Below are 72,089 nucleotides of genomic sequence, written 5' to 3' on the forward strand. Positions count from 1 at the left end.
TTATTTCTCCTGCCACTGAACTTTACTATTTCCCGTTATCTATAACCTTCCCATTATATCTAACCCTTTTTAAATTTTCTAATCTATCTGCCCGATTAAGGCATCTGACATTCCACGCTGCGATGTGTAGAACGCCAATTTTCTTTCTACTGATAACGACGACCTCCTGAGCAGTCCCCGCCCGAAGATCCTAATGGGGGACTATTTTACCTTCGGATTATTGTACCCAAGAGGTCGCTGTCATGCAGTACAGCTGCATAGCCTCGGAAAAACTTGCGGCTGTATTTTCCCCTTGCTTTCAGCCGTTAGCAGGCCGTTTTGCTTAATCTTACAAGTCAATCATCCAGACTGTTGCTCCTGCATCTTCTGAAAAGGCTGCTGCCACTCTTCAGGACCCACACGTTCGTCTCGCCTCTCTACAGATACCCCTCAGTTGTGGTTGTACTTACGGTATGGCTATCTGTATCGCTGAGGCACGCAAGCCTCCCCACCAACGGCAAGGTCCATGGTTCATGGGTGGAAGCATTAGGGTTTCAAAATTGTGTTTCTTCCAGATTACGTTCTCATCAATAGGGACACTAATGAACTGTGACGGTTGCTCCTAATTTATCATAATTTCCTCACCATGTGTTATATTTATCATAGGTGTAGTACCACTGGATGTTGTGTCTTTTTAAAATAGAGGATGGGACCATTTGCAGAAAACCACTCAATAATAGTTTTAAGAAAATTGTTTCTGCTTTTTATGTTTGCATGCCTTGATAACAATACTTGTGTCATCTGCAAAAAGAACTAATGCTCCATATTGTATATTAGACAGAAGATCGTTTACATATATAATAAACCATAGGGGACCTAAGATTGAGACTTGGGGAACCACTTACGTTTTTTCTCCCCAGTGAAACAGTAGACCCTACTATGTTGTTTGAATTACTAAGTACAACTTTCTGCATTCTTTTGCTTTGATGGAAACATTACCGACTGGTTGACTGTACCATCAATCCCAAAAAAGTTCTATTTATCTAGGATAATATTGTGATTAACACAGTCAAATGCCTTAGATAGTTCGCAGAAAATGCCAACTGGCGCTATTTTATTATTTAACGCTTGTAAAATTTGGTGAGTGAACCTGTAAACGACGTTGTCAGTAGAACAGCTCTACTGATATGCAAACTGTGATTTGCTGAGGACATTATTGATGCTAAAGTGAGATACTACTCTAGAATACATCACCTCCTCAAAAATTTTGAAACAGATCGGTTGTTAGTGACATATCTCCTACTAACCTTTCTTAGGGAAGGGTTTGATGATGGCATAATTTGGTTGTGTCTGGGAAAAACGCCTTGCGTTAGTGATGCATTACGTTGTTCAGATAAGACGGTGCTTATTTTGTGGGAAAAAATCTCTAGTACAGCAGCAAAACCAGTGACATATCTCCTACTAACCTTTCTTAGGGAAGGGTTTGATGATGGCATAATTTGGTTGTGTCTGGGGAAAACGCCTTGCGTTAGTGATGCATTACGTTGTTCAGATAAGACGGTGCTTATTTTGTGGGAAAAAATCTCTAGTACAGCAGCAAAACCAGATGAGCTTTTCTTAATTTCGGGGGGAGTTCGGTGATACACTAATGTGAATTCTGCGAGAATTGCTTTTCCAATATACTGTCCTGGTTTCTCTCTTCAACTGCCTGTCTCTACAATTTCTACCATAACGTTTAACTGAGCAAAATATTTTTTTCTTCTGCCTATGGACGACAGCAGACGATTTCTGAAAAGAGAAAAGGGGAGAAAAGGGGCCAACACGACATTCGCTCCCTGAAAGCTACTCCTTAGCGTACAGGTGGATCATTGCCTCCAATGCTAGTTGCGTTGTAAACAGATAGTCCGTATATGACCTTGTTTACTGTTGTGTTGGCAGAAGAGCCAACACCGTGATGCTAGTGGAGGCCGAAATGCACGCGTTGTAGCCCACGCAGGCTGGGGCGAGGAGGGAAGGTCTATACTGACGTGAGGTCTGGGACATGACAAGGAATTAGAATTCAGAAAGCGGACGTAATTAGTTTGATACTTAACTTTAATCCATTGATGATGAACGTCGCTCTTGACGGTACATGATTCACAATATTATCTGTTCAGAATATATTCATAGTAACTGAATATGGCGCCTTGCTAGGTCGTAGCAAATAACGTAGCTGAAGGCTATGCTAAACTGTCATCTCTGCAAATGAGAGCGTATGTAGACAGTGAACCATCGCTAACAAAGTCGGCTGTACAACTGGGGCGAGTGCTAGGGAGTCTCTCTAGACTAGACCTGCCGTGTGGCGGCGCTCGGTCTGCAATCACTGATAGTGGCGACACGCGGGTCCGACGTATACTAACGGACCGCGGCCGATTTAAAGGCTACCACCTAGCAAGTGCGGTGTCTGGCTGTGACACCACATTTACCACCCCGAAAAGACTTTGCATCATGACAAGGACAATCTTATCCATCATGATTTGAAAAACACTGAGGACAAGACTTTCGCACCTTATTCTAAAGTACACCACCTGTACCACATGACTGAAAATTTTTACTTCATTTTTACTGTTAATCTGAGCCCTACTTCTGTTCACTCTAACATTAACATGAACCGAAGCCTGAGCGCCTCATGCACTATGAGCAAGTGAAACACACGTAGCCCCAAAAACAACTTCAGGTATGTCCACAATACGATTGGCAAAATTGTTTTCAGATCCAGACCTGGCAATTTTAGGACATCAGAGTGGATGCATGCATAACACACGTGAAATGTGTGCTAATTGGGTTCTCCGACGCCTAACAGAAGACCATAAAGAGCAATAAAAGATCATGTGTACAGACTTACTTGCACGTTACGAGGCTGGTCGTGATAATTTTCATCGAACAGCGTCACTTCGAACCGGAAACAAAACGGCTTTCCATGGAGTGGTGCCTGACCATTTTTTTTTTTATTTTTTTTTGCCGAACGTCGTCACAGGGGATGGAATAAGGGTTCAACGTCATGCTGCATCAATAACCTCCCCATCATCCATGTACTGCTTCCCGTTGAGTGCATCCTTCATTGGGCCAAACAGATGGAAGTCGGTAGGTACGAGATCCCAGCTGTGTAGGGTGGTTAAGGAAGAACAGTCCACTGAAGACTTGTGAGATATTCTTTGGTAGATTATTCAGCATTTGTTTGCTTTGTGCATCAATCTTTTTTTATACTTGCGAACTGTTATTTATTTCCTTTGCTAATCTTTTGTAGTGGTTTATCAGCCTTTTTATCTCACTCTTCAGTATTTCTGTTTCATTCATCGATGTATTTGTCCATACCTACTAAAAATGCTTACACGTCAGACCAGTCAGATGCAAGAGGTGCAGGTGAGGTCGACCCATGACCCACGTTGCTGAGTGCCATTTCCTCGTGTACGATGGCGGAAGTTTCTGACACTGTCGGGGAGTCCTTGCTACGGACCCCATTAACTGCCGAACCGGGTCCTAAACAGTCCTCACTGTTTTGCATTCCTCGTAGACTGGCCTCCATACTGCCTTCCTGTAACTAGATAAAACTACCCGGCTGATCAACTTCCTGTTGACTCTCCGTGTTAACTCCTCTGTACATCGTGTCGCAAGACCAATATTCAGGAATATGATAGGAACGATCATTTGAAGCAAAAAACTTAATTTGCACCTATTCTCTATTCCGAATAGTTTCCGAGGCAGAACCCATTTAATGTACATTATTATTTGATTTCTCTATTATTAATTACATTTTCAGGTTTAGTGACCATTACAATGTACGATTTGCAAATTATCAGTTGACAAATGTGTATTTTTGACACATTCACGTCTAAAAATTATCATAAGGCTCACATTGCAGCTGTTGTACAGTGGATAATAAATTTTAGAATATACCTCAGTCAACTTTAATGAATTTGTGCGCTAGTGGAAGAACACGTTGTGTTCTTTGTATGAGTGCCTTTGCAGTTTCTCTAATGATGGGAAAAAATGCGACAAATTAGTTCATCACGCGTAATCACATTCTTTCTGTACATCTCAGATTCACGCAAAGCCATAAACAAAAATATAATGACGTAAGGTCTGGCGATCTTGGTGGCCAGTTAACTGTACTACCACGGCCAACCCAAGAATTAGGGTAAATGCGGTTGAGATATTCCTTCACATGTCTGGTAAAATGTGGAGGGTCTCCGTCACGCTGGAATTACATTACAGTCTACGTGATCAAAGGAACGTTCTCTACGTATTCAAGAAACGCATTTCACAAAAAAATTGCAAGTAATTCTGTCCCGTCATTCGTTCTTGTAAAGTGACTGGACCTATCAAAACCTTCCGATCACTACGCACGTAACATTATTCGAAAACAAAACTTGAAAAATGGTTTCCACTGTAGCGCATGCATTTTCCTGAGATCATCAATTGTTGTTGATACCATCCCGGATCCTGCGTAACGTGGCTTCATAAGTGAACAGTAATAAAGGAATCAAATGACGATTGTCTTTTAACCAGTGACAAAATTGAAGTCACATGGCGCTGTCGTCACTTGGACACAATGTATGTGAAATGCGTACAAGCCTTTCGCACGTAATTTTTCCCATACACGTGTCTGGGGGACCTCGATACGTGCAGAAAGTCACAGTTTGCCGGTACCACAACCACCCACCTCTGCTCAGCGCTTCTGACGGCCATGCAGCAGTTCCGGGTGCGATTCTTGGCGGGGTCGGAAATTCTCTCCGCTCGGGGACTTGTTGTGTTGTCCTCAACATCATTTCTTCGTTATCATCGACACGCAAGTCGCCCATGTGGCATACGCGGCGATCAAGACCATACGATCATTCCATTTCAGTAAGACCACGCTGCACCATTTCAACGTGTTGTTGCTGCTGCACAGGTTTTTGAATAGTTTTTGAACAACGCGTTCAGAAGGAAACTGAGACCTTGGAAGAATATCTGCTTCATGCAATGTGGTGAAAAGTCTGGCGAACACTGTACGATCAGGAATTCGACGTGATCTGACGAAGACTGCGACACATCATCTCTGTGTTGGATCTCCATACGAAATCTCTAAACCAGGTATTCTCTTCACGGTCTCCCAACGAATTTTCCTCCACTCCGTCTCAGCAAACACATTTAAACATTTACCAATGCACTCGTTTGGTAAACAGTTCTGAACTACTCTTCCACTGCTCAGCTAAGTTTACTACTTCAGCCAATACGATATCTCTATGTCCGCATTTCTCGGAAACTGGCTTCCAGACTTATCCTACCCTTCGATTTTTTTCAGATTAATCAATGAGGAGCCCTCTTGTAACTTTCTAGATCAGAGGTTATTCATTTTAAGAAAAATGGTGGAAGCGCGTTACAATGGAATGAGACTCCCTACCCACAACGCAGGTCTGTCGCTTCTCATGGAACGCCAACACCTTTTTCTGTAACTCACTTCCCCCACCCAACATTCTCGGAAGGTGAGTCGCCGGAGTAAAAGAAATTTGTGATGTGTATTTTGGCCGGTTGCCACTGCTTGCAGAAACGGAAACTCTCTGCATGCGCAGCTCTTCGTCTCACCTCCTGGCAGTTTCCACTAAAGGACGGGTCGCAACACCTAGAGGTGTCTGTCTAAATGACAAGTCAATGACCTGGGACACTGCGCCCATCATGTCCCATCACAAACCCAAGTAAACAACGGAGAAAATTGCTCGCAAAATCTCCACTAGGAAAGAGAATGTTTAAAAATATTCGAATGAGTCTGAATTTCTAAGGGACCAAACTGCTGAGGTCATCGTACCCTAGAATTACCCAGCGCGTCGAAAGAGAATGACTTAGTATATAAAAGTAGACGGCTTACTCGTGGCAATGACTGACGTTATTAATTGCATGCATTACCTCTTTTATTAATTGACAAGTGTCAGACAGTAACGATTTTGAATCATTTGTAAGTAACACATGAGATAAGCCAATCTGGAAGTGGACTGATATGTAGTAGAAATTTATGGCGATAAAATGTTAGCCAAGGCATTATGAAGACAACGCGCAACCAGTAGTATGGATAAAATACAATAATTATTTGAGAAGGATTTTAGGAGTATTGATGGAAGAAGAGTAATGAGAGTCCAATAATTTTGCTTATAACTGCAAGAAAAGTCTTTTTATCTAGTAACTGTTGTCATCGAATCATTATGCCACATCTACGGCGGATCCACCTCAAAGTAAGACTGTGCCGTTTCAGTTGTTCAAAAACGTAAAAGATTATCCAGCGTAGTGGAATCATTTACCGAGCATTACAGTTATTGGCAACTTCAATTCTTACACACTGTTAATAATTTTGCCAACGTCATTATTGCTAATAGTGGGATACTGTTCCTGTCATTATAATACCCGAGTGTCAACGTTATTAAAACAAAATCTAATATGAAAAACTTCATTATACCAAAAGTAAACCTTAAAACGTGATAGTTCCGTGAAAAGAGAAACACGTGTATAACAGATGCCTTATATTGTAGTTTTAAACAACTTTTGCAACAAAGTTTCCGTGAAGTTGAATTGTCACTTGGCGTTCCATACGATATCTAACGTTATTAATCCGTGTGTGTCGTCCTGGACATGTATCTGCACACTTCACATGGCTTATTTGCAGCGTTTTTTCCTACCACATTTATTTCAGTACTTCACTTCCGCTTTTCACTGTGTATTGAAAGTGTGTGTTTACATGGTGCAGCGTTGGCAACTGTCGTTGTGTGTTCATCCTTCATATTTTGTTTGTTTTCCGATATCCATGTATATTTTGTTAACTGTTCATTTGTTATGTGTGTATGTGTGTGTGGGTATGTGTCTGTCTGCTGTTGTGTGTGTCAGTGTGTTTTTCTCTGTGTGAGTGGACTACAATATGAATGTGTATATGTGTTTTTGTGTATGCAGGGGAGAGACGGAGAGAGGGAGAGAGGGAGAGAGAGAGGGAGAGAGAGAGAGAGAGGGAGAGAGAGAGAGAGGGAGAGAGAGACAGGGAGAGAGATTAACATAATATTTATTCCAGTTATCTTATACAAATCTGTTTGTTATCGCTTTACATTTGTGTCTGCTATTGTTTTGTGGTTAGCGTGATCATTGAGTTATATCTAATATTGACTTCGTCAGTAATTACTTTTCTGTTCCTTGCTAGGACTTTTTCATGTGTAAGTCTCCTGTATCATCAGGAGCTTTTTGTTGTAATTGTTCATTTTTCATGTCTTATTTCCCATTAGATGGTCCATGTCCATGTTTTATCAGGTTTAATGGCCATATTCATAATTCCAGCTTCATGAACGTTGTTTATACCTATATTAGACACAGTCATTTGCAATCTTGACATTCTAACTGGTATATACCTGTCCATTGATATTTGTCAGGTTTGTCTGTTGCTGTTGGTAAATGTGACTTCAGTGTGTTTCTTGTTCTGTAACCGATATGTAATCTATGTTTCTTAGTTACTTGCTAATCTGTGTATTGATTGTTTTTGTGTGTTAAAGTGTACCATTTCTTTCTGGTAGTCATGTTATGAGTGTTGCTATTTTTGTGTTCTCTGCATATTGTAATGACAGATATTTGGAGTACACAGACCGACCATGTGATTTTGATTCAACTGACGGTTTTCAGAGTGCCGCAGTGCAGGCTACATACATTTCTGGATGCTGAAACTCAAGCGTGTTCATCAACTGGTGCACATGTGGTGTACACTGAAAAAATAAATTATAGTTCCACTTTCTACCACAAAGTGAAAATACGTGGCTCTAGGCACTCAGAATGTGAAACGTTTCCTGTTCGACGTCACTATCCAGTTTGTTGGTTGATGACACATGTTGATTTCTTTCGAGAAGTGACGGTTAGTGTAAAGGGTTAACGAAGCTGAAGTTTGAGAAGAGAAACTATTAAGAAGGAAGGCAGTGCACCACTGGTAAAGTTGTTTTAACAGAATGGCTACAGTTTTCAGCGCTACATTAGGGGAATATCGCCGACAGAAAGAGCTGTGAAAAGATCCCTTGCCACTAAGTAGTGCATAGGATGTGATCAGGAAACAAGTGAATCAGGAAGTTCAGTAGGGGGAGAGGGAGGTGCCCGGTTCCAGTGGCAGTTGCGGATGAAGTTCCTATGGCTATAGCCGACCATGGAGCACATGCCTCGAGTTCTGCAGTCAGTGTTCGAGTTGTATCATGTGAAGTGTCTCTCCCCTGGTCAACAGTTCAAAAGATTTTTTTGGCGCATTTTACACTGGTGTCCATACAAGGTTCAGAATGTACATCAAATGAAGCTGCCAGAGAGGCTATAACGCCGTGACCTAGCCCTTCGTATTTTGGCACACGTAGATATCGATGAATATTCTTTTGACAGATGAGGGACGTTCCACTCTGCACGGTGCTATGAATGCACGAAGTGCAGCAACATCCAATGTGCTCAGCGTTTGTGGCTGTGCGTTGTGGTTTCACATGATCCTCAATTCTCGGTTCGTTTTCCTTCGAGGAGATGACACTCGCAGTCCTGTTAGGTGTTACAACTTCTGAAAGTTACAAGAACCTCTTTGTGCAACATGTCACCCCAGCTTTGCAAGAATGCAACTGTGACCACACATTATTTTCATGCAAGATGGAGCGACACCAAGCTTCGCTTGCCAGATGAATGATTTGCTTCGAGAAACGTTCGGTAACGACCGTATCCTATCAAGGTAATTTCACGATGTGTGGCCATCCAGCTACACGGACCTAGGTCCATGTGAATTCTGATTGTCGGAATATCTGAAAGATTCTATCTAACAGGGATGTATCCAGTCTTCCTGATCCGAAGGATAGCACACAAAGCCATATGGCTCTTGTAAAATACACTACTGGCCATTAAAATTGCTACACCACAAGATGACATGCTACAGACACGAGCCGGCCGAAGTGGCCGTGCGGTTAAAGGCGCTGCAGTCTGGAACCGCAAGACCGCTACGGTCGCAGGTTCGAATCCTGCCTCGGGCATGGATGTTTGTGATGTCCTTAGGTTAGTTAGGTTTAACTAGTTCTAAGTTCTAGGGGACTAATGACCTCAGCAGTTGAGTCCCATAGTGCTCAGAGCCATTTTTTACAGACACGAAATTTAAACGACAGGAAGAAGATACTGTGATATGCAAATGATTAGCTTTTCAGAGCATTCACACAAGTTTGGCGCCGGTGGTGACACCGACAACGTGCTGACACGAGGAAAGTTTCCATCCGATTTCTCATACAGAAACAGCAGTTGACCGGCGTTGACTGGTGAAACGTTGTTGTGATCCCTCGTGAAAGGAGGAGAAATGCGTACCATCACGTTTCCAACTTTGATAAAGGTCTGATTGTAGCCTATCGTGATTGCGGTTTATCATATCGCGACATGGTTGTTAGCGTTGGTCGAGATCCAATGACTGTTAGCAGAATATGGAATCGGTGGGTTCAGGAGGGTACTACGGAACGCCGTGCTGGATCCCAACGGCCTCGTATCACTAGCAGTCGAGATGACAGGCATCGTATCCGCATGGCTGTAACGGATCGTGCAGCCACGTCTCGATCCCTCAGTCAACACATGGGGACGTTTGCAAGACAACGACCATCTACACGAACAGTTCGACGACGTTTGCAGCAGCATGGACTATCAGCTCGGAGACCATGGCTGAGGTTACCCTTGACGCTGCATGACAGACAGGAGCGCCTGCGATGGTGTACTCAACGAAGAACCTGGGTGCACGAATTGCAAAACGTCATTTTTTCGCATGAATCCAAGTTCTGTTTACAGAATCATGATGGTCGCATCCGTGTTTGGTGACATCACGGTGCACGCACATTGGAAGCGTGTATTCGTCATCGCCATACTGGTGGATCACCCGGCGTGATGGTATGGGGTGCCATTGGTTACACGTCTCGGTCACCTCTTGTTCGCACTGACGGCACTTTGAACAGTGGACGTTACATTTCAGATGTGTTACGACCCGTGGCTCTACCCTTCATTCGATCCCTGCGAAACCCTACCTTTCAACAGGATAATGCACGACCGTATTTTGCAGGTCCTGTACGGGCCTTTCTGGATACAGAAAATGTTCGACTGCTGCCCTGGCCAGCACCTTCTCCAGATCTCTCACAAACTGAAAACGTCTGGTCAGTGGTGGCCGAGCAACTGGCTCGTCACAATACGCCAGTCACTACTCTTGATGAACTGTGGTATCGTGTTGAAGCTCGATGGGCAGCTGTACCTGTACACGCCATGCAAGCTCTGTTTAACTCAATGCCCAGGCGTATGAAGGCCGTTATTACGGCCAGAGGTGGTTGTTCTGGATACTAATTTCTCAGGATCTGTGCACCCAAATTGCGTGAAAGTGTAATCACATGTCAGTTCTAGTATAATATACACTCCTGGAAATGGAAAAAAGAACACATTGACACCGGTGTGTCAGACCCACCATACTTGCTCCGGACACTGCGAGAGGGCTGTACAAGCAATTATCACACGCACGGCACAGCGGACACACCAGGAACCGCGGTGTTGGCCGTCGAATGGCGCTAGCTGCGCAGCATTTGTGCACCGCCGCCGTCAGTGTCAGCCAGTTTGCCGTGGCATACGGAGCTCCATCGCAGTCTTTAACACTGGTAGCATGCCGCGACAGCGTGGACGTGAACCGTATGTGCAGTTGACGGACTTTGAGCGAGGGCGTATAGTGGGCATGCGGGAGGCCGGGTGGACGTACCGCCGAATTGCTCAACACGTGGGGCGTGAGGTCTCCACAGTACATCGATGTTGTCGCCAGTGGTCGGCGGAAGGTGCACGTGCCCGTCGACCTGGGACCGGACGGCAGCGACGCACGGATGCACGCCAAGACCGTAGGATCCTACGCAGTGCCGTAGGAGACCGCATCGCCACTTCCCAGCAAATTAGGGACACTGTTGCTCCTGGGGTATCGGCGAGGACCATTCGCAACCGTCTCCATGAAGCTGGGCTACGGTCCCGCACACCGTTAGGCCGTCTTCCGTTCACGCCCCAACATCGTGCAGCCCGCCTCAAGTGGTGTCGCGACAGGCGTGAATGGAGGGACCAATGGAGACGTGTCGTCTTCAGCGATGAGAGTCGCTTCTGCCTTGGTGCCAGTGATGGTCGTATGCGTGTTTGGCGCCGTGCAGGTGAGCGCCACAATCAGGACTGCATACGACCGAGGCACACAGGGCCAACACCCGGCATCATGGTGTGGGGAGCGATCTCCTACACTGGCCGTACACCACTGGTGATCGTCGAGGGGACACTGAATAGTGCACGGTACATCCAAACCGTCATCGAACCCATCGTTCTACCATTCCTAGACCGGCAAGGGAACTTGCTGTTCCAACAGGACAATGCACGTCCGCATGTATCCCGTGCCACCCAACGTGCTCTAGAAGGTGTAAGTCAACTACCCTGGCCAGCAAGATCTCCGGATCTGTCCCCCATTGAGCATGTTTGGGACTGGATGAAGCGTCGTCTCACGCGGTCTGCACGTCCAGCACGAACGCTGCTCCAACTGAGGCGCCAGGTGGAAATGGCATGGCAAGCCGTTCCACAGGACTACATCCAGCATCTCTACGATCGTCTCCATGGGAGAATAGCAGCCTGCATTGCTGCGAAAGGTGGATATACACTGTACTAGTGCCGACATTGTGCATGCTCTGTTGCCTGTGTCTATGTGCCTGTGGTTCTGTCAGTGTGATCATGTGATGTATCTGACCCCAGGAATGTGTCAATAAAGTTTCCCCTTCCTGGGACAATGAATTCACGGTGTTCTTATTTCAATTTCCAGGAAGGTATTTGTCCAATGAATACCCGTTTATCATCTGCATTTGTTCTTGGTGTAGCAATTTTAATGGCGAGTAGTGTATGTATGCGGAGAGCATTTGTCCTGTCGACAGTTAAAGATGGCACATTTTTCTGAGTGAGGAGATCGTACTGAACACACGTTATAACTCGTGACCAGATCCTAATAATCGTCGCATAATCACCATTACTATGTGTTTGATCGTTCCTCACCTTTTTCTGCGCCCACAGCATATTCTATTTGCAGTGTTATATTGTCACCTGGTGACAGAAAAAGGAACTACTACTTTTTTTCAGCATACTCCATGAGAGCAGCAGTTGATGAACATACCTTCTATTTTTCAGCATCCTATGATGTATGCAGCGCTCGGAACACAGTCAGTGTAATCATAACCACCAAGTACACCTGCAGGACGACACACATAGATAGGCAACATCAAAAATCGTAAGTAACGCAAAATGATAATTTATCTCACGAAACGTATGCTGTAAAAATTGCTTCTAACCTGGAAACCACGAAAATAACCAGGGAAAACGTATTATAGTTATTTACAATTACTGTATAACACATAAACAACTTCCATAGAACAAATCTATTATACAGACTAATGTAGATGCGTCACACATCTAGATGCGAAACGTATATGGCAGAAAACAAACTGCCATTCATTTAGGCAAAGACGGAATATACCTCAATAACTTGTAAAGCAGTCAAGGAACGACAGAAAGTGGATAAATGACAATATTATTAATATATTGCAAATGCAACTACATTCACTATCTTCTCTAGAAGAACATTTATTAAGCGTCAAATATAATTTGTTTAGCAAAGCAAATGTGCATTATTTATTTCAACAGTATTATATAATTTTATGTATTTATGTGCTGTGTAATCTTGTCTTTCGTACTTTCAGCGTTGCCTGTTCCGAAATGTGATATATCTAATATTTCTTCTTCTTTAAGTGCCTATCAGGTTCGAATATTGGAGATCATGATGGCTATTCTTCCCCTGTTGGTAGCAACACGAAATAGTTCTGTTGAAGACATATTGAACCAGTACCTAATGTTTTCAAACCAAGACATTCGTCTTCTTCCAGAGCCTCTTTTGCTGTTGATTTCCATCGAGGTATTTGTTTTTAGCAAATAATATCTGTTTATATTCCACATGATACAGCATCCACGCCCCTATTTTATAGTCGATAAAAACACTTTTTATTATTTTTTTGAATATGTGATATCGTGAGAGACAAGTGTGTTATCAGAGAAACAGTTTGGTTTTGCTAGTGCAGAGACGGTGTAATAGTATCTTCACAAGCGACAGAAAACAGACTCAAAATAATGATATCCTTTAATTATAAGAGCAATTTTGAAAAATATGTAAAAATCTGCCAACTGGTTGCATAGATTTTCTATATACCTTGACCACGTTTCGTCACCTCTAAGGGTGACTTCATCAGAAGGTAAGGTAATTAACTAAAATGAATATGTCAGATTAAATATCTTATCTAATAAAAGTTTACATTAATGTAAACGGTGTAAAACAAATAGTACTTACATGAAGAACATACCTGCAGACTCGAGACACCCTCAATCTCATAAGAAAGCTTTCGTTCATTCAGCAATTCACCGTGTCGTGGTTACTCCCTTATCACCAGAAAAACTGCAGAAAGAAGTTGATGTAATTAAGACAATAGCATTTAATAACGGCTATGAACCCTCACTAGTGGTAAACATCCTTAAAGAAAACTAAAAAACGTCACCACTTTAGGTACCGGTAAAACTAATAATAACGATAAAAAGTACATCTCAATACTCTTTTTAGGTAACATATCGTATAGGATTCAGCGTCTGTTAACTAAAAAATACGACTGCAAGGTTGCTTTCTCCACACATAGTAATTTACAAAAAAATTTAATTCCTAATCTAAAAGCTTCAAACGCACCTTTATGTGGCGCAAGGGTATATAAAACTTCCTGTAATTCATGTCCAGTATTTTATATTGGACAGACAGGCAGAGCTTTCAACGTAAGATATAAAGAACATCTTTTAGGCAAAAAAGACGCTAACGCACACAATTCAACATTTGCAGAACATCTTTTCATAACAGGGCATAACCCCAAAGAGTTAAACGAAATGACAATTCTGCATAGAGAAAAGAAGGGAGAAAACTTGATGTCTCGGAAGAACTTGAGGTTTTCAGGCACACACCAAATAAAGATGACATGTTGAATGAACAAGTACAGTTGAAAAATAGAAATTTCTTTAATGCTTTTAAAGCAGTGCTCTCTGAGCTCTCAGATTAATGATACTTATAATCCAGGTTCTCTCCTCCTTTTGAGAAACATTATTTTACCTCTGGTAAGTTACGCTCATTACTGACACACGAGATGGCCTCTGTGCCCTAGTTATGCTAGCTTTCTTTTTAAATCTTGTGTCATTAATGAACTGATGTTCTTGATTACGTACGTAATTCCAGTCGTATTTAACTCTGGTTCTACTTGTGCTACTTAAAACGCGGCGAACTTTGTACTATTTTATCCCGTTTGAAGCTCATTTATAAATGTTACTCAATAATTTGTAAAATTAATTTTTGTTAAAAGCTGTATTGGCTATACGTGTGATTTACTTCAGAAAATGTGTAATATACAAAATTGTTTTGCTCACTTTACTAGTGGCCCGCTTCTGGCGCGCCCTACATTACGTTTACTTGGTAGTGTGACTAGTTGCCACACAGTCAGTCTCCTCACACCACACCGATGTTACTTATGCTTTAATGTTTGACTTTTTGAAGACATTATGGCTTATATTCTAATTTATGACTTGAGCAACTCAGCTCTTAAATCACTGTACATCTTTGACGATATGTTCTTCATGTAAGTACTATTTGTTTTACACTCGTTTACATTAATGTAAACTTTTATTAGATAAGATATTTAATATGACATACTCATTTTAGGTAATTACCTTATCTTCTGATGAAGTCACCCGTAGAGGTGACAAAACCTGGTCAAGGTACATATAAAATCTATGCAACCGTTTGGCATATTTTTACATATTTTTCAAATTTGTGTATACAGTTGCTGCAAACGTCAGCCATGTTCAAAGTTATAAGAACAATTATTATTTCACTGATTTTTCTTTCTACTTGTTCGAGTAGCCATGATGCTAGAAAGACACACTTTTATCTGCTGTCTATGATAATGTCTGGTATTATTACTATTATGTAAACTACCTATTGTAAATTTTTGGGAAAATGGAGAATAATGTTATTGAAGTTTATCTCATGTTTTCTGTTACAATATTAGCAGTCTTGATCCTCTGCATTCCATCTTTGCTTCGCTGTGGACGAGCTGCAACGCCGTCATTAGGGCGGTAAAATAATTACCTCATTTTATTGGTAAGAGTTATAGTTTTATTTCAGATTGAAACTGCTCAGAACAATTATTTAATGGTGATTAATGTTCTCTTTCAAATTGAATTCAGTCAGTTATTTTCATGTAATCGGAACAGATCGATTCTGTAATACACCGTTGTTCATTTATCAGCAGCCATTTCATGTTAGTTTTACGTGGCAACTTTAACGTGCTGAATAATTCAGACATATATTTGCGATTGTAAAAAGAACCCACGTAAAGATAACTTGATTGTATATCAAAATCTATGCTATGAGAAACTATTTTAACTTCTACCATTCTGCCCCCTGCGGGTTCAGGGCTAAGAATAGGCCCATGGTATTCCTGCCTGTCGTAAGAGGAGACTAAAAGGAGTCTCAAACGTTTCGGCCTTTACGTGATGGTCCTCTGTCGGGTTTGACCTCCATATCTCAAAATTTTTCCGAAGAGCGAACCGATTTGGGAAGGGTGCCTTACTTGGTGCATTGTGTCCATCGTGCATTGAGACCTTTCACCAGCTTATTCGTCATTGCATTGCAGTCCTGCATTGGATACGTTCCTGCGTGCATTTTCCGCGATGCAATGTGCAGTGCCACTTTCTGCACCGACGACGAACATGGACTACTTGTCACCTAATATCCAGCACAGCAGCCAGTCTGTTGTGGTGGGGCCACCATGTACCCTGTTGGTTGTAGCCACCTGACAACACAGGGATCGCTCTGCTGATGCCTACGCCGTTAACTCACCACGTATGCCAACGAGTAGATGTCCATCTCCCTGGGGCATCGGGACTCCCGGCAATGGCCATTCTGCCAGGTGGCCCTTGCTGTGGCTGGGTGGCGCCCATGAGGAAGGTCTTTGGTCGGAGTGGGTGGCATCAGGGTGGATGACCCGCAATGAAGTGTGGTACATCATCTCTCGCTGGTGGTCAGCAGCCACCAGTCTCGAAGCGTTCTCGGGCTCAATTTAATGCTCAGAAATACGATCCCAAATCGTTCCCCTTACTGGCCACACCATGGGAGGAGCATAAGTCTCAGGATGGCAGTGACAGTTATTCGTCCCGGTTCCTAGTTTGTACGAGATCTGATGGGGAGTCTTTCATGCCTACAAAGCCTCAGTTCTTTGTAAAGCATTTAGAGGACAAGTTTGAGGAGGTGGAGGGCTTGTCCAAAATGCTCTCTGGGCCAGTTTTGATAAAAACGGCATCCTCTGCCCAGTCACGGAGGTTACTTGCTTGTGACAAGTTGGGGGATGTTAACGTTAGCATCACACAACATAAGAGTTTAAATATGGTCCTGGGTATTATTTTCCATAGGGACCTACTTTTGCAGTCTGACGACGAGCTGCGCGCCAAGTTAGAGCGTCGAGATGTTCACTTCGTCCAGCACGTTCATCGGGGTCCGAGGGATAATCAGGTTGCTACTGGTGCCTTCATCTTGGCCTTCGAGGGTGATACATTACCGGAGAGTGTCAAGGTGATAGTCTACCGGTGTGATGTCAAGCCCTATGTCCCTCCCCCGATGTGGTGCTTTAAGTGCTGGAAGTTTGGCCATATGTCTTCCTGCTGTACTTCCAGCCTCACATGTCGAGATTGTGGACGCCCATCACATCCCAATACTCCATGTGCCCCGCCTTCCATTTGTGTCAACTGTGGAGAGCATCATTCACCTTGCTCGCCAGACTGCAGGATCTTACAAAAAAAGCGCAAAATCACGGAATATAAGACCCTGGACTGACTGACTATACTGAGGCTAAGAAGAAATATGAATGACTGCATCCTGTGCAAATGACTTCTTCATATGCTGCTGCAACAACAACTGCATTAGCCCCATTGTTCGGCGAATTCCAGTCAGATCGCCAAACCATACAGCACATGCCCCCTTGCCCATAGGGGGCACTATCCCCCCTGTTGCTCCTGTGCCACCTACCTCAGGAGCAAGACCACCCTCCCCACCCATCGGGGACTTCCGTCCCCGCTTCTAAGCTGGAGGATCGACTTCTCTCGCTCGCAAGGGGTCCCTTGGGTCCCTCCCATCCCAGGTTTCCACAGGCGGGAAGGCTGATGCACGACAGTGGCACAATTGCCCACAACCAGCTTATCGTAGGGCTTCACGATCCTCCCCCATCCCGGATACTGAATCGGTGAATCCCTCCCAGCCACTGAAACCCAAGGAGTAGCTTGAGAAATCCAAGAAGAAGATCTCTAAGACTCGCAATGACACCCACACCACCGCAGCCTTCAAGCTCTGCATCTGAGGATGAGGTGGAGATTCTGGCGTCCGCTGAGGACCTTGATCTCGCCGGTCACTCTGATGCAATGGGTAGCAGTTGCACAGGTACTCAATCGGTGGCAGCAGGTGACCAGGAGGCGTAATCTGCCTCGCCAGTCCCTTCACGCCTTTCTCGGCCATGGATAATGTCATCCTCCAGTGGAACTGCAACGGTTTCTTCCACCATCTTGCTGAGCTCAGACAACTTCTCAGCCTTCACCCTTTCTTCTGCATTGGTCTTCAAGAACCTTGGTTTCCAATTATGCGAAGCATTCCCCTCTGTGGCTATCGGGTTATTATAAGGACCGGGCAGCTTACTAAAGGGTCTCTGGTGGCGTCTGCATCTATGTCCTTCACTCCCTTCACAGCGAGTCTGTCCCTCTACAAACAACCTTAGAGGCTGTCGCTGTTCGGGTGTGGACGCCTCAAGCTGTTACTGTCTGCAGTCTGTATCTTCCACCGGATGGTGATGTCCCACAGCATTTGCCGCCACCTTAAACGCCCATAAACCTCTGTGGGGTGGATCAGTGGCAACGGGCAGTGGCAGCACCATTGAGCATGTATTGGCACAGCTCGACCCTGCCTTCACGCATTTCAGTGTGGCCCATGGCATGTACTCAGCCGTCGACCTTTCGATCTGTAGCCCTGGCCTCTTACCATCTGTCCAATGGAGTGTGCATGACGACCTGTGTGGTAGTGACCACTTTCCGACCTTTCAGTCACTGCCACAGCATCACTCCCTTGTGCGTCCTTGCAGATGGACTATGAATAAGGCTGACTGGGACTTGTTCTCCTTCATTGTCACTATTGAGCCTCTTTCCAATGAAGACATTGATGCAGTGGTTCACTCGGTTACCACCGGCATCGCTATTGCCGCAGAATCTGCCGTTCCCCGTTCTTCTCTGTCCCCTCGGTGGAGGACTGTGCCTTGATGGTCGCCTGAGATCGCTGAGGCGATTAAAGATCGCTGGCGGGCGCTCCGGGGTCACAAGTGACATCCCTGATTAGAACACCTCATCGCCCTTAAATGGCTCCAAGCAAGGGATTGCCGCATCATTAGCCAACACAAGCAGGTATGCAGGGAAAGGTATGTCTCCACCAATTGGCCTCCATATCTCTCCATCACAGGTTTGGGCCAAGATTAGGCGTCTCTATAGCTATTGGACCCCAGTCAATGTCCCTGCACTGTCACTGAATGGTGCAGTTTGTACTGACTCCGACATAATTGCAAAACCGCTTGGCAGACCATTTTGCTCTGAGCTCCTGCAAATTACTCACTGGCCTTCTGCTCCCTGAAAGAGCGCTTGGAACCTTGGAGCCTTTCATTTCACATGCGCCACCCTGAATCCTACAATGTTCCATTCAGTAAGTAGGAACTCCAAAGTGCCCTAGCTGCTTGCCCTGATACGGCTCCCGGGCCAGATCGCATCCACTGTCAGATGCTTAAACATCGCTCGGCGGACTGACAGCGACGCCTCCTAGACCTTTACAACTGTATTTGGGTCGAGGGTGAGTGCCCGTCGCAATGGCGGTAAAGCATCGTCATCTCCGTTCTAAAACCTGGCAAGAACCCACTGGAGGTGGACAGCTACCGCCCCATTAGCCTCACCAACGTTCGTTGCAAGTTGCTCAAACGCATGGTGAGCCGGCGGCTAAGTTGGGTACTCGAGTTTCGGGGCCATTTGGCTCAGTCGGTTCCGTAAGGGCCGCTCTGCTGCCAATAATCTGGTGAGCCTGTAGTCTGCCATCCTTACGGCCTTTGTCCGCCATCAGCACCTTGTCACTATCTTTTTTGACATGCGGAAGGCATACGATACGACATGGCGCCATCACATCCTCTCTACACTTCATGGTTGGGGTCTTTGGGGTCCGCTGCCGATTTTCATACGAAATTTTCTGTCGCATCATATCTTCCGCGTGCAAGTTGCGGCCTCCCATAGTTCCCCCCGAGTTCAGGAGAACAGGGTACCACAGGGATCTGTCTTAAGTGTCTGCCTGTTTTTAATTGCAATTAATGGGCTCGATGCTGCCGTGGGAACGTCTGTCTCAGCTTCCTTGTATGCTGACGACTTCTGCCTCTACTATAGCTCCATTGGAATTGCAGCTGCTGACCGTCAGCTGCAGGGCGCTATCCGCAAGGCACAGTCTTGGGCTGTAGCGCATGGCTTCCAGTTTTCGGCTGCCAAGAACTGCGTTATGCATTTATGCCGGCGACGCCCTGTTCAACCTGAGCCACAGCTTTCTTTTGATGGCGAACCTCTTGCTGTGGTGAAGACCCATCGATTTTTGGGCGTGGTTTTGGATGCCCAGTTCACTTGGCTCCCTCACATTAGGCAGCTTAAACAGGTGTGTTGGTGGCAATGCTTTGCGGTGCTTGAGCCACACCAGCTGGGGAGCCGACTGGTCTACCCTCTTATGCCTCTACCAGGCATTAATTCAGTCCAGTCTGGATTATGGGAGCCTGCCTTATGGTTCAGCATCTCCTTCTGCGTTGCGGGTGCTGGACCCCATTCTTCACAGTGGGATCTGACTTACCACTGGAGCTTTCCAGACCAGCCCTGTGAATAGCATACTTGTGGAGGCAGGTGTCCCTCCATTGCGGTTACGGCGCTAACGTTTACTGGCCTCTTATGCTACACACATTTGTAGCTTGCCTGGGAATCCCAACTATCATCTCCTGTTCCCTCAGCCTGTTGTCCATCTCCCAGAACGTCGGCCCCGGTCGGATTGTACGATTGCAGTCAGAGAACTTCTCTCCGGGCTTGGGGTTTTCCCTCTTCGACCTCTTTTAAGGGCCCCTCTGCATACACCCCCGTGGTGTGTGCCCTGCCAATGCCTTCGGCTCGACTCGGTCCCTCCTGAGGCCTTCCGCCGCCGCTTTCTTTCTATCCTTGCCACGTATCAGGGCTCTGGCGTTGTCTACACTGACGGTTCGATGGCTGCTGGTCGTGTCGGTTATGCTCTCACTCTTGGGGACCATTACAAACAACACTCATTGTTGGCTGTCTGCAGCGTTTTCGCTGCTGAGCTGGTCGCCATCTCTCCTGCCCTAGAGTATATCCGCTCCTGCTCCGGTGATTCCTTCACTATAGCAACTCCCTGAGCGGTTTACGAGCTATCGACCAGTGTTTCCCTCGCTCTTGTCTGGTGATGGCTGTCCAGGAGTCCCTCCACAGTCTTGCCCGTTTCGGCTGCTCTGTGGTCTCTGTTTGGACCCCTGGTCATGTCGGTATTCTGGGCAATGAACGTGTTGACATGCTGTCCAAACAGGCTGTTGGTGCACCAGCCTTATCGATTGGGCTTTCGGAGAGTGATCGCAGGGCAGTTTTGTGGCAGAATGTACTTCGCACCTCGGGTGAAGAATGGCACGCCCTGCCTTCACCAAACAAACTTCGGGCCATCAAGGAGGCTACCAGTGCGTGGCGCTTCTCCTTGCGGGGCTCTCGCAAGGATTATATGGTCCACTGTCGGCTGCGGATTGGGCACACCCGGATGACGCATGGCCACTTATTGCGCAGTGAGGACCCACCTCTATGTCGCTGCGGATCCGTTTTGACATTGGTCCACATTTTGTTGGAGTGTCCCCTGTTAGCTGTGCTCAGGCAGACGTTTGCGCTGCCTGACACGCTCCCTGCCTTTTTAACAGATCACACTGCCATGGCAGGCTTAGTTTTGCGTTTTATTCGGGCAGGGGATTTTTATCACTTAATGTGGTGTCATCGCCAGACACCGCACTTGCTAGGTGGTAGCCTTTAAATCGGCCGCGGTCCGTTAGTATACGTCGGACCCGCGTGTCGCCACTATCAGTGATTGCAGACCGAGCGCCGCCACACGGCAGGTCTAGTCTAGAGAGACTCACTAGCACTCGCCCCAGTTGTACAGCCGACTTTGCTAGCGGTGGTTCACTGACTACATACGCTCTCATTTGCAGAGACGACAGTTTAGCATAGCCTTTACCTACGTCATTTGCAAGGCGCCATATTCAGTTACTATGTCTTCTGAACAGATAATACTGTGGCTCATGTACCGTCAAGAGCGACGTTCATGATTAATGGATTAAAGTTAAGTATCAAACTAATTACGTCCGCTTTCTGAATTCTAATTCCTTGTCATGTTCCAGACCTGACGTCAGTGTAATGCTTCCCACCTCATGCCAGCCTGCGTGAGCTAAAACGCGTGCATGTCGGCCTCCACTAGTAACACGGTGTTGGCTCTTCTGCCAACACAACAATCTGAGTGTTTGTCATTTTTTTGATATGAGTCTGGCACTTGGCCTACGATTTTAGACTGTTTTTTTTTTGAGTGTGTTTGTAGGTGGTTGGCTTTTCCTTTTTTGTCTGTATGGTCGGCCAACCAATGTCACACTCTGTGTGATTTTAATTCCTTTTGACTGTTCTCCGTCTACATCTTTCTTGTCCTGTGTTGTCATATCCATTGTTCGTTTTTATTCTGTGTGGGTGTTTGAAGTTTTGGAAAAAGGGACCGATGACCGTAGCAGTCTGGTCCCTTCAATCCCACAAACCAACCAACCTTCTACCATTCCTTGCTGGTGTCGAAGCAGAAAACTTTCTCAGGTAAAGGTCAGAAATCTTTTCAGCAAAATTCGCCGATTCCAGTGTTGTGTGTCTCCGGGTTATAAACGTGAAGCGATATTCAAGAGTGAACTAAGTTTGTATGAAAGTAGTCAACGAATCTAACTTAATAATTTGAAACAGATAAACTTCTTTACAGACAACATATTGAAAGGCTTTTTTTAATTTAGCTCACGTTAATGCTCATGTCATATTCTAGCCGGGTAATGCAGTAATTGAATGACAATTTAGAACTCTAAACATATTTAAATATTTATGTTGGACGCTGCTAAATTAACAAATTCACAACACGGTTTAAAAGAGAGCATACTGATGTCCAACGTAGGGTGCGATATAAAATATATATTTATAAAGAATATGTAACATTAACATATTTAATTAATATATTTATTAAATGTTTTCAGATATATCATACGATTGTAATAAATTAATGTTATGTCTTATTTTATTTCATGTGTACTGATATGAGTGCAAAAGATAAATGAAATGACCTGGAACAGAGACAACATACGGGGATGCAACAATAAATTTTAACAGGCATTCGATCATCATGAGCATGAGCGTTAAGGTAAGACATTTGTTCATGTTCGTATAGCACACGAAATTTGTGGTCAACCCGTGTTGCATCTTAGTTTACAAACCTTCGTTTAGTATGTGCTGCAGCCTTATGAGTAGCTACCATTACATTTGGGCTGCGAGATAAAACGATAATTAAACCGGAAATGACAATATCACAGAGTTTATTCCACAGAGTATATGGACTTGATATTAACTACCTATGTGTGTTAGTTGTTAGTGTTCTCAATGTCACATAGTATTTTGCATTACACAGTGTCTATACTTGGTATTATTTATGTATGTATTGGGTATACGTTTTTATCAGTGTTTATTCTCATTGCCATTGTGAGTAAAGAGATTTTGTTGAAATGGTTAGGCCAAAGAAACAGATTAAGCCCACTGAACTTACTGATGTTAATGTGGATACTCATGCGGTATCAAAGAGTCAAAGCGAAAAAATAGAGCACACTTCAGTGCAATTATTAGGACACGCATCACGAATTAATGAGGATATTCTAACAGAATTACCAAACGAAAATGAAGTCGAGGATCAGTCTAAAATAACAGACAGTCCTCAGAGAAAAGTTGACGATGTGACTGAGAATAATTAACAGAGCAGGAGGCAGACCCTGTTACTTTGTCAACTCCAACCCCGTCTGATAGTAACTTAGTAAAACTTCTGTTCCAAAGACTTAATGTTACGGAACAAGATTTCGTGATTTGATAAATAAAACATTTGTTGAGAGAGGCAAAGATCTAGTACACAAATTCTGTCAAATCTTGGTTGAATGGGACAAAGCTATTATCGAACAGTTCAACAAAGAAATTGATATGGTCAAAAGCGCTATTAAACCTCTAGAAGACGTTCCAGTTCGGATTGATACTATGCAACCGTAAGTTAATAACTTAGATAAGCAGTTTAAGAACTTGGCCATTACTGTGGATTCTATACAGGGCAATATGCAAAACGATATCGAATCCCAAATTCGTAAGCAAGTGGCTCAAGCGTTATGTTTAGGAAATCAGAATATGGAAAGGCCAGCAATGTGGTGAAATGAAACAATACGCATTGAGGATCCACGAAATGTATCAAATTCACGTTCGAGCTGTTCAGGAAACGGAATTATGGAAACCAACGTGCTGTACTGCAACAGGTTACGTCACAACATACGCCGAATTCGGAAACCGATTTTACGTGCTACCATGAGGGTGCAGCGCAGGTTAACAATAACAGTACAGTACAGTAAAACGCACTGATGCACGACAAAAGCCTTATCAAGCACCGGTCATATCATATATTCAATGAAGACAATAAACGGAATATCGATTCAGTAGTTTTTGACTTTAAGAATATACTGCCAAAAACCTGGACAGAACAACAAAAGATACAGCATGTGGTCGGTCATGTTACTGGAGATGCTTCTTCTCTGTGGGCACTGGCTGCCACAGCGACATTCAACAGTTTTGACGAATTTGAAAAGCAATTTTTAGAGCAATTTTGGTCTGCGTCTAGCAAAGAAAGATTACACAAAACAGTGTACCGTGCCTAAATGTATAACCCAAAGATTGCTACGCTAAGGAAATACTTTGAAAAAAAAATAAATATGCCCCGTCACTGGGATGAGCCGGTAGCACCTAGAGATTTGTTGATAGTTCTGAAAGACAGACTACCAGTCACTATTCGACAACAATTATTTAATGTCACTAATACTGATATGAAGGAGTTTCTTAAAATAACTGGCTCGTTAGATTTAGTATAGGTGGATGTAAGAAAATCTACTGAAGGAATTGCCAGTGGTAATAATAAAAATAATAATAACGGAAAATCACCATGGAATGGGAACACATTGAACAAGGGCGATAAGAGTCCTAGGAAAAATAAAAGTAGACAATTCAATAATGGAGGTTATAATAATAATAAAAATGAATTGTAGATCAAAGGTAGAATACAACAGAGACAACAGCAATCAAAACCAACCTGTATCGAATTATAATCATCGACAGGGTGGTAACGAAAATGTAAATAACTATTTTAATCCTAAAAGGAGAACCGAAAACGGACAAAATAGTCTACACAAGGACAACCCGGAAAACATGTGGTCAGGACAAGGATACTGGCAACAGCCAGGTCGTAGTGGTTGGAATCCGCACCCAACATATGGTTCGCATTCACAGCCAATAAATTTTATGCAAGCTATACCCATGCAGGATAATCCCTATCCACAACAGTGGAATCAACCAATAACACCATCAACCATTAACTACCAACAAAATGCAAGGATAGTGGAGATAGCACCTGAGTAGGAACTGAATAATCAGAAACCGTCAAACTAAAATCGGTCCCTGTATGCCTTCGACAAGTGACTGAGGATGGAAATGAAGGCAACAGGTCGAACAATATATACAGGGTCTCCCGGCTATCTTGTCCACCCAAAATATCTCTGGAACAATAACAGCTATTGGAAAACGACTTTCACCGGTATCAATGTAGGGCTGGGGCTCATGAATGTACATATTTGGAAACATTCTAAAACGAAAGCATATTGTTTTTAACACAAACTTATGGTTTTTAAATGGACCTTCTATATTTTTTCTTCAGCAATCCATAGCATGGCAAAGCACATACACAATGGCGTTGATTGCATCCCAATATTCCCATTATATCCCGAGATATTAAGACGCGAAGTTGACGCTTGAAACACCCGTCATGCCCTGCTAGCGCACGTCCTGAGGCTCAGGCGTGAACCCCATGCTGCCCGTAATCGCGATGTGATTGACATGCGTAATCACACTTCCATACTTATCAAGAGGTCCGAAACGAATAATACGGTCTGCTGCCATCCTGCATTAACGTCGTACATTCCAGCAGGTATTTGTCCATAGGCTAGGGGTGATGCGGTTCTGTAACATATCTGTGTATCGCAACGTTAGTCACAAAGTGAACTTCGCTTATTGTTAATCCGTTACAAAAAAGGTAATGCCGTTCAACGTTAAAACTTTACTTTACTGTAGATCTAGCGCAAGTGACAGTTAATCGTTCACTCGTAATAGTAAAATTCATGTTGATGGTTTTAGTGAAACGAGCAAGTGGACTAAAAGTTTTACCGTTGTTTAGGTAAAAATGTTTTGATTTGGGAAGTTCAGGTAGGACATAAAAGATGCATGTAAACATGTTTAACCAATTAGTTTTATTATCACATAATTTTCAATGCGTTAAATGACAAATTGTTGCAAACAAATGTTTCTTAACATCACTGGGTACAATGGCCCTTTATAGAAACTTCCACTGTGATACCAGCACTACATACTAAACATAGCGTTCACATCTCATGCTCAAAGTGATGCCCATTGGCTTGCATACATTGGGTCACTCTGCGGATGAAGGATATCCTACTTCGTGCTACTGTTTCCTCTTTGATGGCTGTACAAGCATCAATAATGCGTTGCTTCATGTCCTCTGGTGTTGTTGGTTCATGTTGGTAAACAGCATCCTTCACTGCTCCCCAAAGAAAATAATCCAGCGTTGTAAGGTCTGGAGATCGGGCAGACAACCTAACTGGGCCACCTCGTCCAATACACCTACAAGGGAACTTACGGTTCAGAAATCGTCGTGCTCGTAAGGCGTTATGTGCAGGGCATCCGTCATGCTCATACCACATGACCATTCTCCGGTTCAGAGGTACGGTGTCCAAGAGAACAGGAAGATTGTGTTGTATAAATCTAGAGTATTGTCTGCCACTTTGGATGCCATTTATAAAGAAAGGTCCGATAATGGTATCTCCAATAATCCCACACCAAACATTAACTTTCCACGGACGTTGATGCTCTACCTGACGGAGCCATTTTGGATTGTCTGCGGACCAATAATGCATATTCCTCATATTGACAATTCCTTTGTTGGAGAATGATGCCTCGTCGGTAAAGAGAACATCTGCAAATAAATTTCGATTAGTCAAAAGTTTTTGCTGATCCCACCGACAAAATGTTACCCTATTGCGGAAGTCATTTCCATGAAGATCCTGGTGTAAGTGAACATGGTAAGGATGAAATTTATGACGTTTAAGAAGACGCTGTGCACTTCATTTCGACACACCAACTTCACGTTCAATTTGATGTGTGCTGATATGAGGATTCACAGCTATGGTAGCGAGCACAGCAACTTCTGCACGTTCATCTGTGCGTGTTCTAGGACGATGTCGAGGTCTTGGATTTAAGCTTCCCGTTTCACGTAGACGAGATGTGAGACGACCAAACATCCGGCGCGAAGGCGATGGCTTGTCAGGGAGCCGGCCGGTGTGGCCGTGCGGTTAAAGGCGCTTCAGTCTGGAACCGCGTGACTGCTCCGGTCGTAGGTTCGAATCCTGCCTCGGGCATGGATGTGTGTGATGTCCTTAGGTTAGTTAGGTTTAACTAGTTCTAAGTTCTAGGGGACTGATGACCACAGATGTTAAGTCCCGTAGTGCTCAGAGCCATTTGAGCTTGTCAGGGAATCGTCTTCTGCACAGTCGTTCTGCCTGAACAGCATTTCGTCCACCTACAACAGGGTACAGTACAGGTATGTAGAGTAGGGTAGAAAACAGACATATTAACTTAATAATCATAATGTTCGCTAACAGTACTATCAACAAACAAGCAATATCATAACGTATTTCCCGTCAACGTACATTCTCCATAGATCAGAAGCATTTCTACCATATCTTCATGTGTATACATTATACTGTACAGTATAAGTTCCACAACACAACGTTTATTCACAATCTGTACTACCTCCGTGCCGTCACTAGATTACTCTGATGCACGACTACACTGGCAAGCGGTGTACTACACGCCAAAGCAACAACAAATGGGATGCTCGGAGAGTGGTGGAGTACTGGAGTTTGCATGGGTCGCAAATCATAAAAAAAAAAAAAAAAAACGTTTTGTTTGTAATGTGAAGCTGGGCCACGTTTTGTAAACGTTATTCGTGTGTGCTGCGTGTGTAATTAAAATGATGAGGTTAAAAGTGACGCCCATTGACTGGAATAGCACTCACATAGTGCATATTGAAATGTTTATGAAGCTTGCGTTCGAAAATATAAACGCACGAATATTTCGTCAGGCAGAACTACACAGCTCTGCAGCAAACGAATAACACAAACAAAACTAGGTCCAACTAAGAATGCGTGTAATCTGCCATCTGAAGATGGATTTGTAAAGGAAAATCCGAAACCGGTCATGGTCTGAAGATAATAAACCTTTTTTAAACAATACATGTGGCTGGTAGCTGTTTTTTTATATAAATTATAAACCTTAAGTACAACAGCCACGTTTCTCAACATGTCGTCTTTCGACAAAATAACATATGCTTTCGTTTTAGAATGTTTCCAAATATGTACATTCATGGGCCCCAGCCCTACATTGATACCGGTGAAAGTCGTTTTCCAATAGCTGTTATTGTTCCAGAGATATTTTGGGTGGACAAGATAGCTGGGACACCCTGTATATATGATTCAATGACGGAACAGGGACATTTATGAAGAATTATATGAAGAGCCCACCATTTCGGACAAAGAGAAGAAAGAAATAATTAAAGCAGGAATTATTGCAATTATAAGCGGTGTGTCCACCACTATACTTCTTGATACTGAAGTGAGTGTGTCATTTATGAATATGTTCTATAAAAGGGCCTCGCAGATTAGAAAATAGCGGTTTTTCCCGTTTTAAAATGCAAAGTTGTTGATGCACTAGGACCGAAGACCAAAATAATCAAGTTCCAGACTGAAGCCGAGATTCAAACGGAAACTGGAACCATAGCGTGCAAATTCCTTTTTGTAACGAATCTTTTGGTACTGGTCTTACAAGGACTAGATTTTATGCGGGAGAAGGAGGCAATAACAGACCCCGCCCGTGGGACTTTCACCTTTAAATACCGTCAGCAGCAGACGACTATGGAGTTCAATCGTGAATTTGATGCAGCCCATTCGCAGATAAGGAATTAGATTTTTTCCGGTGTTCCGAAACTGCCCATGTTGGAGCATGAACAAATGAAATTCTGTAATACCCATCAGGATAATGATGCACTAAATTCCAAGGCTATCAGTGACAATATCAAGGAGAAGGTAAATAAAGCAACAAACATTGAGAAATTTCAAGGCAAACAGTTGAAAGAGTTATTATCTAAACACCCTGCAGTAATTGCAGATAAGCTTGGTATCGTGAAAGGATATGTCTATAATGTGCGGGTACATCCACATAAGACCTATTGTCGAGAATTTTCCTTGGTCCCCTGGACAAAAAAGGAAGAAGTCATGAAAGACATATGGAAGGTGGGGGGCTGAGGTATAGTTGAGACATCCAATTCCCCTTATAGTAGCCCTTTGGTAGCAATAAGTAAAACAGATAAAACTATTAGACTGGTTCTTGACACACAGGACATTACCAGATTATCGTGTCCGTGCGAACGAAACCCAAAAATTTAGGTGAGCAGATCCAGAAGTTTTATGGCAAAAGATACTTAAGCTCTTTAGAACTGAGACTGTCATTCTGGCAGATCATGTTGTCAAAGCAATCCATACAGCATTTTTATATGGAGGGCGAAGTTGTCAATTTTGTGTCCTTCCCTTCGGCTTAAATATAAGCACCACTTGGCAATATGCTAGACCACAGTTGCTAGATAGAGTCACAGCGTAAGGTGATGCACTCTTACTGGCAACAGAGACATGGGACGAGCACATTCATCTATTGCAAGATGTTGTATGTAAATTTGCCAAAAGGGGATTCACGATACATTTAAAGAAATCAGAATTTGCTCGAAAGGAGATTAAATTTCTGCGACATATTATTTAACCTGAGGGTATGAAACCAGCCCCCACTAAGATGGCAGCATTTCCTAACTTCCCTTATCGCAAAACTAAGCGACAATTAAACAGTTTCATTGGTCTGGAGTGTTTCCTTGGGCGTTTTCTAACCACTCAACAGTTAGGCGTTGCTGGGATTAGTGAAAAAGAATGCACAATGGTGCTGGACCAGTGAATGCAGAGAAGATTTTGATAGGATTAAAGAGGCGCTTGTTAATGCAGCAATCTTGCACGACCCAGATATATCAAAGGACTTCATTATTGCTACTGATGCTTCAAGCTATGGTTTAGGTGCATGTCTGTTCCAAACTGAACAAGAAACGGACTGGACATAAGAATGACAGGAGTCGGCAGCCGTATAGTGACGAAATGTGAACGGGCGTACATTGTGACAGAACAGGAAGCATTGGCCGTTGTCTTAGAATTTAAAAAAAATCCGTTATTATGTCTATGGGAGGCATGTGAATGTTCTGTGGGACCATCAGGCACAAAGTTTCATGCTTTCTTGTAAATTGCTACACGGACGATTAGCTAGATGGGCTCTGCCACTACACGACTATGACTTGTATGTAAATAAGACAAGTCCATGGGTCTGATAGTGTTGTTGAGGATACTCTTTCGAGATTACCGCAAGGGATGTCAGAATTCGCAGCAATAGTTGAGAATTGTATGGAATTTAAAGTTTTATTAATAAACGACCTGACGTATCGGAAATATGGAAAAACTTGGAAAAGTTACAGGAAAACGATCATATACAGAAAAACATTAGGATATCCTCAAACAGCAACAAGATAGTGTCTTACATCAACGTTATCAGTTACATGATAAGATTTTATTCTATAAAATGAAGAAACCTAACAGTGCATGGTGTGTGTGCATCCCTACAGACCAACTTGAAGATTTAATTTGGTGTACTGTAAGCGAATGAGGTAGGGAGAGGCTTTGGTTTCGTCTGTGTTTATTAATTGTACCCACTCAATTCGTAAATCCAATCGTCATTCGCATCTTCGCTTGCAGTCTAGGAGCAGCAACTTGAGTATTGCTGTAATAAATGATAACTAACAAGGGGAATAAAGGAGTGCCAATTACCGAAACTTAAGTTTCAGCCTAGTATAATCCACTGATGTATTTTTTAACACTTGCACTACACAGGGCTGCACTTTTGCACGCTTCACAAAATACCAAATATGTTGATACACTGATACATATAGTAATACTACACCACAATACATCATCCCACACTGCAATTCAGATGCGGCGTTCGTGGCAATATAGGTAATCCAAGACGTGAACCGTGGATTACGTCTCGTGAGGTACACGAATGCTTACACAGCATCAAACACCCTTACAGTCACAAAATTTACTTGTTCTCTTAGCCTGATTCCTTAACATCTTCACACCAAGCACACAGTTAAACACCCCCACGTGACTCCATCGTTCGTTCTGGCGCGAAAAAAGAAAGAAGCGACCATTGCGCTGTCATCATAATCCATATCAGCGCTACTCGATACATGCTTACATTCCTACACGAAAATTGTTTCTAAATTCTGAAGGAATTTACGAAAATAAGCACTAATGGGGGGTGCTCCTTCAGAAGAAAAAAGAAAGGGAAAAACATACACTGTCATACCTTAACCTACAGTGCAACCGAAGTACAAACACATAATCAAACAAGAGAACATTAGAAACATGTATGAAAGGAAAAAAATTACAAACGGGAGGTAATATAGCACATACAAAGCGAAACAGGGTAGACAAAATGAAATGCACTCAAAGGTAACGCAACATTACCAATTTTAGTCTGAACACAGATAAAAGAAAATGATGAGAGAAAAAAAATATCCACCTAACTGCCGAAAGCAGTATAAACATACCAGAAATACAGAATATTGAACTCACTGCGCTACAGAGTTTAAATACCAATATGGGTAGAACTAACACATCACAACGATATCGTACGTAGTTTATATGATCACAAATTTTGAGAAAAGGAAAAAAGCAACATATTGGCCTAACATATATCAAGCATTGTCACACACAGCACACTGTACTCATGAATGCACACTTAATGGTGAAAATTAACTGTAACTCACTTAACACTGCCTGGAAAGGGGGAGGTCGCTGCTGCAGGATGGCAGTTGTAAGGGATGGGTTGGGCAGATATTGGCCGCATCATGTGTGACGTCCCTTGCTGCAGAAATTATCTGCTAACCTCATCTTGGACAGCAACATTATCTCCCTCAGGCCAGGAAACAAACAGTAAGCGCCCCATGACATTTCAACCTACGTATATCTTAAGGAAGGTTAAAAGGGAGATAGCTGTGGCCACCCTTACATGAATGTGACATACAAACTTTTGACATAATTTTATGAGACCCAATCAGCAAAAATTTATCCTTAAATTAACATGGTGTGTCAATATGTGGTAAATAATGAGTAAGAGAATAATAAAGGATATGACATTACCACCTAAGGTAATACATTAGAGCATATATAACTAACAGCTTACACTATATTTTATGATTCCATCACAGTCTTTAGTGAATGCAGTGACAAAATTTTATTTACATTAGTCACTCCTATAGTAGGCCTCATATTTTCCACCATATGTTTTCCTTCATAGTTCCCAGAACTTAATACTTCCAGTTCCACTGTATTTGGTCCTTCAATGCCAATTAATTTATGTGGTCCCTTGCATTCTAAGTTGAATTATTTTATTTCGTCTGTTGTCTTACTCGATTTTGTATATGTCTTAATCAATACCAAATCACCCACCTTGTATGATATTGGATGAACAATTCTATCATGACAAGTTTCCTTTGATTTGGCTTAGCTTCTAGAATCTGCATTGCTAATTGTATTTTATCATCCAAGGCCATGGTGGTCTTGATGACATCCTTAATGAGTTCAGTAAATACCGACTCTGGTTCCTGGTTTAATAACAGCTCACAAGGTGCAAAACCTGTGGACATATGTGGCATGCTGTTAAGTACATCCTCAAAGTCTTTCAGATAGTCTCTCCAGCGGCAATGCTGTATACAACCTTTGTGACACTACTTTGTCTGGACTTCCTGAATCTAGAAGGACGTCTTATTTTACATCGAAAATTTCTCCCTCTACAATTTGTTGCAAAGCTTCCTCCAGAACATCAGCATCTTCCTTTAGCAAGTCATTTAAGACTTCATCCCTTTGTTCCATTTTTCGTATGGTCAGAACTCTAGACTCTCTACTTCTATCAGCTAAAAATCCTCCTCAAGCTTTACTGCACATTGCTTGTGCAAAGCTCTATCAAATGGCTTTCGTTTCCTTGTACTCCTAACACTCCTTACACGCTTGTCCCATTGCTGCACATTTGCACACCTTTCTGTAAGTCTCGTTTTACTTTTATAACTCTCATCATCATCTTCTTGGCTTAACAGCAATATTGTCACTAAAGATCCCATATCAGACTGCATTTTCACACCTTCACTCCTATTAGTATACTCAGTGTTCTCGACATCACCTGTGACCTCATACGCACTATAATCCTCATGATGTTGTAAGAAACGTACACAGTCAGTCACCATCTTCACACCAACCATACCTCCCTTCCTCTGACACATACCCGCTAATGTGACTGGGTTAACAGTCTTTCATGGTACCAGAACAATTTTCATTGGCAGCACACATCCCTTTTGTAGTGCTATCTTCCTTATAACTAACAATTTCATCAAAATCCTCATGCTTACTCTCTTGTGCACATATTCCTCTATCTCTTCTCGTCTTTCTTGCCCCATACTCTTGCTCCCTATGTACCTGACCATCATTCATTTTAACAAATTACGCTATGCATGATTCTCTACCTATTAACCCATCACTACATAGAACATCATCTCACTTTAACTGCTGCAGATCCTTTCCTTGGCATTTAGTCTCCTCTGTCTCTCTATTTTGAATATTAGTGGCCTGTACATAATTTACATAATCCATCCGGCATATTCCTTTACTACCTCTTACATTATCTCCCATTCTTCGTTGAGGTTTAACTACCTGCTCCATTACACTCTCTTCACATTTAACTCCAGTTCTCCTTACTCTATCACTCTCCAGTCTATTGCTCTCAACTGTTGTCCAAGGCTGTGGTCCTGTTTCTGGGATACCTAACCGGACCTCAACAGGAATCACATCTAATATTCCTCTCCTCGTGGTTCACGATTTTGTTCTGGCTCAGTCTGTTCACTGAACCCTGTTCTATGATACCTATCATTGTAGAATGCAGCACCACCACTTCTACCTCTGTGGTCACTATGTCTTCCTCTGAATCCACGCCCGTGTGATCCTCGATAATTATTGTACCATCGTTGATCATCATGTCTTCTGTCATTTATTATTCTGTCCCTGTTGGCTCCATTAAGGATTTTGGCTGTCTTTGTTCTGATTCCACCTCATGATTTCTTTCTTCCAAGTTGTCTCGTTGTCCCGGTGCTAGCTTAATTGCATCTACATCATCCCTTGATACAACCAGTAGCTGCTCCTGTGTTGTTGTTTTTGAAAAAATCTTCTTTATCACATTCATAACTATACTTTCTATTCTGATAGAGTTCATTCCGAACCTCATTCTGTTTCCTTGCTGTCAAACATTCATTTAGGAATGCCTTCCTAAGACTTTCATATGTCTCACATTCTCGTCCAACCCTTAATCCCCATGTGCCTGCTTTTGCTTCCATATATGACACCAGAAATCTAATTTTTCTGCGTTCATGCCGCAGTACTGGTAATACATTCTCAAACTTATCCAAGAAGTCATGTGAAGGCCAATTCCCATTAGGACTGAATTACTTGAAAGTCTCCATAACATTTTGCACTCCTAGAAAATCGTTCTTAGTTACAGGACTATCACGTAATAGTGCCCTAACCTTGGCTTCCAGCTGTTCCCCTACCTCTTGCTTCCTATGTCAGCACTTACAATATTTACTCGCTTCACACATTGCTTTTGTTCCAACTGCTACTGTGAAGCGTTTTCAGCCAGTTTTTTTTACATAGTTCTTCTGCTTCTTTGCCTCCTTCTTAACATCAGTCATCTGATTAGTAATCTTCTTATGCCATTGCTCCTTTTCTTCCCTTTGAATATTGGCACATACCGATTCTGCATCTATTCACCTTCTGCATTCCTCCTCTGTCTCATGTATTTTATCTATAAGTTCATCTGTCACTTGATTCAGCTTTTCATCTTCGTTGTGGAGTTTATCATCAAACCCTTTCAATTCTGCATTGAAATGTTCTCGGATCCTTTTGATCTCCTCTACCAGGAACCTTTAACTTTAATAACTCTCTTCCATCTCTTTCTTAATCTGCTCATTGGATGCCTTAAGTTGCTTAATCTGCTCATTAGTTTCTTTATTAGATGCCTCAATTTTCTTACTAGACATCAAAAGCTCTCGCAATGGGCCATACAAGTTTAAATTTCGAACTTGTTGTCCTTATTTGACTGCATTCGAATCTGAAAACAGATCTGCACTAGAATTCCCTACATCATCTACCATGGTAGCATCAGTAAAACTACAATCAAGTGATGCTTCATACTTTGATATCTCATTTTCACTGTACAGTGATGCTGGTAAACCAGAGTCATTCAACACCCCATCATTTACCATTTCCATCCTTACCTTCTCTACATCTACCTCCTCAGGTTCAGATTTAAGTGACATCGTGGTATCAAAATCACTTGACATGTCATTGTCATATACTTTCAGCTTTATCCCCTTTACGTCATCCTTCAGATGTTCTTCATTAAACATCTTTGACAGACCTTCCATACTGACATCTATTTCCCTTGCTACTTCCATAAAACAAATTGGTATCTTTCGTAACTCTAATTTATCTGACAGAGCCTATTCAAACATATAACAATAACACAACTCAGTAGCACCTAGGCCTATGTTGGCAATGCTGAAACTTAACACCATATTCCTTAAAAAATAGTAAATGTACAGTAGCAGCGTAAGCAGTCCTTGAAACGTTAATATGTTTAGCAACTATATTACAAGCAATCAGATTCAGATCTATTTGGGCATGACCACAGCTATGAATAATATTTCTTGTGAGAAATAAACGATTTACATGCAACAATTCAGTCGAATTCAATCATATCATTATTACTGGGTACGGTACTGTTGTTAGTTTCGTTATGCACGCATCGCGACACTTACGCCTGCTATATTGTGTGTCTGCCGCGTGTTGCTATAGTGCAGTCAGAGCTGCTGCTATTCCGCGGGGCCAATATGATGTGAAGCAATGAGGCGCGCGACGCTCCGATGTCTCGATCTCCACGCCTCAGTGCGAGACTACGCCGAACTGCTATGATCTCCGATGTTTAGTTCCGCCGTTAATGGAGATGAGGTGCTGCTGCAACTTGAGATAATCTGTTGTCTCTGCGTCAACTCTTCCGTAGCGCTGCACCGCGAACGATGATTGAATTATACACCTTACGTTATTTGCATCACGGGTTGGGTTACAACACAGCCCACGTTGCTCTGCTGTACTGACGTCAGCTCTTCAGTGGCGCCGCAGTATGACCGATAACTGAACTTCTGCGCATTCACTTGTCAACATTCAGCTTCAGAAGGGGATATAGTACGGTTCACGACGCTCAGTTGTTCACACTCAGCTCACTGTGGTACTGCTGTATGCCGTATTACCAACTGCCACAACTGTCACTTTACGACTACTGATGTGGGAAGTTCATTGCCACTTCTCTGACCTCACGTTCTTTGCACCGCACTGCCGTAATATTATCTTATGATGGTATCACTGCGCACTCTCGTTTTTGTTTGTCACGCACAAAAGCACGTACTACATCACTACTAATTGAATATTAAATTAATTTTCAGTTACTGCGATCGGCACTCCTATCCGAAGATTGAAAGTCCTAAAACGAGTCGCCATGTAAGTGAATGGGGTAGGGTGGGGTTATGGTTCCATCTGTGTTTACTACTTGTACCTACTCACCTCGTAAATCCAATCGTCATTCGCTTCTTCCATTGCAGTCTAGGAGCAGCAGCTTGAATATTGTTGTACTAAATGACAACTAACAAGGGGAATAAAGGAGTGCCAATTACCGAAATTTACCCCCTGCGGGTTCGGGGGTAAGAACAGACCCGCGGTATTCCTGCCTATCGTAAGAGGCGACTAAAAGGAGTCTCAAATGTTTCGGCCTATATGTGATGGTCCCCTAAGGGGTTTGACCACTACATTTCAAAATTTTCTGTTAGTGCGTACTGTTTGGGGAAGGACACCTTATGTGGTGCATTCTATACCCATCTTGCCCTAAGATCAGGCACATTCGTTATTGTCATGGAGTGGGAATTACACCGAACTTCCGGCCACAACGGCTGCTGTGAGCTCCGATTAACATACATACCCTCCATTGTGCACTTCCACCTTCGCCCTCGTGATATACATGGATATTCGACACCCGACATCCAGCACGGTAGCCAGTCCGTTGTGGTGGGGTCGTCGTGAACCCTCTTGGTGGTAGACCCCTGACTACACAGGGATCGTACTGCTGATGCCTCAGCTGCTACCTCAAAAAAATGGTTCAAATGGCTCTGAGCACTATGGGACTCAACTGCTGTGGTCATAAGTCCCCTAGAACTTAGAACTACTTAAACCTAACTAACCTAAGGACATCACACACATCCATGCCCGAGGCAGGATTCGAACCCGCGACCGTAGCGGTCGTGCGGTTCCAGACTGTAGCGCCTTTAACCGCTCGGCCACTCTGGCCGGCAGCTGCTACCTCCCCACGTATGCCAGGGAGTAGATGCCTATCACTCTGGGACATCAGGACTCCCGGCAAAGGCCATCCTGCCAGATGGTCTTTGCTGTGGCTGGGTGGCGCCTGTGGGGAGAGCCCCTGGTCGGAGTGGGTGGCATCAGGGCAGATGACCCGCAATGAAACGTGGTACATCGTCTCTCGCTGGTGGGCCTCTACCAGCAGTCTCTAAGCGATTGAGGTCTAACCTCAACGGCAAAAAATACAATCCACGATCATTTCCCTCCCTGGCTACTCCATGGGAGGAACGTATGGATAAAGAAGGCAGTGGAGATTATTCACCCCGGTACCTCCTCTGTACCCGAGTAGATGGTGAATCATTTATATCGACGAAACCTCAGTTTTTTGTGGAGCATATAGAGGACAAGTTCGGGGAGGTACAGGGCTTGTCCAAAATGCGCTCTGCTTCAGTTCTCATCAAAACAGCATCCTCTGCTCAGTAACAGAGGTTGCACGCTTGTGACAAGTTGGGGGTGTTTCAGTTAGCATCACGCCCCATGAAAGTCTAAACATGGTACAGGGTATTATCTTCCACAAGGATCTTCTTCTGCAGTCCGACTATGAACTACGCGCCAACCTAGAACAACGAGGTGTTCACTTCGTCCGGCGCGTCCATTGGGGTCCGAGGGATAATCAGGTAGCCACCGGTGCCTTCATCTTGGCCTTCGAGGGTGATGTCTTACCCAAAAAGATTAAGGTGATGGTTTACCGTTGTGATTTGAAGCCATACATTTTTCCTCCAATGCGGTGTTTTAAATGCTGGAAGTTCGGGCACATGTCATCCTGCTGTACTTCCGGCATCATGTGTCGAGATTGTGGACATCCTTCGCATCCCAATACTCCATGTGCCCTGCCTCCTATCTGTGTTAACTGTGGAGAACACCATTCCCCCTGCTCGCCGGACTGCCGAGTCTTCCAGAAAGAATGGAAGATAATGGAATACAAGACCCTGGACTGCCTGACCTACACAGAGGCCTAGCAGAAATATGAGAGGCTCAATCCTGTGCCAATGACGTCGACCTACGTCGCTGCTGCACCAATGGTTGTCCCATCTCCCGTGTCATCACGTACGGTTGGCTCTATGTTCGGTCATAACCCACCGGCCCCCTTGATTGTGGGGGAGCACTTCACTCCTTGTTGCTTCTGCTCCATCTACTTCAGGAGGAACACCCCCCCCCCCAACCATTGGGGACATCTGTTCCCCCTTACCAGCTGGAGAAGTCTCAGATTTCTTCGGCTCCTCTCGCCAGGAAGAGGTCCCTTGGGGACCTCCCTTCGCAAGTTCAGACCAGCGGAAAAGCGGATACCCGCAAGTGGCCGAAACAACCACCGGTCGCTGGTCGTAGGGGCTCATGGTCGTCGTCCATCCCTGAGACTAACCCAGGGAAGCCCTCCCAGCCACAACCACTGAAGGCACAGTGAGAGAAAGAGAAGAAGAAAAAGGTTCCCAAGAATCACGACATTGCGGTGGCACCCGTCCCACCACTTCCTATAAGCTCAGTGTCTGAGGATGAGGTAGAGATTCTGGCGTCTGAAGAAGACCTGGATCTCGCCGGACTCTCAGACACAATGGATGTCAATCGCGCGGGTGTTGAATCGGTGGCAGCAAGTGACCCAGTAGCGTAAACTGCCTCCCCAGTCCCTTCATGCCTTTCTCAGCCATGGACAATACCATCCTCCAGTGGAACTGCAGCGGTTTTTTCCGCCATCTAGCTGAGCTCCGACAACTTCTCAGCCTTCACCCTTTCATCTGTATTGCTCTACAAGAAACTTGGTTTACAGCAATGCGAACTCCTGCCCTCCATGGCTATTGCGGTTATTATAGGAACCGGGTACCTTATGAAAGGGTAGCTGGTGGCGTCTGCAGCTATGTCCTTCACTCCCTTCACAGCGAGTCTGTCCCCCTGCAAACGCCTTTAGAGGCTGTCGTGTTCGGGTGTGGACGCCACAGGTTGTTACCGTCTGCAGTCTTTATATTCCACTGGATGGTGATGTCCCACAGCATGTCCTGGCTGCACTGATAGCCCAGTTGCCGCCGCCTTTCCTGTTACTGGGCGACTTCAACGCCCATAACCCTCTGTGGGGTGGATCAGTGGCAACGGGCAGAGGCAGCACCATTGAGCATGTATTGGCACAGCTCGACCCTGCCTTCACGCATTTCAGTGTGGCCCATGGCACGTACTCAGCCGTCGACCTTTCGATCTGTAGCCCTGGCCTCTTACCATCTGTCCAATGGAGTGTGCGTGACGACCTGTGTGGCAGTGACCACTTTCCAATCTTTCTGTCACTGTCACAGTGTCACTTCCTTGTGCGTCCTTGCAGATGGGCTATGAATAAGGCTGACTGGGACTTGTTCTCCTTCATTGTCACTATTGAGCCTCTTTCCAATGAAGACATTGATGCGGTGGTTCACTCGGTCACCACCGGCATCGTTACTGCCGCAGAATCTGCCGTTCCCCGTTCTTCTCTGTCCCCTCGGCGGAGGACTGTGCCTTGGTGGTTGCCTGAGATCGCTGAGGCGCTCCAGCGTCACAAGCGACATCCCTCCATAGAACACCTCATCGCCTTCAAATGGCTGCGTGCGTGGGCTCGCCGCCTTATCCACCAACGCAAGCAGGAGTGCTGGGAACAGTATGTCTCCACCACTGGCCTCCATGTCTCTCCATCGCGAGTCTGGGCCAAGATTAGACGCCTCTATGGCTATCGGACCCCAGTCAGCGTCCCTGCGCTGTCACTGAATGGAACAGTTTGTACTGACCCCGATATCATTGCAAACCGCTTAACAGTCCACTTTGCTCTCAGTTCCACTTCTGTGAATTACCCCCTGACCTTCCACTCCATTAAAGAGCGGTTGGAACGTCAGAGCCTTTCATTTCACACCTGCCATCATAAATCCTACAATGTCCCATTCGCTGAGTGGGAATTCCACAGTGCCCTAGCCGCTTGCCCTGATACAGCTCCTGGGCCAGAACGCATCCACTGTCAGATGCTGAAACACATCTCAGTGGACTGCCAGCGACGCCTCCTCGACCTTTACAACCGTATCTGGGTCGAGGGTGAATTTCCGTCGCAAGGCGGGAAAGCATTGTTATCCCCGTTTTGAAGCCTGGCAAGAACCCATTGGAGGTAGACAGATACTGTCCCATTAGCCTCACCAACGTTCTTGGCAAGTTGCTCGAATGCATGGTGAGTCGACGGTTGAGCTGGGTACTCGAGTCTCGGGGCCTTCTAGCACTGTCTCTAGGTGGGTTCCGTAAAGGCCGCGCTGCCACCGACAATACGGTGAGCCTGGAGTCAGCCATCTGTACGGCCTTTGCCCTCCATCAGCACCTTGTCGCTGTCTTTTTCGACATGCGGAAGGCGTACGATGCAACGTGGCGCCATCTCATCCTCTCTACGCTTCATGGTTGTGGTCTTTGCGGTCCACTGCCGATTTGCCTACGAAATTTTCTGTCGCATCGTACCTTCCGCGTGCAAGTCGCGGCCTCCCATAGTTCCTCCCGAGCTCAGGAGAACGAGGTACCACAGGGGTCTGTCCTAAGTGTCTGCCTGTTTTTAATTGCAATTAACAAGCTCGCTGCGGAGGTGGGAACGTCTGTCTCAGCTTCCTTGTATGCTAACGACTTCTGCCTCTACTATAGCTCCATTGGCATAGCAGCTGCTGAAAGTCAGCTGCAGGGCGCTATCCGCAGGGCGCAGTCTAGGGCTGTAGCGCATGGCTTCCAGTTTTCGGTTGCCACCACCAGCGTTATGCATTGCTGCCGCCGACAAACAGTTCACCCTGAGTCGCAGCTTTATCTTGCCAGAGAACTTCTTGCTGTGGTGGAGACACATCGATTTTTGGGTGTGGCTGCCCAGTTGACTTGGCTCCCACATATTTGGCAGCTTAAAAACGATGTCTTGGCGGCATCTTAATGCTCTGCGATGCTTGAGCCACACCAGATGGGGCGCCGACCGATCTACATTCTTACTGCTCTACCAGGCGTTAATCCAGTGCCGTCTCGATTATGGGAACCTGGATTATGGTTCAGCACCCCATTTGCGTTGCGGGTGCTGGACCCAATGCTTCACAGCGAGATCCGACTTGCCACTAGTGCTTTCCGGACCAGCCCTGTGGACAGCATACTTGTGGAGGCAGGTGTCCCTCCACTGCGGATACGGCACCAACGTTTACTGTCCGCTTATGCTACGCATGTCTGTAGCTTGCCTGAGCATCCTAACTACCGTCTTTTGTTCCCACAGTCGGTCGTCTATCTCCCAGAACGTCCACCCCGGTCGGGTTGCACGATCGCAGTCCGCGTCAGAGATCTTCTCTTCAGGCTTCGGGTTTTCCCTCTTCCACCTCGTTTCTGGGCCCCTCTGCATACACCCTCGTGGTGTGTGCCTCGCCCTTGCCTTCGGCTCGAATTGGCACAGGGCCCGAAGGACAGTCCCTCTGGAGGCATTCCGCCGGCGCTTTCTTTCCATGCTTGCCACGTATCAGGGCTCCGGCGTTGTTTACACTGACGGTTCGATGGTTGCTGGTCGTGTCGGTTATGCTCTGACTCTAGGGGACCATTACGAACAATATTCATTGCCGGCTGGCTGCAGCGTTTTCATTGCTGAGCTGGTCGCCATCTTTCATGCCCTAGAGTATATGCGCTTCTGCTCAGTTGAGTCCTTCGTTATCTGTAGCGACTCCCTAAGCGGTTTACGAGCTATCGACCAGTGCTTCCCTCGCTCTCGTCTGGTGATGGCTGTCCAGGAGTCCTTCCATACTCTTGCCCGTTGCGGCCGTTCTGTGGTCTTTGGGTCGATCCCAGGCCATGTTGGGATACCCGGCAATGAACATGTTGTCAACCTGGCCAAATAGGCCACCAGTAAACCATCTCTGGAAATTGGCCTCCCAGAGACTGATTTGCGAGCGATCTTACGCCGCAAAGTTTTCCAATTTTGGGACACTGAATGGCGCAACCTGACCACACCAAACGAACTCCATCCTATCAAGGAGACAACGGATGTGTGGCAGTCATCCCTGCGAGCCACTCGCAAGGACTCAGTAGTCCTTTGTCGGCTCCGCATGGGCCACACTTGATTAACACTCAACCATTTACTGCGGCATGAGGACCTGTCTTTATGTCGATGTGGGTCGGCTTTGATGGTGGTCCACATTTTGTTGGCCTGTCCACTTTTAAGTGAGCTCAGTCAGACGTTTGCGCTGCCTAATACGCCCCCTGCCCTTTTAACCGATGACACTGCCATGGCGGGATTAGTTTTGCGTTTTATTCGGGCAGGGGGCTTTTATCATTTGCTCCAAGTGTGTATCTTATGTTGAGTCTGGCTTTTTGCCTACGGTTTTAGATTGAGCTTTTAATATGTTTCTCGGTGGTTGGATTATCCTTTTTTTCTCTATGGTCGGCCAACCACTGTCACACTCTGTGTGATTTTAATTCGTTTTGTCTGGTCTTTGTCTAAGTTTCTCCTGTCCTGTGTCGTCTGCCCTCTTTTCCTTGTTCGCTTTTATTCTGTGTGGGTGTTTTTAAGTTTTAAAAAGGGACCGATGACCGTAGCAGTCTGGTGCCTTTCATCCCACAAACCAACCAACCAACCATTACCGAAATTTAAGTTTCAGCCTTGTATAATCCATTGATGAATTTTTTAACACTTGCACTACACAGGGCTGCACTGTTACACGCTTCACAAGATAACAGATATGTTGGTACACTGATACATACAGTAACACTACACCAGAATACATCATCTCACACTGCAATCCAGATGCGGTGTTCGTGGCAATATAGGTAATCCAAGTTCACTTACCGGCGCGGATGAGATGCTCGCGGGCATCTAATCATATTCTCGCGATTGTTGGCGTGGTTTTTGACTTCGTGAACCGCGGATTACGTCTCGTGAGGTACACGAATGATTACACAGCGTCAAACACCTTTATAGTCACAAAATTTACTTGTTCTGTTAGCCTGATTCCTTAACATCTTCACACCAAGCACACAGTTAAACACCCCCACGTGACTCCTTCGATCGTTCTGGCGCGAGAAAACAAAGAAGCGACCATAGCGCTGTTATCATAATCGATATCAGCGCTACTCGATACATACTTACAGTACCCACCGAGCTTGGGGACATTTTGGAATTGTGAGAACTACACTTAAAATTAAACAATATTGTTTATTCCCAAATCTGAAACAGAAATTCCAAGAAGTACTGAGAACATGTCAAATGACAAAAGGCAAAGCCAAACAATAGGTGCAGGGATGCAGAATTACACCAAACAATGACACAAAGATCTAGAGAGGTAATTGTAATGGACATAACAGGACCCCTACCGACAGCTCGATGTGGGGGTAAAATTCATCCTAGCTGTATATGATTTATTCTCCAAACATCTGAAAATGTATGATTTGCGAGCAGCAAATGCTGTCAGTATTGGGAAAAAGCTAACTACAGATTACTTTAGAACAATTTGATACCCTACCATGGTTATAAAAGATATTGCTACCTATTTTACTGGAAGAAGATGAGAAAAATATAATGGAAGAATATGGAATAAGACATGTCTTAATATCGAGATTTTCACCTAGCAGTAACCCAGTAGTACGAACGTTCAGGGAATTAAACAGATTTATCTGGACCTTCGCATGTAACAAGCAAACAAAATGGATTGACTATCTAAATAACTTTGTTGAAATATACGATGATTTACCACACCTATCGACTGGGTTTACACAAATGAGTTAATGGGTAGTACTCAGGAGAAGAACGAATGGGCTAAGGCTATACCTAAGTTGCAAAACGAAGGTAAGTCACACCAAGAAAAGGTGGATATGGGGTTATGAAATATTACTAGGCAAGCAGAACTGGGTTAATTTCTTGTCAAACTTCATTTTACCAACAGACATAAATATGCTGCAAATGAATTAGTGTTGATTCTGACACATCCCAAGGCATCACTTTTAAAGAAGCGGACTAAGAAGTGGCGCCTGCTATATACAGGTCCCTACAAAATTAGTTCTGTCCCACATGAGGGATGTTACTTATTAGCAGAAGTTAATACTGACAAAATAAAAGGGTTGTTTTGCCACAGAGATTAAAAGAGATACCTTCACTAAATGGTAATAACTACAGAAAGGATGCAAATAAAATATTTCTGCCGAGTGTTGGCACACTTATGTAAGTATTGTACATAGTAGTTATAAGTGATATACTTACTGAATTTCACAAATTTATTTGTGTCTTGTTAATATTAAAATTATAGATTAGGTCACTTAACGACCAGAAAATGCAGAAAACTAATATAAAGAAACTAGGACCAATCAGGCCAGAGATATGTGAATCGCATTCTAAGATTAGTGAATTTCTATACCATTTCAATATTTTATGTACTGAATTTTGTTAGTTGTGCTTGATTAGGAAAAACATTGCATCTTCTTCGTTTTCTACTCCTTGTACATAATATAAATATTCATCTATTATTCTGTGTCTTCAAATGAATTATTCAACGGATAGATAACTTTTGATCGCATAAACGTGTTGAGCATAAGTTGCGCATGAGTCCGTATATTTTCAAAATTATTGACTTTGGCTCAGCTTTGGCTCAGATTTTGTGTACCATTTGGATATAGGTTGATTTAAGAGTTTCTTACTAAAGTACTCCATACTCACGTATGACTGAAATGCCGAACATGGACATTTGTCCTGTTCTTTCAATAAGTAATGTTACCCATATGAATGATGATGAATGTAATAAGAGTTTATATAGAAGAAACTATGTGTTGTGATCAACACAGGTCCGATCTTATCCGATGACGATTAATGTTGAGGATCAACCTAATTAATGTCAATGTTTACGTGATCCTTGTCAATATATTTTGACATAAGGCACAAAATGTAAACAAATAACAAGGTCGCTAATTATGTTATAATAAAATGAAACTGATGTAGCTGTCGTGTGAAATGTAAAACAACTGGCAGTGAATTGGACAGTGAAATATGTCTAACTGAAAACTGTGTAAAGAAGCTGAGATAGACTCGAGGTAAACTTTGGATTTTTTTGAATAAACAATATCATAACTTTCAAAACGATCACATAGAGTGAAATATTAGTTGCGACGATAAAAGACGTTGATTTCAGTCAACAATTTAAAACAGTATAAAATTTCAGACCTTTAGTAGTGCAATCGTATGCTATGTGCGTAAGATATTTTGAATCAGACTATACTTGCTGTGGCGCACCAACAATGTGTGCTACGTCTCTGGCGTGGCGTCACGCAGGAATGTTTATAAACAGTGCTGATGAAAGCAAAGTATCACGACGGACACCGCAAAAACTAACCGGTGATGTGTCGTTTACAAAGTATTATAAATAAATAGTGGATCACTTATTGAAATGAGTTGAATATCGAGCGAATCTGTGCGTGTGAAAGCGAACCCAAATCTAACCGTTCTTTTTCAGAGCACCACCGATATGTGAGATGTATACTAACACTAATTTAGGACTTTCATGAACCCTTCGTGAAGGGTGGGAGATGGGTAGCGACAATCCTAACCTGTTCCAGTGCGGCATCTGATCCAGCAGCAGATCCAGACTTCGATGCAGCCTCACCTACCGACGTTTTCGAGACTCGACACGGTGGAAGACCTTCTCATCATCGGCACGACAACCAACGATTTTAATGACTTATGTCTATCAAAAACTTTTAAAACATTGTTGTAGAAATGAGTCCCTATGAACTAGTCACAGAAATTTTCATAAGAAATACCCATATAATTGTAATATGAACTTATTGTCAACAAATGTTTGTTAATACCACAAAATTCTACACCAGACTCAGAAAGAAAGAAGTTAAGGGTGTCTTGAAGACCCTTGGACGATATTATACCGGGTTTTCCGTATCCAGCGAACCCAAATGGGAGAGGGGGGGCATACGTAATTTGGGAAGTCTCTGCCGCTATTTCCGAGGCATATTTAACTACTGAAGTAAACCTGACTATTACCAAATTACTTATTTTTATATGTATAGATCGATCTAATATGTGTATTAACGACTACATCAAAACTATTATGAGTCTAAATATAATGAGACTATCCGACATCTGAACAGTGAAAAATTATGACTAAAACCATTGCATGTTTTGGCTGTTGTGGACTGTTAAAAACAATTTTGTCACTAAATATTTTTTAACAGTCCAGGGGCCAATACAGCATCCACGCCGCTATTTTATAGTCGATAGAAACACTTATAATTAATTTTTTTAAATATGTGATATCGTGAGAGACAAGTGTGTTGTCAGAGAAACAGTTTGGTTTTGCTAGTGCAGAGGCGGTGTAATAATATCTTCACAAGCCACAGAAAATAGACAGAAAACAATGAAATTTTTTAATTATAAGAACAATTATTAGTATCACTGATGATTTTTTGTTGCATTCTTTCTTCTTGCTCGAGTAGCACTTTTATCTGCCGCTTATGATAAGGTCTGGTATTATTACTATTATGTAAACTACCTGTTGTAAATTACTGGAGAAAAATAGAGAATAATGTTATTCAAGTTTATCTCATATTTTCTGTGAGAATCTTAGCAATCTTTAGCCTCTTCATTCCATCTTTGCTTCGCTGCGCACGAGGCGCATCGCCGTCATTAGCAGTAATATATTTATGTGATTGTATTGGCAAGAGTTATAGTTTTATTTTAGACTGAAACTGCTGAGAACAATTATTTAATGCTGATTTCTGTTTTTTCAAATCGAATTCAGTCAATTATTGTTATATAATCGGAAGAGATCGATTCTGTGAAACACCGATGTTCATTTATCTGCCGCCGTTTCATGAAAGCTATACGAGACGAGTTTAAATTGCCGAATAATTCAGACATACATATTTACCATTGAAAAAAAGAATCCAAGTTAAGGTAACTTGATTTATATCAAAATCTTTGCTATGAGAAACTATTTTAACTTCTACCATTCTTTGCTGGTATCGGAGCAGAAAACTTTCTCAGCTAAAGCTCGCCATTTCTAGTGTTCTCCGTGTAATAAAAGTGAAGTGATATTCAAGAGTGAACTAAGTTTGTATGAAAGTAGTCAACGAACCTAATTGAATAATTTAAACAGATACACTTCTTTACAGACAACATATGAAAACGATCGAGTGTTTAAATTTACTTCACATTCATGCTCATGTCATATTCTAGCCGGGTAATGCAGTAACTGAATGACAGTTTAGAACTGTAGATATATTTAAATATTTTTGTTGGACGCTGCTAAATTTACGCATTCACAACATGGTTTAAAAGAGAGAACAATGATATACCTTAGATATTGCAACTTCCGGAACTTCACTATCTTGATTAATTTGGGGATGTCTACAAAGCCACAATTCAAAGGCCTCCACCTTCTTCTCCATGTTTTCATTTAAGTTCTCTACTCCATATAGGAGTACCACGAGTTTTGTCTTTGTGGTGTTTGTTTTAACCCCATAGTAACTGCTAACTCTTACAGTTCTCTTCATTAATAATTGCAGCGCTTGGATAGTGTCAGGAAACACAATATATCATCCGCATTTCGAATATTGTTTAATCGTATTCCATTTATCACAATTCCTTCTTTTTCTTTTTCAAGGGATTCTCATATATGAATTCTGTGTATATTATAAATAGTATTGGTGACGTCTTACTCCCCTGAGAATTTTGATTGTTTTGGTGTGTTCTTCATCAACACACAATACTGCAGTTTAATTCCTCTACAGGTGCTTGAAGATTCGCAGATCTCTTTCCTCCACTCCAATATTTCTCAAAATATCCATCCATTTCTCGCGTTTTACTCTATAAAAAGCCTTCTGGTAATCTATCAGGCTAGCAAATAATTTTTTTTTCATCCCTACGCCTCTAAAACGATACTTCTACACTAAAAAAGGCTTCTCTCGTACACAGCATTAACAAACCCTTACTGATTAGGGGCTATCTGTTCCTCACGTAGTCTACACATTCTTCTGTGATCATCCTCAAAACCAATTTCAAGATATGGCTCACTAAGCGTATCGACGGTAAGCTCTACAGGGTGATTCAAAAAGAATACCACAACTTTAGGAATTTAAAACTCTGCAACGACAAAAGGCAGAGCTAAGCACTATCTGTTGGCGAATTAAGGGAGCTATAAATTTTTATCTAGTTGTACATTTGTTCGCTTGAGGCGCTGTTGACTAGGCGTCAGCGTCAGTTGATGCTAAGATGACGACCGCTCAACAGAAAGCACGTCATCACTGGCCTCCAAGAAGCCCTGATCTTACCCCCTGAGTTTTTCTTATGGGGGTATGTTAAGGATATGGTGTTTCGGCCACCTCTCCCAGCCACCATTGATGATTTGAAACGAGAAATAACAGCAGCTATCCAAACTGTTACGCCTGATATGCTACAGAGAGTGTGGAACGAGTTGGAGTATCGGGTTGATATTGCTCGAGTGTCTGGAGGGGGCCATATTGAACATCTGTGAACTTGTTTTTGAGTGAAAAAAAAACCTTTTTAAATACTCTTTGTAATGATGTATAACAGGAGGTTATATTATGTTTCTTTCATTAAATACACATTTTTAAAGTTGTGGTATTCTTTTTGAATCACCCTCTATATTGCTTTGCGTTTGGCTTTCTGGGCAGAGTAATGAACTCTTATTTCAGCCATTGGAATGGAATGTTTCCAGGTACATAAATTTGACTGAAAATTTTGGTTAGCTATTTTACATGATTTTCATCCGTCAAATTTTAAGAACAGTGCTTATGTTTTATCTGGTCCCACAGCCTTTACGTCCTTCATCTGATGGCCATTTGAAACTCTACTTCTAGTATATCTGTACCACTTATTCCATTGTGCTTGCATTGAAAGCACATCTATTGTCATGAAACAAAATTTCTTTATATTTTTTCCACATCCCTTTCTTACCTTCTAATTCCGCAATTTAATTCCCTGCTCCATTCACTAGTTTTCCATTGATGGTCTTTCCTGTACTTCCTCGTTATTTCTTTGACTTTCTTGTGTAAATTGAAACTATCATATTTACTTTGTTAAAACTCGATTTCCTCGCACTGCTCCACTTTTTCAATTTTTTTTTGTTTCTCTTATTTTTCTTCTGATATACTTATTTAACTTCCTGTATTCCCTTTGGTTTCCCTTATTTAATCTCCCTTCCTCCATTAGGTTCAGTATCTCATCCATCATCCATGACCTATTCTCCTTTATGTTTGGTTTTACATACTTTTCTTTTATTTGCTGTACAACATTCTGTAATTTAAATGATAATTAATTGAAACCCTCAGCTACCGAAAGGTGTTGTTGATATACCTCGATGATATATATATACCTTGCACGCTTCCCGTGAGGCCCACATTCCCAACTGTCCACAATTCAACATATGTAATGTACCTAATAGATATTTGCCCATCCACTCATTACTCGCGCACATTTTGGCGATTCCCGTAAGAGTTCGGGCAAATATCTATTAGGTACATATGTAGAATTGTGGACAGTTGGGTCTCACGGGAAGCGTGCAAGGGATAAGTCCCTGAAGTCGCGCTATTCATCTGTGTCCTCGGTGGCTCAGATGGATAGAACGTCTGCCATGTAAGCAGGAGATCCCGGTCGGGGCACACATTTTCAGCTGTCCCCACCGAGATATATCAACAACATCTGACGGCAGCTGAGGGTTTCAGTTATCATTTACTCTAGAGAAGCTGCACGGTCATCAGTGGGGTCTGTTCTTTCGAGAACAGTTACTATCTTCATATATTCTATAATTTGTTCAGTTCTAACTCGACATTGTTATGTGTAATATCTTGTGAGTTAATCGTCAAGTTTTGTTCGGTTTGTATATTTTGTTTTACTATCGGATCTTTCATTTTCCTCAATTTGTAGGTCAGCTTTTTCATTCTCTTCACTCTCTTCATTCTGACTTAAAAACTGCAAGCTGTGCTATCAGAGGCTGTGTCTGCTCCTGGGTGTGTTTTTATGATGCACAACTGTTCCTCAAACGTTTATTTTCTAGTATGATATTAATCAGATTTTTTCACACATTTCCCAGGTCTGTTCATTGGCGACTTCCATGTATACAGTCTTCCAGGAGGAAGTTTAAACCAGGTGTTAATAATCGGTAGATCATTTCACAAGACAAAATTTTTTTATGATAAGAATTTTAATTATTCTTGTAAGGTCATTTACTCCATACAAGTTAGTGCAAAAGCTTTCTGCGTGAACTTTTATTATCTTTTCTATGTAGGTTATAGAAATTCCTAATATATACATATATATTTCTATAACCTACATAGTGGTTGTTCTTGTACGAGGGTAAAGGAGTGATGAATGTTTCTATGAACCTGACCTTTGTAAATGCACACACATAACGAATGTTAATTGCGTATAAGTTCGCGTGTCTATCTGAATCCGCATTCACTATTCACGGAACGTTTTCCTGTTGTGTACTGCTTTGGGTACGTTTTCTTCCTTATGCGGCTATATTTGCCGTTTGGTCTTATGAGATTTTCTGCTGTTACGTGAACCGAACATGGACATCTGTCCCATAATCTGGTAAGAATCCTAACAAAAATATGAACGAATGAGTATAAATAAAATATAATTCGTCAAATATGGAAATGTACTGGTATCTATATAGTTCAATGATGATTCAATTATTTGCTTGACGTATTCCAATCTCTGTCTTCCTCTACAGTTTTTGCCCTCTACAGCTCCATCTAGTACCATGGAAGTCATTCCCTCATGTCTTAGCAGATGTCCTATCATCCTGTCCCTTCTCCTTATCAGTGTTTTCCACATATTCCTTTCCTCTCCGATTCTGCATAGAACCTCCTCATTCCTTACCTTATCACTCCACCTAATTTTCAACATTCGTCTATATCACCACATCTCAAATGCTTCGATTCTCTTCTGTTCCGGTTTTCCCACAGTCCATGTTTCACTACCATACAATGCTGTACTCCAGACGAGCATCCTCAGAAATTTCTTCCTCAAATTAAGGCCGGTATTTGATATTAGTAGACTTCTCTTGGCCAGAAATGCCTTTTTTGCCATAGCGAGTCTGCTTTTGATGTCCTCCTTGCTCCGTCCGTCATTGGTTATTTTACTGCCTAGGTAGCAGAATTCCTTAACTTCATTGACTTCGTGACCATCAATCCTGATGTTAAGTTTCTCGCTGTTCTCATTTCTACTACTTCTCATTACCTTCGTCTTTCTCCGATTTACTCTCAAACCATACTGTGTACTCATTAGACTGTTCATTCCGTTCAGCAGATCATTTAATTCTTCTTCCCTTTCACTCAGGATAGCAATGTCATCAGCGAATCGTATCATTGATATCCTTTCACCTTGAATTTTAATTCCATTATTGAACCTTTCTTCTATTTCCATCATTGCTTCCTCGATGTACAGATTGAAGAGTAGGACCCTGTCTTACACCCTTCTTAATACGAGCACTTCGTTCTTGATCGTCCACTCTTATTATTCCCTCTTGGTTGTTGTACATATTGTATATGACCCGTCTCTCCCTATAGCTTACCCCTACTTTTTCCAGAATCTCGAACAGCTTGCACCATTTTATATTGTCGAACGCTTTTTCCAGGTCGACAAATCCGATGAAAGTGTCTTGATTTTTCTTTAGCCTTGCTTCCATTATTAGCCGTAACGTCAGAATTGCCTCTCTCGTCCCTTTACTTTTCCTAAAGCCAAACTGATCGTCACCTAGCGCATTCTCAATTTTCTTTTCCATTCTTCTGTATATTATTCTTGTAAGCAACTTCGCTGTTAAGCTGATTGTGCTATAATTCTCGCACTTGTCAGCTCTTGCTGTCTTCGGAATTGTGTGGATGATGCTTTTCCGAAAGTCAGATGGTATGTCGCCAGACTCATATATTCCACACATCAACGTGAATAGTCGTTTTGTTGCCACTTCCCCCAATGATTTTAGAAATTCTGGTGAAATGTTATCTATTCCTTCTGCCTTATTTGACCGTAAGTCCTCCAAAGCTCTTTTATATTCCGATTCTAATACTGGATCCCCTATCTCTTCTAAATCGACTCCTGTTTCTTCTTCTATCACATTAGACAAATCTTCACCCTCATAGAGGCTTTCAATGTATTCTATCCACCTATCTGCTCTCTCCTCTGCATTTAACAGTGGAATTCCCGTTGCACTCTTAATGTTACCACCGTTGCTTTTAATGTCACCAAAAGTTGTTTTGACTTTCCTGTATGCTGAGTCTGTCCTTCCGACAATCATATCTTTTTCGATGTCTTCACATTTTTCCTGCTGCCATTTCGTCTTAGCTTCCTTGTACTTCCTATTTATTTCATTCCTCAGCGACTTGTATTTCTGTATTCCTGATTTTCCCGGAACATGTTTGTACTTCCTCCTTTCATCAATCAACCAAAGTATTTCTTCTGTTACCCATGGTTTCTTCGCAGCTACCTTCTATGTACCTATGTTTTGCTTCCCAACTTCTGTGATGGCCCTTTTTATAGATGTCCATTCCTCTTCAACTGTACTGCTTCTGCGCTATTCCTTATTGCTGTATCTATAGCGTTAGAGAACTTCAAACGTATCTCGTCATTCCTTAGCATTTCCGTATCCCACTTCTTTGCGTATTGATTCTTCCTGACTAATGTCTTGAACTTCAGCCTACTCTTCATTACTACTACATTGTGATCTATATCTGCTCCTGGGTACGCCTTACAGTCCAGTATCTGATTTCGGAATCTCTGTCTGACCATGATGTAATCTAATTGAAATCTTCCCGTATCTCCCGGCCTTTTCCAAGTATACCTCCTCCTCTTGTGATTCTTGAACAGGGTATTCGCTATTACTAGCTGAAACTTGTTACAGAACTCATTTAGTCTTTCTCCTCTTTTATTCCTTGTCCCAAGCCCATATTCTCCTGTAACCTTTTCTTCTACTCCTTCCCCTACAACTGCATTCCAGTCGCCCATGAGTATTAGATTTTCGTCCCCCTTTACATACTGCATTACCCTTTCAATATCCTCATACACTTTCTCTATCTGTTCATCTTCAGCTTGCGACGTCGGCATGTATACTTGAACTATCGTTGTCGGTGTTGGTCTGCTGTCGATTCTGATCAGAACAACCTGGGCACTGAACTGTTCACAGTAACACACCCTCTGCCCTACCTTCCTATTCATAACGAATCCTACACCTGTTATACCATTTTCTGCTGCTGTTGATATTACCTGATACTCATCTGACCAGAAATCCTTGTCTTCCTTCCACTTCACTTCACTGACCCCTACTATATCCAGATTGAGCCTTTGCATTTCCCTTTTCAGGTTTTATAGTTTCCCTACCACGTTCAAGCTTCTGACATTCCACGCCCCGACTCGTAGAACGTTATCCTGTTGTTGATTATTCAATCTTTTTCTCATGGTAACCTCCCCCTTGGCAGTCCCCTCCCGGAGATCCGAATGGGGGACTATTCCGGAATCTTTGGCCAATGGAGAGATCATCTACATCTACATCTACATCTATACTCCGCGAGCCACCTTACGGTGTGTGGCGGAGGGTACTTATTGTACCACTATCTGATCCCCCCTTCCCTGTTCCATTCACGAATTGTGCGTGGGAAGAACGACTGCTTGTAAGTCTCCGTATTTGCTCTAATTTCTCGGATCTTTTCGTTGTGATCATTACGCGAGATATATGTGGGCGGTAGTAATATGTTGCCCATCTCTTCCCGGAATGTGCTCTCTCGTAATTTCGATAATAAACCTCTCCGTATTGCGTAACGCCTTTCTTGAAGTGTCCGCCACTGGAGCTTGTTCAGCATCTCCGTAACGCTCTCGCGCTGACTAAATGTCCCCATGACGAATCGCGCTGCTTTTCGCTGGATCATGTCTATCTCTTCTATTAATCCAACCTGGTAAGGGTCCCATACTGATGAGCAATACTCAAGAATCGGACGAACAAGCGTTTTGTAAGCTACTTCTTTCGTCGATGAGTCACATTTTCTTAGAATTCTTCCTATGAATCTCAACCTGGCGCCTGCTTTTCCCACTATTTGTTTTATGTGATCATTCCACTTCAGATCGCTCCGGATAGTAACTCCTAAGTATTTTACGGTCGTTACCGCTTCCAATGATTTACCACCTATGGCATAATCGTACTGGAATGGATTTCTGCCCCTATGTATGCGCATTATATTACATTTATCTACGTTTAGGGAAAGCTGCCAGCTGTCGCACCATTCATTAATCCTCTGCAGGTCTTCCTGGAGTACGTACGAGTCTTCTGATGTTGCTACTTTCTTGTAGACAACCGTGTCATCTGCAAATAGCCTCACGGAGCTACCGATGTTGTCAACTAAGTCATTTATGTATATTGTAAACAATAAAGGTCCTATCACGCTTCCTTGCGGTACTCCCGAAATTACCTCTACATCTGCAGATTTTGAACCGTTAAGAATGACATGTTGTGTTCTTTCTTCTAGGAAATCCTGAATCCAATCACAAACCTGGTCCGATATTCCGTAAGCACGTATTTTTTTCACTAAACGTAAGTGCGGAACCGTATCAAATGCCTTCCTGAAGTCCAGGAATACGGCATCAATCTGCTCGCCAGTGTCTACGGCACTGTGAATTTCTTGGGCAAATAGGGCGAGCTGGGTTTCACATGATCTCTGTTTGCGGAATCCATGTTGGTTATGATGAAGGAGATTTGTATTATCTAAGAACGTCATAATACGAGAACACAAAACATGTTCCATTATTCTACAACAGATTGACGTAAGTGAAATAGGCCTATAATTATTCGCATCTGATTTATGACCCTTCTTGAAAATGGGAACGACCTGTGCTTTCTTCCAGTCGCTAGGTACTTTACGTTCTTCCAGAGATCTACGATAAATTGCTGATAGAAAGGGGGCAAGTTCTTTAGCATAATCACTGTAGAATCTTAAGGGTATCTCGTCTGGTCCGGATGCTTTTCCGCCACTAAGTGATAGCAGTTGTTTTTCAATTCCGATATTGTTTATTTCAATATTTTCCATTTTGGCGTCCGTGCGACGGCTGAAGTCAGGGACCGTGTTACGATTTTCCGCAGTGAAACAGTTTCGGAACACTGAATTCAGTATTTCTGCCTTTCTTCGGTCGTCCTCTGTTTCGGTGCCATCGTGGTCAACGAGTGACTGAATAGGGGATTTAGATCCGCTTACCGATTTTACATATGACCAAAACTTTTTAGGGTTCTTGTTTAGATTGTTTGCCAATGTTTTATGTTCGAATTCGTTGAATGCTTCTCTCATTGCTCTCTTTACGCTCTTTTTCGCTTCGTTCAGCTTTTCCTTATCAGCTATGATTCGACTACTCTTAAACCTATGGTGAAGCTTTCTTTGTTTCCGTAGTACCTTTCGTACATGATTGTTATACCACGGTGGATCTTTCCCCTCGCTTTGGACCTTAGTCGGTACGAACTTATCTAAGGCGTACTGGACGATGTTTCTGAATTTTTTCCATTTTTGTTCCACATCCTCTTCCTCAGAAATGAACGTTTGATGGTGGTCACTCAGATATTCTGCGATTTGTGCCCTATCACTCTTGTTAAGCAAATAGATTTTCCTTCCTTTCTTGGCATTTCTTATTACACTTGTAGTCATTGATGCAACCACTGACTTATGATCACTGATACCCTCTTCTACATTCACGGAGTCGAAAAGTTCCGGTCTATTTGTTGCTATGAGGTCTAAAACGTTAGCTTCACGAGTTGGTTCTCTAACTATCTGCTCGAAGTAATTCTCGGACAAGGCAGTCAGGATAATGTCACAAGAGTCTCTGTCCCTGGCTCCAGTTCTGATTGTGTGACTATCCCATTCTATACCTGGTAGATTGAAGTCTCCCCCTATTACAATAGTATGATCACGAAACTTCTTCACGACGTTCTGCAGGTTCTCTCTGAGGCGCTCAACTACTACGGTTGCTGATGCAGGTGGCCTATAGAAGCATCCGACTATCATATCTGACCCACCTTTGATACTTAACTTAACCCAGATTATTTCACATTCGCATTCGCTAATAACTTCACTGGATATTATTGAATTCTTTACTGCTATAAATACTCCTCCACCATTGGCGTTTATCCTATCCTTGCGGTATATATTCCATTCTGTATCTAGGATTTCGTTACTGTTCACTTCCGGTTTTAACCAACTTTCCGTTCCTAATACTATATGCGCACTATTTCCTTCAATAAGAGATACTAATTCAGGAACCTTGCCCTGGATACTCCTGCAGTTTACCAATATTACGTTAACTTTTCCTGTTTTTGGTCTCTGAGGACGGACGTTCTTTATCAACGATGATAATGTTCTCTCTGGTAAGCCGTCAGGTATTTTATCGTTTCGCCCAAGGGGGGGTCCCTCTAACCTAAAAAACCCCCGTGTGCACGCCACACGTACTCTGCTACCCTAGTAGCTGCTTCCGGTGTGTAGTGCACGCCTGACCTGTCTAGGGGGGCCCTACAGTTCTCCACCCAATAACGGAGGTCGATGAATTTGCAACCATTATAGTCGCAGAGTCGTCTGAGCCTCTGGTTTAGACCCTCCACACGGCTCCAAACCAGAGGACCGCGATCGACTCTGGGCACTATGCTGCAGATATTAAGCTCAGCTTGCACTCCGCGTGCGATGCTGGTTGTCTTCACCAAATCAGCCAGCCGCCGGAAGGAGCCAAGGATGGCCTCAGAACCCAAGCGGCAGGCGTCATTCGTTCCGACATGTGCTACTATTTGCAGCCGGTCACACCCAGTGCGTTCAATAGCTGCCGGAAGGGCCTCCTCCACATTACGGACGAGACCCCCCGGCAAGCACACCGAGTGCACACTGGCATTCTTCCCCGACCTACCCGCTATTTTCCTGAGGGGCTCCATAACCCGCCTAACGTTGGAGCTCCCTATAACTAATAGGCCCGCCCTCTGTGACTGTCGGGACCTTGCCGGAGAATCGGCCACTGGCCCAACAGGCGAGGCATCCTGTGGTGGCTCGGAAACGATGTCATCACCACTAGGAAGCACCCCGTACCTGTTGGAAAGGGGTAAGGCAGCCGCCACGCGGCCAGATCCCACCTTCGCCTTTCGGCCAGGCACGCGTGAGCCCACCACTGTCCGCCATTCACCCTGGAGTGATGGCTGACCGGTAAGATGCTCACTGCCGGAAGACGCAGCGACATCAGGGGTTCCATGTGATTCCAAGGCCACCGAAGTAGGCATAGGTCTCACCACAGTTGCCCCAACGCCACTACGAGCCGACGCCTGCGCCTCGAGCTCGATGAGCCTAACAGACAAAGCCTCCACCTGTCCCCGAAGAGTGGCCAATTCTCCTTGCGTCCGCTCACAACAACCACAGTCCCTACACATGACTATGTTTACCCTACTCTATACGGTGACAAATTCCCAAGATAATCTTCTGATGAGCTACTCTGATAATCAAGAAACACTCACTGAAATACGAGACGCGAAAACTACGCTAGGTTTTCCCAGAAAAACTATTTAAAAGCTAAGCGCAGCAAATAAGTACAAAAACACTGTTATTGAAATAAAAGGTTCTACCTAGTAAGCACTCGAACACGCAAGAAATTACAAAAATAAACTAGTAATTACACAGATAACTGAAAATAAGTCGCTGCTGTTTGTAAAATATGTAAGAAGCAAACGGTGTACTCGCCTTAGTAGTAGCAGGAGCTAGCGATGCGCTCTCGCTGACGGTCTAACTGACACTTCTTCAATTACAGGCCACATGTCCTGTGGATACACGTTACGTGTCTTTAATGCAGTGGTTTCCATTGCCTTCTGCATCCTCATGTCGTTGATCATTGCTGATTGTTCCGCCTTTAGGGGCAATTTCCCACCCCTAGGACAAGAGAGTGCCCTGAACCTCTATCCGCTCCTCCGCCCTCTTTGACAAGGCTGACTTCTTATGCCGGAAGTCTTCGGCCGCCAATGCTGATTATTTATCAAAATTTAGGCAATGGCGGGGATCGAACCCGGGACCGAAGACGTTTTGATTATGAATCAAAGACGCTACCCCTAGACCACGGGTATCAACCCCTTATCTCACGTCGTCTTTGATAGCATATGATCTTTGTTATCATGTTATTAGAATATGGAACAATGTGCACATGAACAAATATTCATTATTTTGTAAAGTGTCAATTGTATAGAAGATTGTCTTTTGTTTGGTTTATGAAACACTAGCAGCAATCAGGACAGTAAAGTGTGTCTCAAAAGAACTATGAAAGTCTAGTGGACGCCTGAAAAACTGTTTTCTTCTAAGAAAAGTGTGAACAGTGAGTATAACTGTGATTACTGAACATATGAACGCTCATAGAGTGTTAATGTTAGCAGCAACGACATGGACGTTGAAAAACTGTTGACAGTATTAAAATTGATATTAAATTGTAGACCTAAAATAATGGTGTTACGAGTCATCTTCGAATGCCAAATGTTATGAGACAGAATGTGGAGCCAGTCGCGCGGCAACTATATAATGCAATGCTAGCTACGCAGCGCGTCTCGGAAATGTTTTCTTACCGCAGGAGATAAACAGAACATACGATGGACACCAGAATGAGAAACGGTGCAGTGTTGTATATGTGTATAGCTAACTAAAGGTGACAATGAATCACTACATTCAAATGAACTGTGTCAAGATGTTGGATATCATCCGAAAACAAACTGTATGAACCCGTGTGAATTTGAAACTAACTCTTTTCACACAGGATAAATATAATAATTACCTTGTTACCGATACCCCTTTTCGACATTTCATGTACCCACCTTGTACGAGAGGGACGTGGAAGGAGCGAAGCAGGACCTGCTGCAGTGATACTTCCAGACAGGAACAGATGCAGATCAGAGTCAGTCGACGGCAGCCGACGCTGCATCCACGTGGTAGCCTGCGACGTCGTCGGGGAATCGTTATATAAACAATATTATTTTGAACTCCATGAACTTTTAATTTTCATGTTAAACTTCCGTGAAAGACTCTCTTGACCACTGGTACTACTAAACAAAACTTAAATAAGCGTGTTCTAATATTATCTGTTTAATCATGTCAAGCGTGACACATAAGAGTAGGTAACTGTATTATCTTGAAGCCCCTTGGACGGATTTGTTCCCGGTTTTCCGAATTCAGTGAACCTAGATGGGGGTGGGGGGATAAATTAATCCGGGGAGTCTCCGCCGCATTTTCCAAGAGTTTACAGTTACTGAAGTCATTAACACAATCACATTAATACTGATAAACGTGTCTTGAGTTACTCAATGTATTTCCGAACATTTGCATGATGAGAACAGTGTGTTAATGAAGTGAAAGGGAACAATGATCAACGTGGATATATATATTCATTCAGATTCCACACCCAATGATCTCGTAAATATTTTTCTGCATAAAATATGTAGAAAAATATTTACGAGATCATTGGGTGTGGAATCTGAATGAACATCCTCGTGATATTAATAAGAAGGACTTCATCGTTACTAAAATAATAAATTATTATAGTCAATGACATAATTTAATATTCTGCAAAAACCTGTATCGTAGAAAACCATGGAAAACGATGGAAAAAAGTAATGAAAAAAATGGCTCTGAGCACTATGGGAGTTAACATCTATGGTCATCAGTCCCCTAGAACTTAGAACTACTTAAACCTAACTAACCTAAGGACAGCACACAACACCCAGCCATCACGAGGCAGAGAAAATCCCTGACCCCGCCGGGAATCGAACCCGGGAACCCGGGCGTGGGAAGCGCGAACGCTACCGCACGACCACGAGATGCGGGCTAGGTAATGAAAATCTCCATCTTTTGCTATCTATGATTCTTCTAGAATAATCATTCTTCTTGTTCGAACTGTTGTACTGATCGGATGAGATTGATGTCTCGTAGCACAGACGACGGTAATAAAACTGTATTATGTTGTCAAGTACTTTTTGAAAAATAGAGTTTCTGTGTCATTGAAATCAACCCTTCTGTTTGAACTTTTGTTTCAATATGATTCTCGTTCTATTTAAATGTAAAGTTTTCTGGTCAGTTACAATGGAGCGCAGCCATTAGCGCTATTGATCTACAGCGCGGTTTATTGGTAAACGGTGAATGATAAGTGATAAACATTGAGAAATACTTTTAAATGTTAATTCATATAATAAAGGTACAGAAAATATTTAAAATATATTATTGTTACTAGTAAGACAATGCCTGACGGAGAACCGATAAGTGATTGTCTTATGTTAGCCGCTATCTTATCTGTACTGGCAGTTCTAAATTAAATTTTTAAACAGGCATAAATCTTGATGGACAATTATTGCGATAATAATTGTGTATTGGTGCCCCAGAACTCATTCAGCTGTAATAAATTCCACTTAGATTGTGAATAATCTTTAAATATAGTGCAGGCAGCATCTTACGTGATAAAAATTGTTCTCTGCTGATGTATGAAGCCTGGTTATTTCGTAACAGCTTTCATGAAATATTTTTGACAGGAAACAATACATTAGTGTTGTGAGCTTGTGGTATTGTGTGTCAAAACCGTTCATTTTTCTTAAAGAGAAGTGTTGCCACCACGAATAACAGTAGCGATAAATTTCATAGACGATCTGCAACTAGTAATGAGACTATTATGCGACAGCACTGAAGATTGATAAAAATCATTACTCTTGTGTAGTCGAGATTAATTACCATGCATTTAGCTTGTTTGCTTGTTGTATAATATCACGTTTGTGCATGACGTTAGTGCCATTTACAAATGGTTCAAATGGCTCTGAGCACTATGGGACTTAACTTCTGAGTTCATCAGTCCCCTAGAACTTAGAACTACTTAAACCTAACTAACCTAAGAACATCACACACATCCATGCCCGAGGCAGGATTCGAACCTGCGACGTAGCGGTCGCGCGGTTCCAGACTGTAGCGCCTAGAACCACTCGACCACCACGGTCGGCAGTGCCATTTACACTCCTTGACGGACGACATTGCTACTCGTTCCCAGGTAGTGATTTCTTTAACAAAGTAACGATCATTAATGGGGACAAGAAGTGATTAAATAAAGCCTCATGTTGCGCTAATAATAAGTAACTGGCTTTGTTGTCGTCCTGCTCAGAATTGTACAACACCGAGACCACAATCTACCTGCACGCCACAATAGTCTTTCAGAACAGAACATCAGGCTATAAGAGTCGTTAGTTACAAGGGAGTGTCGGTATGTTCCACGGAACTTTCATGTGACATGACGTCTTGTAAACAAAGTGCTGTCTACGCACTGGCATAAAACACTTAGTGAAAACGCAGATTAAAATAGCCCTGCACCTGGAAACGAGAATATTAGAAACAGCGAAGCTGGTGCGCTGTTCATGTGTTACTGTCGTGAATATCTATGAGAAGCGGGTGAAGGACGGTGAAACCACTTGTGGACGACAAGATGTTGCAAGTTCGCGCCGCATCAGGTAACACGGAAGTAGGAGATGTGCGTGCTGCGCGTCGTAGGATAGGCGGCGATATGTGTCAGATCTAACTGCAGAGTCAACGAATTGAAGACGTGTGAAATGCTGTGGCAACTGAGGAGCAGGTAGTGGTAAGGTTTCAGGTTCCAGAAAATAACAGTTGAACCTAAAAAGTCAATTTGTTTATAAAATAAGGCACTGCAAGTCTTTACGTGTTTGTTAGGACATCTTTAGTGAATCTAAGATACAGTAGTAACTGCCAACGAATACTATTTCAGAATTAGAAACTGAACAATATAGCCTGGGAGAGCCAGCTGTTGAGCTTAACGCCTTAAGTAGCTCTGTTTCAGCATAGAGTTAAAGAGCACGTATGAATTAAAACAGACAGAAAAACATTTTCAATAGCAAATATTACGTACCAATAAAACTAATATAAATGGGCATTTAGTTATCACCTCAGAACAGACAATCTGCCACTATTAAAAAAAATATAAAACAAATTGGCAATGATGAACAACCTTTAAATAAAATTTAAAACTAGATGCGCTGTTGGCTTCAACAACAAGTAACATACTTAACCACGCGTGCCCACACTAGCATAAATAATACTCTTAGTTCACAAACTGGAGTGGCACCCAATGAACATAAATATTTATTACATGAGAAGACAGAGACCTTTACCAATGTAAGTTTTATGATTCAAAATTCAATCAATAGCCATATAAATAAATTTAGAACTAAAAAGTCCACGTGGCTTCAGCTAAGACAGAAAAATGGAAATTGCCTTTATGATGATTACACATACAGGAACCACGCGAATTATTCACAAAATCAAGAGAGCACAAAGGCAAACTGCCAGCTTACGAGATCAAGAAGGACATTCATAAATTATGTAACTACAGAGTACGATGCTGCACAGAGTCAAGTGTTTCAAGTGTGGCATTCAGCCCACTTTGTTGAACTTAGGGCTCCGCAATAGAGAATCCCTACATGCTTTCACGTTACACCAACGAAATTAAAAGGGTGGCGCTATACCTGCAGATTATGTTCTGCTTATGACCTGTACAATACGCCCACTACCACGTCTACCAATTTAAACAAGACTCTTTGCTTTCAATTACTCGTTGCACGCCACAGTTATCACCATTCGTAGTTCCATCACTGTACTTCGATGTGTGTGGAAAATCTTTCCCATAAGGAATCCCAAAGAAAAATTCATACGGATTCAAATCAAGACTGTTCGGGGGCAAGACTTATGCACACGCCAAACGATAAAGAGATTTGCCTGAAACGACATTTGCTTTAAAAGTTTCGTGTATTAAGCCTAAGCCATTAGCTGTGTGTGGTTCAGATTCCATCCTGCATGAACCACTGGTTCTCTGTTTGAACCCCTATTGCAAGAAACTGAAGAGCAAAATTATTAAGCAGCATGTCTGGATAACATACACTGCTCACATTGTTTGCAAATGAATGGCTCTATTACCCCCTTGACTTGACATAGCGGCCCATACAGTAATTCTTGGAGCGTGTTGCACCTTTTCGTGAAGCACGTTTGGATTCTCGGAAATCCCAACTAACAAAGACATCACGTTATACAACAATACGCCAGGATTCATATAGCCCATACAGCTGATGTCATTCTTCAGTGCTAGTAGTCAGTAATTTATTTAGCCAACGGTATTATTTTGTGCGGATACAAATGAAAATCAGTTTTTAAAATTCAGATCATGTAGAAATACCAAGCTGTCCTGCTCTTTTCCTTGTCGATTTCCCTGTGCTTTTAGTAGCGTTCCTCTGACGGCTTCAACAGTTATTGGAGAACGGATATTTGCATTTCCTCTCAAGTACTAAACCATAACTATTAACTGTTTCGAGAATTTTTTAATTGAGAGCGACCACCGAATTTTAAAATTTACTCGAAACCGTCTCTGTGAAAGCTCCACATTATTCGTTTCAAGAAAGAATAACATAGTTTTAAAAAGTAGTTCAGCACTATCTTCCTTTATTATTGGCCTTGGAACGATACACTAACAGTTCCCTTGTAAATAATAGAAACAAATCTCCATGAGTTGCCGGCCGGAGTGGTCGAGCGGTTCTAGGCGCTTCAGTCTGGAACCGCGCGACCGCTACGGTCGCAGGTTCGAATCCTGCCTCGAGCATGGATGTGTGTGATGTCCTTAGGTTAGTTAGGTTTAATTAGTTCTAAGTTCTAGGGGACTGATGACCTCAGATGTTAAGTCCCATAGTGCTCAGAGCCATTTGAACCATTTTCTCCATGAGTTGCTCTCACTTCTGCCAACATAACACTGAATAACAACTGAGTACCTAGAATATTATTGCCAAAACAAACGTCGGATAACTTTGAGCGCAAGCCTGTTATGACAGCAGTGGGCACAGGATCATAGATATTCGTGTTCAGATACGCCGTCATTCAGGCGAGTGGCTACTCGAAACATGCAACGCAACCAAGATGCATGCCGTTGTGGCAGTCTTATGCTTTGTGAGTAATTCTCCTGGACTTGTATGGAACCGCTGGAAGAACCGAAGGAACAACGATTTTTATTCACTGCGGCAAGATTATTGTGGACCTCACACATTCCTTCATGCTTGGTATCTCCCTCGATAGCGACGGCATCTTCCAGCAGGATAACTGTCCGTGTCACAAGACCAGAATCTTGCTACAGCGATATGAGGAGCATGGACATTTGAAACTGATGGTACATGTCAGGCACCAATTATACGTCTGCAAATCACAGGTCTGTAATTTACGGAAAACGTGACCAGTACGTCGACATCTAGTGCCACATATATCTCTGGAAAACCATCGTAGGATTGTCGAACCCACGTCACGTAGAATCGCAGCTGTATTGTTTTCCAAATGTGGAGAAACACGCAGTTAAACCATCTAGCTAATTGCCGGTATGTTCAGCAAGGGCACGGAGAACTGCGGTGACATATCGTGGCATGGAGGAAGTGAGGCCTTGGTTAGTCACTGGAGGGAGTTTTCACCACATTTACACTCAAAAATCACCTGATTCCCTTAAATCCCGGGAAGGGGTGCGACGAGCTCTGACGATACGTTCAATCACATCCCAGATGTGGCGAGTTGGGAGGGCGGCAGGACATCAATTGCAACTCGCCACTGTATTCCTCGAACGAACTCCATCACACTCCTGGCCCTGTAACATGTAGCATTATCTTGTTGAAAAATGCCACTGTCGTCGAGAAGCATGATCGTCAAGAAGGGGTGTACAGTACTCCTTGGCCACCATTGTGGCAAGCACGAGCTCCACTGGGCCGATGAATGGCCACGTGAATGGTCCACAGAGGATAATGAAACCGCCGCTAGTTTGTCACCGTCCCTCAGTACCGGTGTCAAGGAGTGTTTCCCTGGAACGACCGATCCGTGGCATCCCGCCGGCGTCTTGTAGAAGGTGTCGGGTTTCGTCAGACCGTGCAACGCTTTCTAGTGCTCCAAAGTCCAGTACCGACGGTCACTTGCGCTTTATAGTCGTAGTTGCCGAAAAATGGTTCAAATGGCTCTGAGCACTATGGGACTTAACTTCTGAGGTCATCAGTCACCTATAACTTAGAACTACTTAAACCTAAGTAACCTAAGGACATCACATACATCCATGACCGAGGCAGGATTCGAACCTGCGACCGTAGCGGTCGCGCGGTTCCATGCTGTAGCGCCTACAACCACTCGGCCACTCCGGCCGGTGTAGTTGCCGAAGTCGTGGTGTTAACTTTGGCACATGCATGTGTCGTTGGCAGCAGAGGCCCATCATTAGGAGCGTTTGGTGCACTGTGTCTTCAGACACCCTTGTACTCTGTCCAATGTTAGTTCCGCCTCAGTTCGCCGCCTGTGCTCTTGAACCAGTCCGCCAAGCCTACGTCGTCCGACATCGGTAACGGGTAACGAGGGGTGGCCGCCCAATCCCACAAGTGTGGACGTGGTGTCAGTGTGGTTTCGCCACGTGGTGAACACACTCACCACAGCACTCTTCGATGACGCGACAAGTAGTGCAGTTTCTGAAATGCTCGCGCCGAGTCTCCGGATAATCACAATCTGCCCTCGGTCAAACTCAGACCGTGCGCCTTCCCCATTCTACAGCACACTCACTGATACCACATTCCCCGTGCGTGTGTCTGAAAAGCAGTCATTTTTAATATATTTTGTATGGGATCTAAAATTAAAAAACCTCTCTCACACCGGCCTGATTTAGCTTCACTGATCAGGATAGTAAAAACATGCTATATTAAGGGAATTTTCATTGACAAAGCAGGCTTATCATATTCACACAGTTCAATACTGTTCTATCCTGATTAAATTAAGCTTAACTTAAATTCCATAAGGCAGTGAAGCAATTTCGAAGTCTCGGTGCGACGAAAATTGTCAGTCGATCTCCTGGAAACATTTGTAATAATTATTAACTTTCGGTAATCACATGGGGAAGACCGGAGATCTGCTGGTAAGACCGTGTTAGCCTATTTATTTGAAGTAACTGGATATCTTGAGCATACAAAACGGCAGGTTCGTCCAGTGTAAATCAGATGTTCCCCACTGATCCCGTGCAACACAGCGTAATAACCAGACACTGTCAATAATAATAATCCGTTAAATAATACGCGAACACACTTACTTTAGTTTAGTTCATGTATTAAATTCCTTCTCATACAGAATCTCATAAAGATGGCGACTAGCTCAACAATACATACAGATACATCCTTCTTTTACGACTAATCGGCAAGAAGTCCACTATTCTTTTTCCTAAGAGAAAAACATAGATGGCAGAGAAGCTATTCCATGGAGTAAATGGACGCTCCAAGGAATAATTGGGCTTGAAACTACTTTGCCTTGATAATCGGTAAGATAAGAAGAGATATTTCGTGATATATACTGAGTTATATGATTTATAAAATTTCTGTAAATATCGCGGAGAGACCGCTGCAAGAGACATTACAATTTCTCTCCAGTTGATGCTGTTATCGCCTGGGGGGGTATATATCGATAGTAGGTCGGTGGTCTTAATTTCCTGGCTGATCAGTGCAAATGGTCCGTGTTTCACGCCATCCGTTGAGTCGCATGTTTTATAAATACTGAGACCGTTTTCCAGGCACGCTAGATACTTCTTTATGCAAGAAATTCTCAATAAATATGAACCAGGATAGATGTGAATTCTGCAGTGTATCAAATATAAAATGAAATTGCAATTCCCGCATTGTCTTTTCCGCTTTGCGCTGTGTAAATAGGTTTCAAGTACTAAGGATGCCCGCGTCAGTATCTCTAGCTTGCGAATCATTGCAGCAAGAAATTCGAAACAGCATGTCAGAACTTTCAGTACTAAGCGTTTAATTAGAAATCATTGGAAACATGTTGTGAACGAAGAGTAATCTGAGCGAAACTGTCGAACGTGTCGGCCACATGTCAGGACTGCACTTTTTACTATATAATTATTTTTTATTACATAAAGCAAGGACAATGTGACACTAAGAGTAATTACAGTATCAATACTTATATCATTATAAATCCAACCACGGACCCCAAAAATTAATAATAGCGATCAGCGGTGACCATCTTTAGACCTTGACATAGAGTACTTATATAAAATACAGATTCATTTTTTTTTTTATTTTCGTAAATGAAACTGTCTTGGTTACAAAATAATGACTGTCTAATAAGGCGTTTCACTATTTTGGACTACCATCAGATTATGTACCAATCTGCAAACAACTATTTATCAATGCGCACGAGATGGGGCGTGGGCACACCAGCATCCGCAGGTCCAAGCCCTATTTCAGACGTTTTGACGACTGCTTATTTACGACATGGCCTGATGATGCCCCAAAATTAAATGGTTCAAATGGTTCAAATGGCTCTGAGCACTATGGGACTTAACATCTGAGGTCATCAGTCCCCTAGAACATAGAACTAGTTGAACCTAACAAACCTAATGGACATCACACACATCCATGCCCGAGGCAGTATTCGAACCTGCGACCGTAGCGGTCGCGCGGTTCCAGACCCCAAAATTAAATGATTATTAAATAATCATTATTTGGCAACCAAGACTATTTTCTTTTTGAAATATTTCGTGACGGTTTCTGTACCGGCCAGCCAGTGGAGTGAAAATGATTTTATCTGAAATTAAAATTACTGTAAACAGCTATGATATTTCCATACCTGAGTAAATACAGTATACTACACAATTCGTATCATTGCGTATTTTGTTGGCACAGTCGCATTAATTAGCCACACAAACGTCGCCAAAATATTACAGATGTTGAGTACCATGGCCTTCCTTACGCCGTACATGTTAGCACTTTAAGAAAACGAAGAATACTGCCGTGCAGCGACGAGTGGCGTGTCTGCATTCTGGCACGCTAGAGGAAGCTGCTGCCCAGCAATTCACATAATTTCAACTGAATAACATTAAAAAAAGTATAAAATTCGTAGAGTTTAGCTCAAACAGATCACAGACGACTGTGCCTATATATTACGCAAAGCAGAGTAACAACGAACGAGGCTTAATTAGAAATAATACCAGCTATATTACAAAATTATACAGCATCATTGTACAATGCAATCGACTATTGAAACAAAATCCGCAGCTCGCTAATGAAGCAGAACAAAAAACCTCTTTTCGTGCTTTCATGCCCAGAAAGAGCGCCCACGCCAACGCCTACGCTCTCGATTCTGCGGTGTGGATTGTGCGGGCGTAACTTGTCCCTTGAAAACCTTTTCCGAATTATTGGTGAGCTGAAAATTTGTTGATTATTGCTGGTATGATACATCTTTTGTAACGCAGTGTTACATGCGGTCCTGTAAAATTAATGTTAGCAACGCCTATGTTCGACGTCAATCTGCAATAACCACTCACAGAGATAAGGTGGCAGCATGAACAGTGGAAGGTATACGAAGTGTGTCGGGGAGACGCGTACAACAGTGCAGTCGTTGTCGTAATGCGGAGGGGTTTATCTGACGACCAATAGGGCGTGATCATTGGCCTTCGGACAAAGGGGGGAAGCATTTTTGAAACGACTTACAAACTGTTGGCGTGGCGGCATGGTGGTATGATAGCATGATATCATGCGTGGCAAAATGGCGCTATCCGTAACTATTGCCAAGGGAAGTATAGTACATCACGGGTCGTAGATGGCAGTGGTGAACGACGGCTGGAGATCTGTGTGGGCGAATGGACGTGAGCAACTGACCACTTGGACGTTGCGTATGGGCCTCTGTAGTAGGCGACTGGCCCATGCACTCATGCTGAAAGGTCTCTGATGGATTCCTTTCATGTTAATTTCTTAAATCTGTTGTCATTTACGGCATAAATGCCTCTTCTAAATTTACTGTGGTGTTTCTGACTATCTGGAAAGAGACTGAGCAGTGAAACGTGTTACTTTTACACATAAACAAGAACGATCTTCTATACATATATAAATCATCGGTTGTCGTATGACTATTAAAAGATTATAATTAATGTTAGTCTGGTTGGGAATTTGGTAAGCTAGACTGGATACCTGGTGAAACAGTTGCTCAGTAATGCAAGGTTAACTTCCCCAGACAGCTCACAACTTTTAACTCACTATTATGGTCTTGAATAGCAGTACCGCTTGCAGAATAAAACAATCCAACAACGTTACACATGGCGACCCTGTTCTGTGATTCCGCTAGACTCTGGAATCTCTGAAACGTTAGATTGCGAGCGTTTTATAATCTTAATTTTTTTTTCACTGCAGCGCTCAAACAACTTCTGCGTTGTTTCTGAGCAGACTTTCAAATGATTCACGGTGTTGTTTAGCGGCGTTGTGTTGTTTGTCTTGTAGTTTTGTTTTCTATATTTGTGTGTTTTATATGTGTGTGTGTTTTTTTTCGCTTGTAAATTGCACTGTTTCGATCAAAGATAAAAATTTGTTTTGTGTGTGAAAAAGTGCGTACCTTTCGTGTAACTGTCGTAATTTTTGGGGGATACATTTATTGTGATTAGTGTGTTGCGTACTGGGTATAAATTGAACGAATGCAGACACGTAACCAAGCTAAAAGTAGGCGGTCCAACAACTTAAGCAACATGGACCAAGGGGATAATTTGATTTCGAATATTAACGCGTCAGACGGTTCCGAAAATGCGATGGGGAATACTTCAGACTAAATGCAAAACAGGACGAATGGGCTCACAGCAGAGCCAGAAATTAATTTGCCTTCTACTAACCAAATTGATTTGGCAGAACTCATGAAAGCCTTATTGCAACAAAATAAAGAAAACGCAGAGAAATCAGAAAAATCGTTCCGAGAACAAAAAGAATATCTGAAAAATCGATCCGAGAGCTAGGCGAACAAATGACGCGGAAATCTGAAAAATCGATCCGAGAGCTAGGTGAACAAATCACAGATAAATCTGAAAAATCGATCCGTAAGCTAGGCAAACAAGTGACGCAGAAATCTGAAAAATCGATCCGCGAGCTAGGCGAACAAATAGACGAAAAACTACTCCAGCAGACAAATAAAGTCGACAGGTCGATGCAGAAAGTCTCCGATGATATCTCACAAAGAATAAACAATCTGGCAAGTGAAATAAAAAGTGATATTGTGAAAGAATTAGGCCGTACATTTGAACAAATCGATGACCGTCTGCAAGCCTTAGAACAGGGCAAGCAGAGTCGCGGTGCGAAATCGAAAGAGAGCGAAGAACAGCTACTTAGGAATTTCCAAGCGCTGAGAGAAGAATGCCAAAGGGAACACCAGCAGGTACTCTCGAGGGTCCAGGAGGCGGAAACGCATTGTCCCACGTCCGTTAGCAACACAGTAGCGGACAACAGTCAAGCTATTCACGCACTCGAACAGCAAGTAGAACAATTGAAGCAGACTGGGGTGGAGGACAATGGACAAATACATGATAAGATTGCGGCATTAGCGGACATCGTAGGCTCGATGAAGCTGACGGAGAGCAATAACAGTAGTACAAAGGTAGCAGTTGCAGAGACCGAAGAAGTGCATTCGCTTCTTAGATTTCAGAAGGGACAGTTCGAAGTGAACATGTGGCACAAAGCTGTAACAGGCGAATTACAAGAACGCGTTGTGCATCTGGAAAGCCGCATTGGTTGTGATTCCGAACTCGCCAATAGCACTAAAAATAGCATTACGAACAGTGCAGAGAGGGACTCCGGCCACGAGGGAGATTTTGACGACAGGGAAGAATGTATTTTGAGGGGCAGACATGAGAAAAATAGAAACATTGAAGGGCCTCGCCGGGAGGAAATGCGGGGATTTGATTTCAAACATTTCCTTAGGGTGAGAAAGTTTGAGATATTTCGAAATTCGCAAAAAGGAATACATCCACGAGCATGGCTCGAGCAATTTGAGTTCTGTCTTCCCCCCGACTGGGCAAGTTCACAGAAGATAGAATATATGTGTGGCTATTTGGAAGGCGAACCAGCGATTCGCATGAGGTCGGCAGCGCGTCACTGCAACTCCATCCGGGAGTTTCGACAAGCCTTTCTGTCCGCCTATGGTCGGAAGCGGCACAAGATAGGGTCAAGCATGGCATAATTATGCTGCAAAATTTGAACCAGTCTGGTTTCGGCAGCCCAGCACGCCTATTCGACCCCATCCTGCAGGCAAATCAATTTCTATACGACCCATACGGGCCTGCGGAACTAATCAGAATATGCATTACCAAATTGCCGATGCACTTACGCCACGTCATTCTTGCGGGACGATGCAAAGAAGACGTGGAAACGTTTAAGACACTTCTCCAAGAGTTGGAATACAATACAGGAGAATGCCCGCCTAATCAGGCACAAAGTTATTATGGGGCACAGCAGCGCGATCGCAGTCGTGGCCGTAGTACTAATCAACGGCGTGACTGGTCGCCACGACGCGAACGGAACAATAATCGGGACCGGCCGTATAGAAACTGGGGTAACAGTCGCGAACACAGGTGGAATAACGGAAATGATCGAGGACGTGGACAGGATCGTGAACGCAACAGTTACGGCAACCAGAATCGATACTACGGTGAACACGGTGGGAATAGGACTGTAGGCGGAGCACCTCATGATCTTGATATTCGGCCGGCTAACCCTAGACATAATCCAGCAAATGGAAATGAACGAAACCGGCAATGACAAACGATCAGCGCAGAAGGCGCCCAGTCGGAACAAATGAGCGACATGGCAAATGAGTGCATACGGTATATAGAGAGGGAAGATATTAGAGAGGATTTGTTGCAAGAAATTACGAGTGCTAAAATTTCGGGAATAAATCCAGTCGTGACAGTTGCAGTAAACGAAATATGTTTTAAGT

Source organism: Schistocerca nitens, chromosome 7 (assembly GCF_023898315.1).
Source record: "Schistocerca nitens isolate TAMUIC-IGC-003100 chromosome 7, iqSchNite1.1, whole genome shotgun sequence".
In the NCBI taxonomy this organism is placed as follows: domain Eukaryota; kingdom Metazoa; phylum Arthropoda; class Insecta; order Orthoptera; family Acrididae; genus Schistocerca; species Schistocerca nitens.